The sequence below is a fragment of the Phaseolus vulgaris genome, chromosome 4 (genome assembly GCF_000499845.2).
Source record: "Phaseolus vulgaris cultivar G19833 chromosome 4, P. vulgaris v2.0, whole genome shotgun sequence".
NCBI classification, from domain to species: Eukaryota; Viridiplantae; Streptophyta; class Magnoliopsida; order Fabales; family Fabaceae; genus Phaseolus; species Phaseolus vulgaris.
In genome coordinates, this window is record NC_023756.2 from 27,725,776 (window position 1) to 27,797,864 (window position 72,089).

A 72,089-nucleotide genomic window follows, 5' to 3' on the forward strand; every position below is an offset into this window, starting at 1 on the left:
CCCATCGGTGGCTGAATAGGGTTCAGAAACATGAAATCACCTTCCGGTCTCATTCATGCCCTATAGACAATCAATGGTTGTTCCTTACCATTGAGCATTAAGCACACTACCAAACCCAACGAATTTGAATATATAAAAGAAACATGAATCTATAAACAACAATAACTCCAAAAATATCACATTACCATCCAATCCCAACAAGGTAAATTTAGCAACTCATGATAAGATCTTATAGTAATAGTTCAAGATGACAAGCTAAACATAAGAAACATTGATTCTTGAATCTTTTTATCAACTTGACCATAGGTTTTCCTCCTCCATAGATTGGTCTTCACTTCTTTAGAGGCTTTTGTTAGAATGTATGGCTTTAAACTAGAGGGGGGGGGGTGAATGGTTTAAAGAGGGTTTTCGCAAACTTTTAAGTCTAGAATGAAATCACTTCGAGAAAAGCTTGAATCAGAATTCAGTTTGCCAAAACACAAAGCAAATAAGCACAACACCAGAAAAACAATCAGTTGTTTCGTAGAAAAACAATCGGTTGTTTCGCATAAACAATCGGTTGTTTATACCAGTTCACAAATATAAAAACTGAATTTAAAGAGATTAAGGATAAAGAGAATGCACACAGAGATTTATATTGGTTCACTCTTAACCCAGAGCTATATCCAGTCTTCCCAGAAACCACTGGGGAATCCACTAAGCAATCAACCCTAGATTACTTACAACACAACCAAAGAAGTGACATTGATCCCCTCAAGACACACACTTCCTTTGGCTTCAGCACAACACCACTAAGAATGCTGATCTTGTTCCCTTTAAGAACACACAACACTTCTCAGCAATACACATAGAGTTTCTTTCAAAGTACAAAGGATTACACTTGTTACAGAACAAATCTGAAATCAATACAAGATGAAAATCCTATCTCACACTCTTTGATCAATGCAATCTCTAAGCAATTCTCAACTTTTCAAAAGCTCATTCTGTTAAAAAACTCAAATATGTTTTTTTGTATATTAAAACAAAGTTGTTGTTTGTTACATAATCTTAACAAACTATTCATTGCATTTAAAGATTGGTCAAAACATTAAAAACTGGAGCGTAAACAATTAGAAAAACATTTAATGCTCAGTCAAAGCACAAAACAGTTTTCTGTTATGGTCCCAAAACAAACAATCGGTTGTTTCCACGAATCAATCAGTTGTTTTGGTTTGACAGCAAGTCAACCATCAAAAACAGTTTTCAACCTTTCTAAAAACACCTAAGTATAAAACAATCGGTTATTTTGACAAAACAACAAGTTGTTTTTTACTTAGTTTGAAAAACACTTTTCAATTAAAAGGTTTGAGAATGCTTATGCTTTGGATTCAATCAAGAGTGGATATATACAATTAATCTACCCCAGATCCTATCTAAAGACAACTCAGCAACAACAAGCACATCCAGCCTTTCATCAACCTTCAAAAGGTTTGGATTATTCAAAGCGTGAACACACTTGGTTCAACAACTTTGACCTTCTTAGTCTAATTGGATTTTGAAGTTCAAATTCTTTGAGCCTAAACCAACAAAACCTCTCTATCTAATCCTCTATAAGGATATCACTTTATCCTTTCTAACGTAAGTTTCTGAATGCCTCTTTATTTCTCTTGATTTATGAAGACCACTTTGATGTGAGTTGATTTTATAATTACACATATTTTTATAGGTTTCACTTGGATTAGGAATTAAATTGACAATTATGGGTGATGACTTAGTGAAGATCGCCACTGGACACGAACTTAACCAAGTGGTTAAGTAAGTGTGAATGTTCTCTTCAAAGAAAAAAGGGAAAAAGAATCACACAAGGAATGATAATGCAAGAGGAAAATTTAGAAATTAAAAGATACTACTAGACTAGGAGTTTGCGGAAAGAAAAAAGAGAAATTTAGAGACTAAGAAGGAAGAACTTAGATGGTTAAAGACTTCCATGGAGGTGGAGAGATGAAGGAGTCACACCACTTGGAGGAGGAGGAAACCAAGATAAGTGATGAAGGGAGTCACAACTTGGAGCATCTTTGCTAAGATAAGACTAAAAAAAACTAGATACTTAGAAATTCACCGAGGTAGATTTTTTTTACTCGAAATGTGTTGTGAATTATAAGAGGTAAGACCACCTATTTATAGCATGAGGTGCCATGAGCTTAGTGTGTGAAGGGAAATTCAAAATTAAAATTAAACATGTTTAGGATCCTAATTCCTTGCCACTAAAAGTGGACCTAAGAGGGTCATGTTTTTCACATTTAAGCATGTGCTTAATATGGAAAGTTTGACCACATGTGCTCCTTTTCTTAGGGTTTCTAGAAGCCTAAGGTAGGTTATTTTTCTTGGGCCACTGTGAGACCAATTTATTACATTTAATCATGTCTTATAAAAAGACTAAAAGAAAGATCAGGTGTTCTTTTCCTGAAGATCCTCTAAGAAATAATGGGATGTGCTTGATCAAGCCTTGAGTTTTGTGTCATGTTCTTGGTCATTCTCTAAAGTGAGTTGATTTTATAATTGCACATTTTTAGAGGTTTTTACTTGGATTATGATTTTTGATTAGCAAGATATGGTGAAACTTAGTGAAGATTGCCACTGGACACGACCTTAACCAAGTGGTTAAATTAGTGGGAAGATTATCTTCAAAAGAGCAAAAGAAAACACAATTACTATGATGATGATGATGATGAATTACCTCACATGTTCGTGACACAAAAAAAATCAATCAGAGAAAGAGTTACCATTTTGACCATGTAACGGATACTTGAAGAAAGAGAATACATGAAGCTTTAGTGGTCACATTTTATAAGGCTACTTAAAGACCTTGAAGATGAAGAACTCAACAATAACAAATATACGAGAAGTGTTCATAGTGAAGCCTAACATACGAGAAGTGTAGAAAAATGCCATTGTCAAGTGATATATTGTTGTGTGGAAAAGTTGTCCATATATAGTTTCTATCTCCTATTGTAGAGCATCTAGAAACTTGGATTATGTTCTGACCCATTGTAAATCCTTCACTCTATGAAGTATAACCTGCAAGATTTCATTGTTATCTCTATAACGAGTGTTTTCTCATATCATTGAGAGGTATTGATCTTAGGGGGAGATTAAGACTGATTTTCTTGTAAAGGTGTTGAATACTTGTGTGCCTCGAGAGGTTTTGAATTCTTGTGTTAGTGAAAACTCTTTAAGCGGGTTTCTTAAGGGGACTAGATGATGTAAAACATCAAGCCTCTAAACCTTTGTCTAAGAAGATAGAAGATGATGGGGGCCTTAATGAAGTGATTGTAGAGTCTTTTTCTTCTTCTTAGCCTTGTAAATACTGTATAGAGTAGTTAAGAATTATTATTGTGCCTTGTATTTTGGACCAAGAAAAGTAAGGTATAAATAGGAAAATAGGCAATGATTGCATGAAGAAGGTCCACATGTCCTCTCCTCAAAGGAGATAATTTTCCTCCAATGAAGACATGCCATTTGTGACTCTCCAAATGTAGAAGATTTGTGCCAATAAGGAGGTCACACTTGTCACACTCTCATTTGAGAGGATTTGAGAAACTTTTTCCTAGAAATAGGAGTCTCTTGTACATGTATTTTCATCTTTGATTTGAGTAAAGAATTGCTGTCCAATTTTTGAGACACTTCTACTTGTCGATGTTCTCTCTAGAGTTGTCTTTTTGCTAGACAAATTGTTGTACTTCTTCTAGTAGTGTTGGCCCAACCTCACTCTAGAAACTAAATGTTAGCCTAACCTCACTTAGATTCAAGTCATAATTTTCATCTCCTCTTGAAATTTTCTACATATCGTACATGCTTATGCTATCATTAATCTTCTGTTGAAGAAATACAAATAAAAAACATTGAAGATGAATATTTACACATGAGGATGCAAAGTTAGATTGCATCATAGGATAATTAAAGCTTAGGTTTCACATATAAGTAGCTTCTTCTTCAAAAAAGAGTTCTAATTTTCGTGTTGTTAGTATTTTCCCTCATTATCTTGAACATGTTTATTGATTGAATATGTGTTTTTCTATTTTTGTTCGGTTCAAATTCATTGTTGTTACTTAAACTTTCATGGATGTGCTTTTAAGTGTTCTTATGTTCATATTAATGTGTTTTTTTTTATTTGTCTTGAGTTTTCTATAAATTTGTTCGGTGAAATTTTCTTATACTTGAATCATTTTGATTTTATAATCATATAAGTTTTGTCAAGAGTTATTTTCAGTTATAAAATTGTCATAAACTCCATTAGCTGAAATTTGGATTTTCTTTTTTTAAATTTCTACATAGATTAGAGCTCTTGTGCTTTTATTTTTCATTTTTGAATTCTTAAATTGCTACTAGATCAGTAGAAATTTTCTTTAGAGTTAGGTTTCCCTTATTTTTTCTTGAAATTTCACTTTAAAAAATTTCTGAAAATGTTTCTGAAATTTTTTCGTGGAGCAAAAAGCAGAAAATAGAGGTGAGAATATCAATTGGATCTGTTTGTGAAATTTCATTAGGTCTGTGGTGAAAAGAAATTTCCAATCGTGTGAACAGTAATCCAAAGCTGTTTTCGAATTTCATGACAATTGTCGGTTTCATGTTCATCATCTACAGTGAGTTTTAGGGCATTATTTTTGTAAGAATTCATCTCATTGGTAAAATTGAATTTTGTTGATCTGATAATAGACCCAAATTGGTGAAGTTTTCAATTTGTACACTGTTATATGGAGAATTTGTTCTCGGGAAATTGCTGAATAGCATGAGAACAATTTCACCAATTGAAAAGTTTTATTTTGTTGATGTGGTATTGTGAATGACTGATTAAATGGCAGCGCTGAATTGGAATTGACTTAACAACAATTTAGTTGATTCAAATTTGGTGTTTCAGGAGTGCAATTAGTGATGTTTGAAATTGGAGAATTGTGGCACGTAACATTAATTAGTGTGCAGTGATTTATTTCTGGTGGAAACTTGAAACATTCGAGCAATTAAAGCTGGGGTCCGCAATAATTCTGCACGTTTTTTTTTTTTTATCAGCAAAGAATGAATTAAAATTAAGGGGATACAAAGGGGTATCCCAACCCTTTTACACTTACCAGAACAGAAAAAAACCCAAACAGTGATGAGAACTACCAAGAGCTAAGGATCCTTACACCAGAAAAACCTCTAAACACTGTTAGCTGGTGTGGGAAGGGCTTACAGCACCTTGAAAAAAAATCCTACCAGACCAAAAAGCTATCACTGCAACTACAAAGGGGCATTAGTAACACCCTCCAAGAAGAACCAAAACAACACACGCCACTACAGACCATAAGACCAGGAGAAAAACAAACTAGGCAACTCCACAACAAGACCAAGATAACACGCAGGAGCCCACAAACAACAATACCCTGTTCCTGTTGTTCATTGATGGCCAAACCGGAGCCTGAGGGAAAGGCGCACCAGCAGCAAACGAAAAACTGGTGTGGGGGACACACTTTAACTCTGAAAAAGGTGCCTTTTTACCTGCAAAACAACAAACGACGTTAGCAAAAAACTGTTAACTGGTACGTGGGGTCATTGATGCAAGTTGGCAGTAACACAGGCCATCCCCAGCATAAGAACCAGAAAAACTCCCACAGCAACTGAGGCAAACAAAAACCGTGCTCCAGCACCCTTATAGACTTAGAACTCTGCTGTCCACACTACCCAAACTCCTCCACCGAACTGGCTGAAGCAAAAAACACCTCACACTTTTTAAACAACAGCAGACAACAGAGTTATAAAACCGTAGCAGCAGATGACACCACTTCACCTCACAAATCATCTACAGAAAAACTTTGGAGAACCTTCGGGCGCCACAAGCAACACCAGTAACACGTGGAAAAACCTACACCTCCACTACCTGATCTATGAGTTATTTGGATGCAAAGACCCCAACCCGAGGGCTCCACACTCAACCTCCTATGTGTGGTCTAGTTTGCCCACTGAGGAGCCAGCTGTTTTGTTGATATAGATAGTACACAAACCACTATACTATAAAAAGAATAAACCATTGCACAGCAGGGCAGCCTGAGGTAACTCGTCACCTCCTACCATCAACAAACCACACTGGTCAACGACGAAACAAAACATCACAAACCCATCCCCTACAAGAGGCTGGTGGATATAAAGGCAAACCAGACGACCCACTCACACTACAGCAAGGAGGCATTGATACGGGTACAGGATCCAATCCGAGAAGGCATATGAGAAGCCAGCTGCGTTATGTTTCAACCACAGCCATGATTGTAATTGAGCTCTTTGAAGAATTTCATCGGCATCGGGGGTCCCTTCCTTAAACACCACCAGATTCCGCTGATTCCAAATACAAGTGACAATTGCCGCCCAAACACCCAACCAAACCTGGTTCTGTTTATTAGTGAGGTGATTAAGGTTGAAATTCTCCATATGGTTCTGAATGCCCGTGTTTTGGGCCCCCAAAATGCCTATCCACCGGAGACACCTTGACCAGACACCTTGGGCAATAAAACAGTCCAAGAAGAGGTGTTGAGAAGACTCTTCTGCCGTATTACAAAACGCACATAGAGTTGAATCTACCAACACCCCCCTCCTGTTCAAATTGACTCTAGTTGGAATTCTATCCAAAAGAATTCTTCAAGCAGTGACAAGCACTTTCGGCGTGGCTTTTGCTTGCCAGAGATTGCAGAATATCCCTTCCTTTATACCTGTGTGTTGATGGTTGGTCAGGATTGAGTAAGCTGACTTAACCGAAAAGACACCATTCGGATCCCCACTCCAGATGAGATGATCCTCTACATCCTCGCACACAATCCCCCTATTCAGCATAGAGAGAAGGTCTGATTCCATACTGAATTCCCACTCAAACCTAACTCTTCTCCATGACACTTCCCACCGCCACCTGTCCTCTTCCCAACTCCCGACCTCCCTCACTGACTTGCCTTGGTCACAGGATAGTGAGTAGAGTCTGGGATACAGAGTTTTCAAACTAGAAGAGCATAACCACGCATCCTCCCAGAATCTCACAGAAGCCCCATTGCCTAACTTCCACTTAGTAGCCTTTTTAAACCATCCTTCGTCCACCCCATCACCCCCTATCTTGACCAAGTCCCTCCACCACCACGATTGGTACTTTAGACTAGTCTGGTTTACATCTAAATCGGGTCCGTATTTAGAGTTAAGGATTATTTTCCATTTACCACTCTCGCCATGCATAAGTCGCCATATCCACTTTGACAATAGGGCAGAGTTAAAGTTCCTTATCTCCTTCACACCTAGGCCTCCTTCCTCTAAGGGCTTACAAATATTGTCCCAACTAACCCAGGAAATCGACTTGTTCTGTCTACCCCAATCCCAGAGGAATTTCCTTTGTATGCTACTGATTTTGTTACACACTGCTACAGGGGCTCTGAAAACGGATAGATAGAACAAAGGAATGGCGGTAAAAACAGATTTTAGAAGACAGATACGGCCCGCCATAGATAAAAGTCGACCTTTCCATGAGCTAAGTCTGGTCTCCAGTTTCCTTACTACAGGTTCCCAAAAAGATATCTTCCTTGGGTTACCTCCTATTTCAATTCCCAAATAAAGAAAGGGGATCCTCATAGTATTACAATTCAGAGACTTGGCATAAGTGTTCAGGACAAAACTATCCACTCCAATCCCAACCAACTTTGACTTGTGGAAATTGACTTTTAAGCCTGAGGCCAATTCGTAACATCGGAGAATGGCTTTGATGGCGAAAATATTATCAAAGGAATCCTCACACATGAAAAGAGTGTCATCTGCGAACTGTAGCAGACAACATTCAATATTGTTCCTTCCCACCTTAACTCCCCTAAGCAGATCCATACTCAGTGCTTGTCTCACCAACCCTGTTAAACCTTCAGCTACCACTAGAAACAGAAAGGGGGCCAGAGGATCCCCCTGCCTCAAACCCCTAGATGGTTTGAACTCCTCCGATGGACTTCCGTTAACTAGTACAGATACAGAAGAAGAGGTCAGACACCCTTTGACCCATGCAAGCCATCTGTGATGGAAACCCATCCTCCGCAGCATATCTAGCAGGAAGCTCCATCTTACCGAATCGTACGCCTTCTCAAAATCCACCTTTAGGCAAACCCCACTCTTCTTCTTTCTCTTGATGTCCTCAAGAACTTCGTTAGCCATAACGACACTGTCCACGAGCCCTCTATCACTTAGAAAAGCTGACTGACACTCGTCAATGATCATTGGCATTATTTTCTTCATACGGCTAGAGAGGATTTTAGTAACAATCTTGTAGATAACTCCGACAAGAGAGATAGGTCTGAACTGGTCTAACGATGAAGGGTCCCTGACCTTGGGTACAAGAGCAATGAATGACGCATTACACCCCTTTGGGAAAGACCCAGTAGCGTGGAAAAAATGAACAGCAGCCATAATGTCTGATTTAACCACATCCCAACAGTGCTGAATGAAATTAAAATTGAAGCCATCCGGGCCTGGGCTTTTAGATCCTCCACACTGCCAAACAGCCTCCTTTACTTCTACCTCAGAGAAACTAGCAATCATATTTGTGCTCACCTCTACAGGCAAAGATTTAAACACCACTGACCCCAGATTAACACCCACTTCCTGTGTGGCCGTGAACCTCTTTTCAAACAACATCTTGGCTTCCTTACGCACGATATGCGGATCCTCACACCATTGTGAATCCACTTCCACTCCTTTGACCTCATTCTTAAGCCTTCTCCATCTGATGGTACTATGGAAAAACTTCGAGTTCATGTCACCATGCTTGGTCCAGTTCGCTCTTGCTTTTTGCCTATATATAGAGTCAAGTTTTTTATCAACCAATCCTAGTTGACTAAGTAACTCCATCCTTCTCAACCTCCCAGCTTCCTCTAGACCCTCTACGTCGTCTTTGCAGTCCAACTCCTCAATTTCAGATGTGATACGACGTTTGTTTGTTTCCACACAGCCGAAAACCTCCCTGTTCCACACTTTAAGCTCTGCCTTCAAAAGTTTAAACTTGTCTTTGAGGATAGACATACTATTACCTTGCAACTCAAAGGATTCCCATTTTTCCTTCACCATGTCCCTAAACCCAGGTTCCTTAAGCCAAACATCAAGGGACCTGAACGGTTTTGGGCCCCAGTCTCTACTACACGATTTCAGGACTAAGGCACAGTGGTCCGATACAGCTCTAGGTTGTGAATATTGCTTGGATGCTGGCCAAATCTGGAGCCACTCTTCAGAGACAAGAAACCTATCTAGTCTGCTTTTTGCTGTACCATTAGCCTTATACCAAGTGTACTTCTTACCTACACAGGGAATGTCCACTAAGGCGTTGTTAACAATGAAACTGTTGAAACCTTCCATCTCCTTCTTTTGGCTAGAACATCCTCTAATCCCTTTCCTTTCTTCCTCCCTTCGGACGGCATTAAAGTCACCACACATGACCCAAGCTACATTAACATAGGATTGCTTGAGTAACGTCAAAGCTTCCCACTGTTCTATCTTAGCTTTAAGATTGCCACCTGCGTAGACGTTAACTACTACACACTGGCACTTTGCTTTAACGTGAAACCCGACAATAGCGATAAAGCCAGTACCTAAAATATGGCTTCCATACGAGAAAACTTCTTTGTGCCACATTGTTACTAAGCTCCCTGCCCCATTAACTCCTGCATTAAACACCCAGCCAATGTTGCAATTCCCCCATAACGAGAGACATCTGGCCTCTGTAAAAGAAGAGGATTTTGTTTCCTGCAAGCAAAGAAATTCAGCACCCTCCTTTGAAACTATGTGATTCAGATACCTTGCTTTGACCCCCCCTCCCAAACCTCTGATATTGAGGTTGACTATAATCATACTAAGTCCACTGGCCCTCCCACCCGAGACCCCTTTTTAGTCTCATTATCCCTTGCCTCCATACAATCCAGTTCCCCCACAACACTCCTAACATTCCCTGAGCATTGCATTCCTAGAGTTTGCCCAAAGTCCCAAATTCTAACAGATTCTGCAGCCTTCACTTCATTCTTGATCCGATTGTTACACAAGTTTATGTCAGTGGACGATTCAGCAAAAGAACAGTGACTTAACCTGGAAGAGGAATTTGCACCTTGATGAGAGGGACCTACATCGCCATTTGTTCTCCGTTTCGGTTGGGCAACTGACTGCCCACTGTCCCGCAGTCTACGCAGAACCGGGGAAGATTTACTAGCCATATCCCTCCGATCAGATTCCTTTGAACCCCCAAAGGGACCTTCTATATTCGCCCCCTTACACTGCCTGGAATTACCGCTGGATTGTGGGTCTGAGCTACCCGAGGAGGAGCCCTCTCCCTCGCTACATTCCTGGACCGCATGACATGGATGCACACCCGAGACAGAAACCACCGGTGACGTCGCTCCTTGTTGTATGCCATGACCAGACTCCAGCGCACCCAAAATGAAAGGAGTAGGGGATGACCTGGCAACGACCTTGTCCGATACACAAGGTTGTATGGCTGTTATCCCATTACTAACCGTGTTTGGGCTCTCCTCACTTGCCTTTTTGCTATGCACACTTCTGTTTTCCCCTTGGGGTACCCCTTGCTTAGGCCCAACTAAACAAGAATCACACAGCTGGACCCCACCTAAAAGGTTATCCAAGGATTGTTGGATTACCTTACATGCAGCTTTGACTTGGTTTGCCGCAGATAAGGCCGCGCCTCCTTCAGAAATGCCTTGTACACGCTTTACCTCATTTGTGAAAGGAAAGTCACAAAATCAGCATTTGGTATTGGACTCTTTCTTCCCACACCTCCATACCTTCTTCTGCCACCCCCATACTAAATGTAAAAATACCATTTCCTCCTTTTTTGTGCCACCTCCATATATAATCTGGAACCTGTTTTTGGATGCGGAAGTGTTCTTGATATTTATAAAATATGGAACTCTTTTTTGCATTTAAAATAAGCCTATGGATTATGTAATCCGGATATATTCTGGATTACATGAAAGTCAATTTCATATTTAGAAAAGACTTCCGGATTATGTAATCCGGAAACTAATCACACATCTGATAAAAAGACTTCCAGATTACATAATCCAGAAGCTAATCTTATGTATAGAAAAGACTTCTGAATTATGTAATCTGGAAGCTAATCACAAAAGGCTTCCAGATTACATAATCCAGAAGCTAATTCTGGATCTAGAAAAGGACTTCCAGATTATGTAATCCGGAATATTAAAAAAGGGTGTTTTTGGAATATAGAAAACATATGGGGGTGGCACAAGAAGGTATGGAGGTAAGGTATGGAGGTGTAGGAAGAAGCAGCCTTGGTATTGAATCATTTGGAGTCCAGTTGTGTCTTACTATCAATTGGGCTTTCTATAAATTGGGTTGCACAGTTCTGCATAGTTGAAGAATTTGGCCCATCTTTTGATTCTTTATTTTTAATGTTTATATAGTGCAATTCTCCACAAAATTCATTTGTGTGTCTACTGTTATTATAAGTTTTAATTTCTTATTTTTGAGTCTTTAAAATTACTCTTTGAAGTTGTACAATTCCTAATCTCTTGAGTTTAACTTTCTTAATTTTGAGTTTTTGTTGATTTTAAATTGTCTTAACCTTTTGAGATGAAAATTATCTTTTAATTGTGATATTTGAAAAATGTTCACTAACATTGCTATGTAGCATTTTGGAGAAGAAAAAAAAATCAAGCTAAGAAGTATCACTCTTTAGAAAATCAACAAGTATAAGTTGAGAAGGAAGATTGATAAACATTTGAGAGGGAGATTTGACAAGCTACAAAGATCAAATATCAAAATTTATTTTTTGTAAAATCATATTGTTACAAAACTTTGTGTTTTTTCTTCATTTGTAATTTTGCTTGCTTTGTGTTTGGCAAAATGCTATTAAAGCAATCCCAAAGTTAAACATTGTAATGGTAAGCGCTTAGTCTTGTGGAAATTTGTCAAGGGGCTCAAAGTGTCACTTGCATTTTCACTTAGGAAATGTGTCTAGTTTACTTTTCACTTGCCTTTACTTTGCTTTTACTCTTTTATCTGTTTCATTTCTTTAATTATTGTTGCTTTATAAGTCCCTGTGGTATTAGAAGAGTCTTCTTTCTTGTTTAGTAAATACTAGACTTTCCTTTGGTCTATTAGGTTTCCATTTTCATTACACACGAACACTTGTAGATCTTAAAATTTGTTTTGGAAATTATTTGAAGGAACATTTGTAAGGACTATCTAGGGTAAAATCTGTCTAGGAAAGACTTGGTATTTAAGTAGTCCTAGTGACACGCCTCTCTTTCTTAAGAGTGAACTTTGGATACAGTTTTACTTTTGAACCTTTGATTAATTTCTAGCAAAAAGAAAAACCTATTTATGAAAATATTTTATCACTCTTTGTTGAATTAAACCTCTATAAAAATATTTTAGTTTTCACTCAACAATAAGTGGCACTCTCTATTAGAATTGATGACTTAAACAAGAGGGGTGGGGGGGTGAATTGTTTCTAAATGATTTTCGCAATTACTTTACTTTAGAATGAATCTTTAACAATCAACTTAGATAAGCATTCCAGAAAGTCAATCAAACAATCTAACAGAAACATATATCAGAGTTTCAATCGGTTAAAACATGATTTAACCGGTTGCTTATGGTAGTGAAAATGTCAAACAGTTAAAGAATTGAGAGAGAGAGATATACACACACAAGGTTTATACTGGTTCACTCAATCCCTAAGCTACATCCAGTCCTCAGTCAAACCATTGAGTTTTCCACTATGTAACCAAACACAGATTACAAACACCAACAAATAGGTGATCCTAAAACCACAAGACCTACTCACCCTCTTTGCACACAACACACACCTCAAGCCAGAATCACACTGACTTTACAGGATTTTTTACAAACACGTTTACAGAATGTAATACGAACAATTACAAAAAACTAAGACAGGGTAGGAAACACCTGGAATAACAGTAAACCAGAAGAAGCTCTATGATCAGTTCTTGAATCACAGGAAAGCTCAAAAACAATCTTGCTAAACTTGAAAAACTCCTTTTCACAAACAGATTGTAATCTCTCTTTTTGATCTCAAATCAGAGTGTAAAACTTCTATATTTCTCTTGTATGAAACTTTTGAAAGAAGGCTATATTTATAACCTTTGAAAAACTACCGTTTAAGGCATATTTGAACAACAGAATCAGTTAAAATAAGTTTTCAAAAAACTGTTATGAAAACTTACTTTTAATCGGTTGAAACCACGATATAACCGGTTGAATGGTTTCAGCAGTTACACAACTGATTCAAAAAACAGTTTCAAAACTCCTTTGCCAGCTAAGTGACAAACAACCGATTGTCTCAAAACTTTAATCAGTTGTTTTTCCCTTTGCATGGAAAAAGCACATAGTTCTTTAAAACAGATTGAAACAAGCTTTCTGTAGGAATCAAGACTGAGCTTACAAAGATTCTAAACCCCATAACTAAACCTAAACCTAAAACACAACACAACTTCAGGTTCCATGAGGATTTGATACACCAAAGCTTCCCATATTCAACACTCTCATCATTCCTCTAATGTGCAGGGTAGTAATAGGGATCTTAGAGAGGGACATTATTGGAGAGACAAGGTAATAATGTATAAAGAAAATTTGGAGAAACAAGATGAATTTGAAGAACTGAAGGATATGCTTTAATGATTAATGAGAAATCAAGAAAAACCTAAGAAGTGCAAAAATAAAGAGGGTATATATAGGAAAAGAGAACATCATAAAGACCCTCATTTCCAAAGTTGATCCGATCGGTCATCGGTCGTCGATGACGTCAGCAGTAGATGACCACGTGGACCACTCGCAGGGCGACATGTGGACCAGGTGGCAAAGAGATCAGAGAGACGACCGCCAAGAGCGGTGATCGGGGGGTCCGTAACCAAGTGACCACCGACAGATCAGGCGGCAGAGAAGTCAGGGGACAGATCACCTAGAACGGTGATCGGTGGTCAGTAACCAAGTGGCCACCAACAGACCAGTTCCCATACGAGCGCCTGGGGGCAGAACGCGAGAAGCAATAGAGCACTGATCAGTCATCGGGGTATCGTGTTACACGCAGTTAAACTGGGACTGAGGTTCCCAGCGAGAGCGTTACGCACGAACCTCGCATGAGCACATCTCAGGGAATCATGCACGAGAGTGGCCTGAGGGAGCTAGTAAACCAGTCAGTGATTGGTGATTCCCTCAACCCATTACGTGCGTGACACCATGAAGGGTAAGCTGTATGCGCAGAGAGCAATGTTTGGTGAGTGGCCTAGACCAGCCACACCTGGCGTTCTCATAAGAGTATGCGATTTACCCAGATGGGAGAAATATCCTAAGTTACTCCGCGAGGGCGTAACTTAGGCGCACAAAGAGAAGCGCTAGAGCCCTTCCAGTAAGTGACACATGTGTGGTTAGATGTGAGTTGCAGGCCTCCACGTGTCATCATCTGAGAGGGGTGCGGTCCAGATAAAAGTGCACTCCGTACCACTAAGGGTACAGACAGGCGCAGCCAAGCGCAGAGACGCGCAGACATGCACAGACTCTCACGCTCTCACTCTACTGATTCTAGAGGTACGTTGTCTCAGAAAGGCATAACAGGGTTCTGACACATGCCAGAAAAGCATAGCAGAATTCTGTTATGCCCAGAAGCAGAGAGAGAGACATAAAAAGAGAATCAGGGAGAGATTGAGGGATACGAGAAAAAGGAGAACAAGAGTTTTTCACACACTACTAGTTTTTCTCATCTTTGGTGGTTCTGTGGACTAACTTGATCGTCGGAGTGCAAACGGTCGCTAGAGGCGCCGTCTGTGTGTTTTGCAGGTCACGTTTGGAGATCCAAGAGAAGGTTCTGAGGGTGATTCTGCATAGAACGCAGTCGCGTAGACGGGACAGAGAGTGCTACAAAGCGATTCCTCCACGTTCGAGTTGTCGGCAGGATCAAAAGTGAAGAAGGGGTGTGTAGTAATATTTTTGCTATAATAATTTCTATCAACCACCTTCTAAACAACATCTGGAGCCTATAAGTTCCTTTTATTTTACAATTCCTAAAGTATACATTCCCTATTTTAATGGAAATGAAAATGTTGAGGCACATTTGGAATGGAAGACAAAGGTTGATCAAATTTTTGAAAACCACCAAGTGTATGAATATAGAAAAATATCCATGGCTACTTTTACTTTTTAAGATTTTGCCTTGTCTTGGTGTAGACAAAGGCAATATGGTGTTTCAATTGGGAGAAAATTAAAAATAATGAAATGGCATGAGTTGAAGGTATGTATGAGAAAAAAATTTGTTCCGCCTTCATATGAGAGAAACAAAAATATTAGAGAACAATTGAAAGAGCTTGTAAAAATAGGAAGAAAATTTATAGATGAATAAAAACAATATGTTTGAAAAGAAAAATAATTTAGAGAAAAACCACTAGTTCTTATTTCTTTACTGTTTTCTTTTGTTATAAATTTCTTTTAATAAAGAAACTTATCTAACGTTTGTTTGATGTTTATTGTAGATTGATATTTGATCCTGGAGGAAAATAACAAATACATAGAGGTTGCTGTCCTTATGTTGTTGAACAAGGTGCTTTGATGTCTCCAAATCCAAGAGGAATGCTTGAAGACCTTGCTGCTGGTTGTGTGTGTGTCTAGAAGTATTTGAATTTGTTAATCCACTATTTATGATGATCCAAGGTTAATTGAATCTTAATCCTTTTGAAAAAGATGTGTTTTCTAAAGAGTGTGAAATTCAACTTGTTGAAATGTTGATTTAATCGATTGTTTTACACTTAGTGGATTTTGAAAAGGATTTAAAAAGCTTGACTTTGTTGTCAAACCAATTCAACTGGTTCTTTCTAGAATTCAACTGGTTGTTTTCTGAAAACCTTAACAAAATTCTGTTAAGCTGTACCAATCTGTTTTAAATGATTCAAATTGTTTTTGGTTCTTGAATTAAATGCTTTGACTATCTGATTGGAGTATAAAAAGGTTGTTTTACGCTTCTGGTCATTAACTAAGAGAGATCAATCAATCAAAATCAGTTTTCAAGATTCAAAGTGCTTTTGGATAATCTCAAAGTGTGGAATAGGATTGTCTTGTATTTCTAAATTGTAATCTTTGATTTTACCTAGGTATATTCTATTCCCTTCTTCCTTAATCATTGTATTTTTGTGTGATTTGGTGTGGTGCAGTTTAAGAGGGTTGTTATGAAAACTGTGTGGTTTGCCAAAGAGTGGTGTGTGTTATTGAGGGGTTCAAGATCATCACTCTTGGTGTGTGTTGTGTAATCTAGGTTTGATTACATAGTGATTTCTCAGTGGCTAGTATAAACATCTTCTTTGAATCTCTCTATCCTCACACTCATTAAACTTCTTTAGCTTTGATTTTCTAAATGACTGGCATAAACAACCGGTTGTTTTTCAAAAACAACATGTTGATTTTTTGGAATCAAACTAAAAATAATTTTCTTTTTGGCTGAACAGTTTTCTAATGGATTGATTCTTCATAGTCTTTCACTCAACCTTCAATATTTGCGAAAATCTTTCAAAAAGAATTCGCCTCCTCTTATTTAGGGCCTATAATTCTAACAATTGGCATCATGAGTCGAGTTCTTGAAAGTCATTCAAGTTTTCGATCCTAAAACCTTTTTCAAATGGCTGAAAAACTCCCTTTTGGGGAGGGTGCTTCAATAAACAGGTCACCTCTATTTTGTGGTATTTATTATCAGTTTTGGAAGGTCAGAATGAAAATCTTCGTGGAATCAATTGATAGAGGAATCTGAGATGCTATTGTAAATGACCATTTTGTTCCTAAATATGAAAAGATGATGTTTTCATTGAGAGTGAAAGCAAAAGAGCTTAATATGATTGTATTGCTAAAAACATCATCACATTTACTCTAAATTCCGATGAGTTTTTCAGGGTCTCACAATTTGCTTCAGTAAAAGAGAAGTGAGACATTCTTCAGGTTACCCATCAAGGCACCATTGATGTGAAGAGAGCAAGGAAGCATGCTCTGATTCAGGAATATCTGATATTAAGGATGTTGAAAGGGGAAACAATTGCTGATGTGAAAAAGAGATTCACCCACATTGTAAACCACCTCATCAGCCTTGGTAAGATATTCAAAATTTATAAACTAAACATCAAGATCCTCAAATGCTTGGACAAATCTTGGCAACCTAAAGTTACTGCAATTTCTGAATCCTAGGATTTGACAACCTTTACCACAACCTCCTTGTTTTGTAAGCTAAGGGAGCATGAACTTGAGATGAACCGAATGAATGACAAAAACATGAAGAGAAGCATGTGAGGATCATTGCTTTGAAAGCTGTTGGTCATAAAGATAGTTAAGAATCAAGTGAGGGCAGTGATGGTGAAACTCTCAACTTGCTAACCAGAAAATTGAGCAAGTTCTTGAAAAAGAACAACAAGGACAAGAACTAATCTTCAAATAGGTATAACAGTAAGAAACCCAACGATTTCAATTCTACAAATTATACCTATTTTGGATGTGGTAAACAAGGTTATATCAAGGCCGATTGTCCCAACAATGAAAGCAAGGAGAGATGAGCAAACAAGAAATTTGAGAAGAAGGGAAAAGTTAAAAAAGCCTACATTGTTTGGCAAGATAATGATGTTTCTTCCTCTAGCTCATCAACAAATGGAGATGAAGAGGAAAATGTGTGCTAGATGGCAAAGGGAGAATTAGGAACAAGTAGTGTAAGTTCCGACACTTCTATAAACTTTGAAAATTACAGCCAAATTCTTGATGCTTTTAAAGAAACTCACGAAAAAGCTAATAGGTTGGCCCTTTCGAATAACCGGTTGAAAGGCTTGAATAATTGGTTGTGTACTGGCTAGACCTCGGACATCGGCTGAAGAAGAGGTCGACATCGGACCTCGGTGGTCTGACATTAATAATGGGCCACGTAAGTTGGGCCCCACAAACAGTATGAGTTAACACCCAAATACCAGAAAGACATAAAATCATGAAAGGATCATGCTTAGGGTGTGTATAGTACATTCGAGTACGACACAAGCAAGTGTTCCCTGGAGGCGCTAAAACTCGTAAGGGTTAGGGTTTATAGGGAAAGACTGCATGCATGACACGTGAATAATTAGGGTACCCACATAACAAATGGCGCCGCAGTGCTGGTACATGAGTTGGTACCCTGGCGGCCTTACTGTTAGAAAGATTACACTTCAGAAGAGACAAGTCTTGTGCCGTGGCTGCACTAAGCTTGTGCAACGCGTCACAAGATGCCTCACTAGTAACCCTAATTCCACTAAAGGAAAGATCCTTGTGGTATAGGGAGTTGACCTAGATACAACCTATATAAAGGGTGGTAAGAACCCTAGAAAAGGTACACCGTTTCTAAGACTGAAACTGCTTTACATACTTACTGTTTCTTAGCCCAGTACTGACTTGATCGTCGGAGTGCAATCAATAGGTAGGGCCCCCTCTGTTTCAATGGAGCCACTCTTAGCTACCTAAGGAGAGAGCGGAAACCACTAGGAGATAGAAGGAGCCACCATCTGCCTTTGAGGTCAACGACGGATGAGTCAACCGGCGAGAACATTTGACGCCTACCGTGGGCCGATAAAACTAGGTCCCATTCACAATTGTGTTGAGAGCCACCCAGCAACATGAGGAACACAAGGCAAGGATCAGTTGTGCCAGAAGGAGGGGACAACGTCACCATGCAACAACTCATGGAGACCATACGTGCCCTTCAACAGGCGGTAGCAGCGTCCAGAGTCGATCAGGACCGCTTCCAGGTCAACCTGGCCGCGTCACAGGCAAGTAATGAAGAGTTACGCAGAACCAATGAGGAGCTGCCCAGGAGTTTGCAGCACGTGGGGGAACGTACGGTTAGGGCTCACCCCATGCCATTCTCTCCAGCAATCATAGACACTGTGATATTAGCCACATTCATGGGCCCGAAGTCACCTTCACAGGGGTAGAGGACCCAGAGGCCCATATCACAAGTTTCCACACCTAGATGATGCTTTCAGGAGGCTCCGACGCCATGCACTATAAGCTGTTCATGAGTACGCTGCCAGACACAACGTTGGACTGATTCGTCAGTCTCCCTAACGGACACATTACCTCATTCGATCAATTCTCAACCTTGTTCAAAGAATAGTACATTGTCAACCGGGTTCCCTCTCTAGTCTCTTACGATCTTTTTGACGTAAAGCAATACCAGGGAGAGTCATTGAAATATTTCTTAAACAGATTCGGGGCACAGGTCGTGAAGCTGCACACCAAGGACAAAGACATGACAGTGCATGCCTTTAGGAAAGGAGTGTTGCTAGGACCCTTCAGTGATTCACTGATAAGGTGCCGCCCCAGGACATTTTGCGAGATTAGACATCGAGCTGTGGCCCACATCATAGTAGAAGGAGAGGTCATAGAAAAACGCGGTAGCGTTGGCCCTGTCCGACCTCGGGGAACTGGTCGTCCTCAGCCCATGAGGGTACATGAGGCCACGATGGAGAAGAAAGCCCCGGGAGCACAACCACCGTACGAAGCAAGGAAGCCCCAGACCAGGGCATGTACGAGAGAAAACGGTCCCACCAGACACAGTTTTCGGGTGGACCTTAAGGAGCTGATCGCCATCCCCAACGTGGCCGACAGATTAAAGTCTCCACCGAAGACCAATTAGAGGTTAGGGCCTAGCAAAATCGCCTGGTGTGAGTTCCATCAAACCTTTGGCCACAACCTGCGCAACTGTCTGGCGTTGGGATTCTAGTTAGATGAATTGGTAGGGAACGACTTCTTAGAGGACTACCTGCAAGAGACACAGGGGGCCCTGATGTTAGCGGGCCCAGCGGGGGATCAGGGGCACGAGGTGCCCATTCATGGAGAGATCAACACCATCGCTGGAGGATTCTCAAGAGGAGGGTGTACCGTCTCCCAGCGTAAGAAATACGCCAGGGGAGTGATGATAATAGAAGCACAAGTGATGTGATTCCACTAGCCATATAGAGAATGATTCTTGACATTCTTAGGAATCACCTTGAGTTGGACATTATAGAGGCACTTTTCTTAGAGTTGGATCATTGTTCTAAGACAAGAACTCACCAAAAACTAGTACCAAATCCCAAACTCATTTGGATGTTCCACATATTGTCAAATTGAACCAACACAAAGATGTAGAATTAAGAAGTACCGAATAGAATTGCATAAGGACACATTTCAACCGATCAAAATGAAATTAAAAGGCAAAAAAACAGAACATAAGTGCTGGAAAAACAGAAAAACCGAACCAAACAACTGAAGAACACAAGACAACATGAACAATTGAAAGAGAAGAAAGGAAGGAGAAGAGAGTGCTCATGAAGATGGAAGAATGTTGGATGATCTCGCCACTAGAAGTGTGGAATGCTCCTAGATGAGAGTGATGCCGCCACTTGAGGACTCCAATGATCCATCAAGATAAGACTAGAGAAGAAGGCTCCAAAAGCTCTCCAAAGTTCACTCAAAATTTGAGTAGAGTTTTCTTAGATTAATTCCAATCTTAATTTTACAAAGGGAGCACCTCTATTTATAGCCTAAGGTGCTGAAAATGCAAGCTAAACAATTTCAAAATTCCCTCCTAAATCATTCTAGAACCGGCGCCTATTCCAAGCATGAGGAAGGTGTGACTCTTTCCTTCACTTTGGCACCTCCTATTCTACTCCTACACCTATCTACTAATACACCCTCCCTCCTAAAGCTCCTAACTAAAGCCTAAAAGATGCTATAACAAAAGAGGTTTCTAATGTTTCCCTCTAAGCACCTTCAACTAAAGAAATTACAAAAAGAGAAAATAAATGTCCTCTAGCTCCTAAAGCTTTGAACATGCTTCTTGTAAGCCTTTGAGGTGGGCTTTGACCTCCATGGGCGTCCTCCATTTGTGCCTCTACCTCTTCTTGATCTTGTTGATTGGCCTCCATGTCCTCTTGAGCTTGATCTCCATCATACTCCCTGAGTTGGAGAGAATTCGACCATGAATTCTGGAGACCTACAGAAAAAGGAGTTAGATCGCTGACATTAAAAGTATGACTACCTAAGAATGTATCAGGCATATCTAACTCATAAGCATTGTCATTAATCCTCTTGAGGACTTGGAAAGGTCCATCCCCTCGAGGCATTAGTTTGGACTTCCTTTGAGTAGGAAAATGATCATTCCTCAAGTGAAGCCAAACCCAATCGCCCTTATCAAACAACAATGCTTTTCTCCTTTTATTGGCAAGTTCAACATACTTGCCAACCTTCTTCTCAATTCTCTTCTTGATGTCTTTATGCAAAGTTTTCACAAAAGAAGCCTTTTCATCCCATCTTTGCACAAGACATCTCCAAGAAGGGGAATAGGAAGAAGATCAAGAGGTGTTAGGGGATTAAACCCATAAACCACCTCAAAAGGAGAATGAGAGGTGGTAGAATTTACTACTCGGTTATATGCAAACTCAACATGGGGTAGTAAATTCTCCCACACTCTAGGATTCCCTGAAATAAAGCATCTCAATAATTGTCCCAAAGTTCTATTCACCACCTCGGTTTGACCATCAGTTTGTGGGTGGCAAGTGGTAGAAAATAAAAGCTTAGTTCCAAGCTTGCCCCACAAGGTCTTCCAAAAGTGACTCAAGAACTTAGGATCTCTATCGGACACTATAGACCTAGGAATCCCATGCAAGCGAACCACTTCTTGGAAGAAGAGGTTTGCAATGTGGCATGCATCATCCACTTTGTGGCAAGGAATAAAGTGAGCCATCTTTGAAAAACGATCCACTACCACAAAAATGGAGTCCTTTCCCTTTGATGTCTTGGGTAAGCCTAAGATGAAATCCATAGATATATCTACCCAAGGCATTGAAGGGATAGGAAGAGGAGTATATAGACCATGGGGATGCATCTTAGACTTAGCTTTGCGGCAAGCTATGCATTTATCACACAAACTATGAACATGTTTATGCATATGAGGCCAAAAGAAATGTTCATGCAACACATCCAAAGTTTTAGCAACCCCAAAATCTCCCATTAAACCTCCCTCATGAGCTTCTCTAACAAGAGATAATCTAATAGAGCTTTGGGGAACACAAAGACGTTTTCCTTTAAAAAGAAAGCCATCTTGAATAAAAAAATCTTTGTGTCCTCCCTTGAGACACTCTTGATAGATGGGAGAAAAATCAAGGTCATCATGATAAAGTTCCTTAATGTGATCAAAACCAAGATATTGAGAGGTTAAAAGATTTAGCAAGGTGTATCTTCTAGAAAGAGCATCCGCCACAATATTTATTTTGCCTTGCTTGTGTTTGATCACATAAGGAAATTGCTCAATGAATTCCACCCACTTAGCATGCCTCTTGTTAAGTTTGTTTTGGCTTTTCAAATATTTAAGAGATTCATGATCACTATGTATCACAAACTCTTTGGGAAAAAGATAGTGTTGCCAAGTAAACAAAGCCCTAACAAGTGCATATAATTCCTTATCATAGATGGAATAGTTGAGATGACTTCCCTTCAATTTCTCACTAAAATAGGCTATGGGGTGGCCCTCTTGAAGGAGAACAACCCCAATACCTATGCTTGAAGCATCACACTCAATCTCAAATGTCTTAGTGAAATTAGGAAGGGCCAAGATGGGAGCTGATCCTGCCCGTTAACCAGAACGCTGGAAACTGCCTCGTCAAAGGATCGACGTGCGCTCCGTTTCAAACCTCCGTTCTTCTTCGAGATCCACCTCAAGAACCTGCAAAAGAACAGAGCGGCGCCGCTGCGGCCGATCGCACTCCAACGCCCAAGTCAGTGACCGAATCACCAAATACTAAGAGAACAAGAACCGTGCAAATTCTCTCTCAATGTGTGCTCTAGAACTCGCAAGCGTAAAGAGTATAATCTGAACGTGCGTACCTCAGAAAGTTCGTTGAGAACTCTTATATACCTGGTCACTTTCTCTCTCCTGGCAGTTACAGACTTGGACACGTGGCTCGCATCCAATCGTACACGTGCCTTCATCTGGAGCCTCCTTGACTTGGGCGCTGCTTCTACTCTCGTTTTGCTATGTTACCTATGCTTGGTACTGCCCAGTACATAGCTAACTTGGGAGCGCGATCTCTACTAGAATTGGCGAGTTAGGGTGCCTTCGTACACCTTCCCTGTGGTCTCGCCGGCCGCCCTCATAATCTGCACCACCTTCTTCTCTGGCGATGTGCTTTCTCTGGCGATCTCCAATCACTAGGTCGCCTGAGTTTACATCTGGCGACTTCATCTTTAACCCGGTGATCGCCGATTCTGGTGTGCTGGAGATCGGAACACGCCAACTTAATAACTGGCGACTTCACGAGCCCCCCGACTTCCTTCCCTTCTGCTAACCTGGCGCCTTGTCAACACGCCTATATTGTAGTTGGATGCCACGTCATCACTTCCGACTACCAGGGCGGTACACAAGCCCCCTAGTCTTAAGCGAAGACTTGTCCAGCGAAAAGACTAGAAGAGTCACATCAGCACCGGTCTACGTGGCACTGACGCAGAATTCCAAGCGGTTGTACCTTCTGCTTTTCTGACGCTCCACCAAACCCCTCACCCATCGTTCGACACGTGGCTTCATCAACGGTTGCCTTCAGTTACCGTTTGCGCTTCCCAAACCTGTTTCGAAAAAAACTCTTAAACCCATTTCCGCTCCACACTGTTCCATCACTTTCCCTCGTATTCACAAACGCTCTAACTTTCTTCTGCAAAAAACTCTCAGCGCTCTCCAACATTCTGAATCACCATCATCCTTCGTCGTCTTCCTGATCATCAAAAGGTACCTACTTTCCTTCTTCTGCTGGTTTTTCTTGCATTGTAACCGATTCGCATCATCCTGTAACTGCCTGGTGCATACGCTGTGGGTTGCTTTTTCCATTTCTCCTTCTACGTGACTTAGGGCTCCGTCAATCATCGCAACGAACCTACGTTCGTTCGTTTTTCACCTTCCTTCCATGACCGAGTCAGCCTCTGTGATCCCTGACCATTTTTCCTTTTCTTCTTCCTTTGCAGCTGCAACAATGACTCGCACCAAGATCACCCCGAATCCTCCTCCTTCATCACGAAACCCTTCTTCACAAGCACACGATCCACCACGAGTTCGTGGCGCTTCATCTTCCCAGGCTGAGAGGCCTGCGTCTTCCCGTCCTAACCTGGCCCAGGCGACTCCACCCATCACCGGAGGAGCCTCCGTTCCCCCACCAGACTTCAAAACCCTGTACCCCTGGGCCAACTCAACCCTGCTGAGGGAAACGTCTTCCGTGAATACTGCTGGAGCAGTCTTGCGATTGACTAAGGGGGATGAGCCTCACCAAACATTTCATAAGGAGCACGATGAAAAGATGATAGTGCTACCTTGCCCCCCCGATCTGCCCGTTTGTGCCGACGATAAGGTGAGCGCTGACGGGCCCTTCTGCTTTGTCTACACAACCTTATTCAAGAAGGTGAAGCTCAAGTTCCCTTTTACCCGTTTCGAAAGGGAACTCCTTACCGAGCTCAACATCGCCGCCGCCCAGCTCCATCCCAACAGCTGGGCGTTCGTGCGAGCGTTCCAGGTGATGTGCGACCATCTAGGGTTGCCCGCATCCGTGGACGTGTTTTTGTTTCTTTTCGAGGCCAAGCACCCAGGAGACCGCCTGTGGGTTAGCTTGAATGCGATTGCTGGGAGGTCAATCTTCTCCATCTTCCAGCAATCCTATAAGGATTGGAAAGGGAAGTTCATCCAAGTGCGCCCTAACGACCAAGACGCCTCCTTACTCGACGACTTCCCCTTGTACTGGGTGGACAAGGGGAAAAAAGAGTCCAAGAGCTGCTTCAGGAAACCCAGAAGTCCTGACAGCATGGGAGCGTTGGACAGAGATCTCTGTCTGTTCTGGAAAAGGGTGGCGGATGCCAACATCACTTTCCTTACCACCACCCTGATCTGCTTCGAATTCTACGAGGACCAACTCGAAATTCGAATAGGTTAGAACATTCAAACTGTTGTTTTAATGCTGCTTCTGTTTAACTGCTTCTGGGCGTCTTGTGCGTTATGCACACAAGGCTTTGGTTTTATTTTTCTGCACCGATCATCTGCTTTGCTGCATACTGCCTCATGCACTCATTTTCTGTCTGAGTTAACCCATGCATTTTCGTTCTACGCAGATAACATGTTGGGCAAAGGTATGCTCGCTGAATTGAGGGCGCTCGCCCGAACCCACGGGCTGGCGGCGGGCTCTCAAACAGTACCGAACTCGGTGGTGGAGATCGTCGTCGCCCAGGGTCGATCGCCACCTAAGGGCCCAGCTCCCTCCAATGTCCAGCTCGCCGCCCCACGTAAGAAGCTTGTCCTTAAAAGGCCCAAGAGGAAAGCTCCCCAAATAGTCCACGAGGAAGAGGAAGAAGATGACGAGGTCACCGAAGATGGCCTCGTTACAAAGAGGAAGAGGGTGGCACCTTCTTCACCACCTGCCCCACCCCCTCTTCCAACCTCAACACCGCCATCCACGCCTGCTCCACCTCCAACAATGCCATCTCCACCAGCTCCCGCTTCCCCAGTCCAAGCCATTCCACTGGCAACGGCGCCACCCGCAGTCGAGGCCGCCGAAGACAACTTCTTGGAGGACCCCCCGAGCGCCTCCACGCCACATGCATCAGCTGGAGGGGGTCCTCCTTCTAACGCCTCAGCTGCAGGTGTCGCTCCAATCGGGGATGAGGTTGCTCACACCTCTCCGATTCTGATCACCGAGTCCCCGACGTCGCCACCACGAGCAGAAGCACCCACTGAAGAACCAACCAAAGAGGGTGGCGACGGAAACCAACAACAGGCCCCACCAGTGCCTCTCCAAGCAGCAAACCTCCCTCTCGAGGTCACGAGGATGTGGGAGCCCTTATCTGCTAAGCTGAAAACGATAGCAGAAGACATCCCCGCCATTATAACTAGGGCGGTGCAGAGCTCCACCAGGAAGCTCCAGGACGACCTCTTCAACCTTAAAACAGAGAACAGCACCATGAAGGTTGAGGTGGAGAAGTTGTCCTTTAACTTGACACTCGCGGAGATTGAACACTCCCGAGTAGAAGACTCAATGAGCACTGAGCTCAGATTGGCGCGCAAGGAGGCTACTGATCTCCGCCATAAGGTGCAGCAACTGGCTCAAGAAAAGATTGAACTGGAGAGCAAGATTGTGCCTTATCGCGTCAAGGTGGCTGACCTGGAGGCTCTCATAAAAACTGACGCCGCCAAGGTGAAGAAATTGGAGCAAAGGTCAGCCGACCGAGAGACCCTCCTTGGAAAGGTGGAAAAGGCAAGGGATGACGCCATGGCTGAGCTTGCTGAAGCCAACAAGAAGAAAGGGGAGCTGGCCGCCGAATTGGGACAAACGCAAGCTGAATCCAAGAAGGTTGCTGAAGACCTTCTCCAGGCTCAAGAAACCAATGAACAACTCAAGAAGCAGGTTGAAGAGCTGGAGCAGCAGAATAAAGAGCTGAAAGAGCAAACTGAAGATCTCAAGAAACGGATTGAGGAACTTCAGAAGCAGATTGAAGAACTCAAGCTGAACTCTGCTCAAATTCTGGCTGCTGGATTCGAAGCTGCGCGGGAACAATTTGCCTGCTTGTTCCCCGACCTGGACCTCAGCATGGTGTCTCTTGATAACGAGGTAGTGGATGGAAAAGTGGTTCCCGCTGAAGACTAATCGATTCTCTCCATCTGCTACCTTCGTGCCCTTTCCTTATAAATACTTTGTAATAACTAGCATTTTCTTGTACATGCATTTTTTAAGCTGATACTTTACTTAATGAAGTTACTTTCGCATTTCTTCTTGTAACTTCTTCGTTTACCTTTAAATTTTCCTTGCGTAATTTACTTCAACGAAATAACTTAGTAATTTCGTAGGCACGATCTTGTACTTAGCTATTTCGAACCATCTCAACTTCGAATAAAAACCACATTTAACAACTCGTAAACTTAAGGGAATGAACCTTAGCGTAAAACGATACTTCAGGCAATGGACTTTAACTCAACCCCTGGCTTTATAACATCGCTACACCCGCTCTGCTTCGTCAAACGGGTTTTTGACTTCTCTCCATCGCTTGATCGTTTCCTGGTCGCCAGAGACTCTTGGCAACACCAGCTTCTTCCTGCCTTCACACCTTGGCCATTGCTCTTTCATCTGGGGGTAGAGGCGCCTTTCGGATCCTTCTCCACCTCCTTGTGCTTCAGAGCAAGAGACCGGGTGGCTAGGCGTTCTCTTCGAACCTCCCTTAGCCACCCTCAGAACTTCTTCCACCCTCTACACCACACCTGAACTCGTTCGAGACGAGAATGATTTTATCTTGCCTGAACTCGCTCATAGGCGAGAAGGTCTTTAACTCGCCTGAACTCGCTCATAAGCGAGAAGGTCTTTTACTCGCCTGAACTCACTCATAGGCGAGAAGGTCTTTAAATCGTGCCTCTACATTGCCCCAGGGGTTACATCTCCTCCCCCCCAGAAACACTGAGGACTTTTACTGGTGCCTCTACATTGCCCCAGGGGTTACATCTTCTCGCCCCCAGAAACACTGAGGACTTTTACTGGTGCCTCTACATTGCCCCAAGGGTTACATCTTCTCGCCCCCAGAAACACTGAGGACTTTTACTGGTGCCTCTACATTGCCCCAGGGGTTACATCTTCTCGCCCCCAGAAACACTGAGGACTTTTACTCTTTCTCGCCTGTACTCGCTCGACGGCGAGGAGGTCTTTAACTTGCCTCAGGACGCGCGAGGGCGTTGAGGTCTTTTAACTGGTGCCTCCGATCGCCGAAAGACGATGAGGACTTAAAAACCTTTTGGAAAGCATGCAACATATCTTTAACTCGCCTTGAGTCACGTACAAGTGACAAGGTCTTTCTTCAAAACTTTTTGGAAAACAGCAAGCATGCAATCTGAAAACGCCTTATACTCCGAAAATTCTTCTTTTATTGGGTGGCCTCATTAAAAACCCTCCTTAGGGAAAAAAGAGTGCCCCTTCAAACTGTTTTATCAGAGACATTGTAATATAACTTTTGTGTTTGTCTTTACTTACAAAGCTCTTAACTATAGTACAACTTCAGGTGCGTGGCGTTCCAAGTGCGAGGAATCGCCCCTCCTTCCAGCGTCTCTAAGCGGTAGGCGCCGTTCCCGAGCGCCTCGGTTATTCTCAACGGTCCCGTCCACTTAGGCGACAGCTTATTCTCCATCTCGTACTGGTGGGCTTTCCTCATCACCAGGTCGCCTTCTCTAAATTGCCTTGGCATCACCTTCGAGTTGTACCTTCGTTCAATCCTTCTCTTCACCGCCTCAGCTTTCAGTCTCGCCTCTTCCCTGACCTCATCCAGTAGGTCCAGGTTCAGCCTTCTCTCTTCATTCGAGTCTTCCTCTACAAAGTTCTGGAATCTCGGCGAGCTCTCCTGGATCTCTACTGGAATCATCGCATCACACCCATAGACCAAACTGAACGGGGTCTCATGGGTTCCTGACTGCTCGGTGGTGTGGTATGCCCAGACTATACGGGGTACCTCCTCAGCCCAGCTTCCCTTGGCTTTCTCGAGCCTCCTCTTCAATCCTCTCAGCAACACCCGATTGGCTGATTCCACCTGGCCATTCGTCTGCGGGTGCTCGACGGATGCAAACACTTGTTGAATTCCCACCCCTTCGCAAAGCTTTTTCAACAGGTGACTTGCAAACTGAGTCCCATTGTCCGACACCAGGCGCTTAGGCACTCCAAACCGGCACACGATGTTCTTCCACACGAAATCTTCGATCTTGTGTGCGGTGATCTGGGCCACTGGTTCTGCTTCGATCCACTTGGTGAAATATTCAATTGCCACTACCAAGTACTTCATCTGCCTGATCGCCAGCGGGAAAGGTCCTAGGATGTCGATTCCCCACGTATGAAACGGCCAAGGGCTGTAAATCGACTTCAACTCCTGGGGAGGCGCCTTGTGCCAATCGGCGTGCTGTTGGCACTGTTTGCAACACTGCGCGTACTTCTTGCAGTCTTCTCTCATCGTTGGCCAGTAGTAGCCTGCACGAAGAGTCCTTGCGGCCAAAGCTCGACCCCCGACGTGGCTTCCGCATATACCTTCGTGGAGCTCCGCCATGATTCTCGTGCACTTCTCGCCATGTACACATTCCAGGAGCGGGTGAGTGAACCCAAACCTGTACAGATCGCCATCGATCAGGGTGTACTTGTTAGAATTCTTCTTTACCTTCCTAGCCTCTGTCGGATCCAGCGGGAGAAGGCCATCTGCCAGGCACCGCTTGTACTGCGTTATTCAAGTGTCTGGCTCGTGGGTAGCGCAGACCTGCATCACGTTCACCTTCTCTCCCCGACATGCTCTGATTCTCGGCGATCTCAGAGTTTCTTGCGTCAGGGACTTATGGCTTCTCGCTGCTTTCTCCGTCGACTTGCTTATCTGAAGGACCAGGTGATCTGCCACAAATGCTCTCGGCGTCTTCAGAGTTTCTTGAATCACCGTCCTCTGCCTACCCCCCTTGCCTGAACTGGCGAGCTTAGCTAGCAAGTCAGCTCGGGCATTCTGCTCTCTGGGCACATGCACTACTTCAAAGGAGGTAAAGGAACTCTTCAACTCCTGCACATATTCCAGATAGGCCGCCATTTGTGGATCTTTAGCCTGGAACTCGCCTGTTACCTGCCCTGTGACTAGCAGCGAGTCACTCTTAGCCATCAGCACCCTAGCTCCCATCTCCTTGGCCAGCAAAATTCCGGCGATCAGCGCCTCATACTCTGCTTGATTGTTACTGGCTTTGAAGGCAAATCTCAAAGATTGCTCGATCAGCACTCCATTGGGCCCTTCTAAAATGACTCCAGCACCGCTACCCTGCTGGTTCGGCGATCCATCTATCGAGAGTACCCAACGGAAACCGTCCCCCTCAACTCGTGTCGCCTCAGACGAGAGCTCGACCACGAAATCTCCGAAGATTTGCCCCTTGATCGGGCCTCGGGGCTCATACTTGATGTCAAACTCTGACAGCTCCACTGCCCATTTCACCATTCTTCCCGCAACGTCGGGCTTCTTCAAAACTTTCTGGATGGGCAGGTCAGTCATCACCAGTATGGTGAAGCTGTGGAAATAGTGGCGCAACCTCCTTGCCGAAAACACCACAGCTAGCGCAGCCTTCTCCAGGGCCTGATATATCGTTTCGGGGCCCTGCAACACCTTACTAACAAAATAAATAGGCTTCTGCGCCTGATCTTGGTCTTGGGCGAGCACCGCGCTCACTGCCCTCTCAATTACAGCAAAATACAACCTGAGAGGGATTCCCACCAGCGGCTTGCATAAAACCGGCAGGCTCGCTAGATACTCCTTCAGCTTGACGAAGGCTTCCTCGCACTCCTTCGTCCAGGGAAACTTGTTATTACGCCTCAAGCACTGAAAATAGGGATGGCCCTTCTCTACGCTAGCTGACACAAAGCGAGACAGGGCTGCCATCCGTCCTGTTAGCTGTTGAACCTCCTTCACTGTAGCTGGGCTCCTCATCGCCAGGATGGCGGCGCACTTATCAGGGTTGGCTTCTATGCCTCTTTCAGTCAAGAGGAAACCCAAAAACTTCCCAGCTTCCACGCCGAAAATGCATTTCTCTGGATTAAGCTTTAACCTGAACTTGGCGATCGTCGTGAACAATTCTTCCAAGTCTGCAACGTGCTTGCTCTTTTCCGACGAGGTCACGACCATGTCATCGACGTATGCTTGCACGTTCCTTCCCAGCATCGGTGCAAGTACTCGATCCATGAGCCTCTGGTACGTGGCCCCCGCGTTCTTCAGCCCAAACGGCATCACCTTATAGCAATAGCACGATCTCTCCGTCATGAAGGCTGTCTTCTCTTCATCCATGGGATGCATCTTGATTTGATTATACCCCGAGAAGGCATCCAGGAAACTTAGCAACTTACACCCCGCCGCACTGTCCACCAGGGCGTCTATACTTGGTAAAGGATACGAATCCTTTGGGCAAGCTTTGTTCAGGTCAGTGAAATCGACGCACATGCGCCACTTCCCGTTACTCTTCTTCACCAGCACGACATTTGCCAACCATTCAGGATACTGAACTTCCCTGATGTGGCCTGCAGCGAGGAGTTTCTGTGTTTCGTCCCTGATCGCCTGCCTCCTCTCTTCGTTGAACTTTCTTCTTCTTTGTCGCACTGGTTTCACCAAGTTGTCCATCGCCAGATGATGGCACAGGAAGTCGGGGTCGATCCCGGGCATGTCCGAAGCGGACCATGCAAACGCGTCCAGATGCCGCTCAATCACTTTGGCGATCTGGTCCTGGAGCTCGACCTCCAGAGATCTTCCCAGCTTGAAGATCTTTCCCCCGATCTCTTTCTCGAGCCACTGCTCGACAGGTTTTGGTCTGGATTCTCTGGCGATCACCGCCCTGGCGATTCCCTGCTCTCTCGCTTCCTCAGGGCGATTGCGCGCCTCTTCCTCCTCCAGACCAGCGTTCCCCTCTCCCAGCTCAGCGTCCACCATCTCCACGTCCCTTCCGGCGGTCTCTTCCGTTACCGCCGATCTGGGCTTCACACCGGGAGGTGGGGTGGTTGTTACATAACTCACTGATCTCTTGTTTTTCAGGCTATTCTCATAGCACTTTTTTGCTTCTTTCTGATCAGACTTGATCGTGATCACCACCCCCTCCATAGACGGCAACTTCACCTTCATGTGCCGAGTCGACGGTATAACGCCTATCCTGTTAAGCGTGGGCCTTCCCAGCAGGATGTTGTATGCTGAGGGAGCGTTTACAATGAGGTACTTGATTTTCTCCGTCCTCGAACCAGCCTCATTTGTAAACGTGGTTCTCAACTCAATGTACCCCCTGACCTCCACCTGGTCACCAGCGAACCCATAAAGGCACCCTCCATAGGGCCTTAGCTGGTCAAGGGGCAACTCCAGCTGCGTGAAAGTCGGCCAGAACATCACGTCTGCCGAGCTTCCCTGGTCCACCAGAACTCTGTGGACCTTCCTTCCCGCCGTAATCAACGAAATGACTATGGGATCGTTGTCATGGGGCACAACGTCCCGAAGATCCTGCTTGGTGAACGTAATGTCCACTTCCGGCGAGTGATCTTCAAACATATCCACTGCCATCACCGACCGCGCGTACTTCTTCCTTTGCGATGCGGTGCACCCACCACCAGAGAAGCCTCCTGCAATGGTGTGGATTTCCCCGTGGATAGGCATCTCGTGTTGCTGGGCCTCTCCTCCTGCTGGCTGGGAACTCGACGCTCCCCCCGTTCTCCTGTCCAGCAGATAGTCATTTAGGAACCCGCTCTTAACCAGATCATCGAGCTGATACCCTAAGGACAAACACGAGTCCAAAGTGTGGCCAAAGCCCTGGTGAAACTCACACCAGGCGTCCGGCTTTGGTCCCAACACCTTGTCACCCACCTTCTCACGCGCTTTCAGCCTAGCAGATATATTGGGAATGGCGATCAGGTCCGCCAATCCCATAACAAACTTGTGCTTAGGCGGGCGATTGTATTCCCGGCGTGCTGGTTGCTGGCGTCCCTGGCCCCTCCCCTTGTTCCTCCTATCATAAGGATGGCGAGTCCTCTGGTCCTTCCTGGCCGCCGCCGCTGTCTCAAGCACCCTTTGCGGCTGGATCCTGGTCTGGGCGCGTGGCCTAGCGGGAGCCACGCTCCCTCTCTTCTCGGCGACCTCACTCTCGTCGGCGATGTGAGCCACCGCAAGTCGCCTGACCTCAGCAAACGTTGCAGGGTGAGCCCTGATCAGGGCCTCGCAGAATGGTCCTGGCAGCACGCCCTTCTTGAATGCATAGACCAGCATTTCTTCATCTTTAGCCGGCGATCTCACCATCTGCGCTCCAAAGCGATTCAGGTAGTCTCTGAGGGACTCTCCCTGGTACTGCCTTATATCAAACAAATCATAAGACACCCTGGGCGGTGCCTTGTTCACGATGTACTGCTCGACGAAAACCTTCGAGAACTGCTGAAAATTGGTTATGTGACCGTTAGGTAGGCTCACAAACCACTCCAACGCCGTTCCCTGGAGCGTGCTCACGAACATCTTGCAATACACGGCGTCTGACCCTCCCGACAGCATCATCTGCGTATGGAACGTGGTCAGATGAGCCTCTGGATCCTCCACGCCGGTAAAAACAGCCTTGACAGGGACCACGCTCGTAGGAATAGGCGTGTCAGTAATCGCCTGAGCGAAAGGCATAGGAAAAACACGAGGTGGCGACGACGGCGCGACCTATTTAGCAATAGGGCGTCCTTGCTGCTCTTGAAGAGCTTGACGCAGCTCCTCAGTCACCTTGGTAAGCTCATCATTCTTGGCCCGAGAGGCGGCCAGGTCCTCATGCATTCGCGCCTGCTCTAGGCGCGAGGCTTCCACAGTCGCCTGCAACGAGCGCATAATATCTACCATCTGCGCCATGGTCATGGCGGCGTCGCCTTCAGCAGCGACAGGCGCCACGGGGCTTGAACGATTGCTTCTCATTTTTCTCATGAACTTAACGAATCACAGAATGCAGCGAGCTACACTTGCTTCAGCTATGATCGATTCAGCGATCAATCGGAAGAAACTGTGCGAAGCTTCGCAAGGAAACTCAAGAACACCGCAACCTCCAAAGAAACCTGCAACTCCACCAGAAACCACCGCTCTTCCCACGGATAACTAATTGAGGGAAAGAACTCAACTCCACCGAACAAATCACGCGTAAACCGCAGGAAAACCTCCCTTCACCGATTGAAAACCCGAACGAACGGTATAAAACGCGAGTTCACCGAACAAATTTCAAGCAAGCAGCGAACGATGGTTGCACCAGCACACAACCACGCAAAAAAAAACTTCGAAAACCTTCAAGAACTCACGCTGTGGATGGGAGCAAAATTTACACGGCCCCACGGTGGGCGCCTGATGATCCTGCCCGTTAACCGGAATGCTGGAAACTGCCTCGTCAAAGGATCGACGTGCGTTCCGTTTCAAACCTCCGTTCTTCTTCGAGATCCACCTCAAGAACCTGCAAAAGAACAGAGCGGCGCCGCTGCGGCCGATCGCACTCCAACGCCCAAGTCAGTGACCGAATCACCAAATACTAAGAGAACAAGAACCGTGCAAATTCTCTCTCACAGTGTGCTCTAGAACTCGCAAGCGTAAAGAGTATAATCTGAACGTGCGTACCTCAAAAAGTTCATTGAGAACTCTTATATACCTGGTCACTTTCTCTCTCCTAGCAGTTACAGACTTGGACACGTGGCTCGCATCCAATCGTACACGTGCCTTCATCTGGAGCCTCCTTGACTTGGGCGCTGCTTCTACTCTCGTTTTGCTAAGTTACCTATGCTTGGTACTGCCCAGTACATAGCTAACTTGGGAGCGCGATCTCTACTGGAATTGGCGAGTTAGGGTGCCTTCGTACACCTTCCCTGTGGTCTCGCCGGCCGCCCTCATAATCTGCACCACCTTCTTCTCTGGCGATGTGCTTTCTCTGGCGATCTCCAATCACTAGGTCGCCTGAGTTTACATCTGGCGACTTCATCTTTAACCCGGTGATCGCCGATTCTGGTGTGCTGGAGATCGGAACACGCCAACTTAATAACTGGCGAGTTCACGAGCCCCCCGACTTCCTTCCCTTATGCTAACCTGGCGCCTTGTCAACACACCTATACTGTAGCTGGATGCCACGTCATCACTTCCGACTACCAGGGCGGTACAGGAGCATTAGTCAATTTTTCTTTCAAAGTATCAAAAGCATTTTGTTGTGCTTCTCCCCAATGAAAGACCACATCCTTTTTCACTATGTCATTGAGTGGTGCGGCAAAGGTACCAAAGTTTGGGACAAATCTTCTATAGAAAGAAGCAAGCCCATGAAAACTTCGGACCTCATTCAAAGATTTCGGTGTAGGCCAATTTTGAATGGCCACCACCTTTGTTTTGTCCACATGGACCCCTTTACAACTCACAACAAACCTGATCCTGCCTGTTGACCAGAACGCTGGAAACTGCCTCGTCAAAGGATCGACTTGCGCACCGCTTCGAACCTCCGTTCCTCTTCGTGATCCACCTCAAGAACCTGCAAAGAAACAGAGCGGCGCCGCTGCGGCCGATCGCACTCCAACGCTCAAGTCAGTGACAGTATCACCAAATACTAAGAGAACAAGAACCGTGCAAATCCTCTCTCACAGTCAGCTCTATCACTCGCAAGCGTAAAGAGTATGAACTGAACGTGCGTACCTCAGAAAGTTTGTTAAGAACTCTTATATACCTGGCTGTTTTCTCTCTCCTGGCAGTTACAGACCTGGACACGTGGCTCGCATCCAGTCGTACACGTGCCATCATCTGGAGCCTCCTTGACTTGGCGCTGTTTCTACTCTCATTTTGGCTAAGTTACTTATGCATGGTACTGCCCAGTGCATAGCTAACTTGGGAGTGCGATCTCTACTGGAACTGGCGAGTTAGGGGCCTTCATACACCTTCCCTGTGGTCTCGCCGGCCGCCTTCATAATCTGCTTCTCCTTCAACTTTGGCGATGTGCTTGCTCTGGCGATCTCCAATGATCAGGTCGCCTGAATCTACACCTGGCGACTTCATCTTTAACCTGGTGATCGCCGATTCTGGTAAGCTGGAAATCGGAACACGCCAATATAACAACTGGCGACTACACGAGCCCCCCGACTTCCTTCCCTTTTGCCAACCTGGCGCCTTGCCAACACACCTATACTGTAGCAGGATGCCACGTCATCACTCCTGACCACCAGGGCGGTACAAAACCCTAGGAATTCTATATGATCAAGAGCAAACATACATTTAGCAAGGTTAGCATACAAATGTTCCTTCCTAAGGGTTTCGAAAACTTGCCTAACATGCAACCTATGGTCATTCAAAGATAAGCTATAAATGAGAATGTCATCAAAGTAAACCACAACAAACTTACCAATGAAAGGTCTAAGAACATGATGCATGAGGCGCATGAAGGTACTTGGTGCATTAGTTAAACCAAAAGGCATAACTAACCACTCATATAAACCAAAGTTGGTCTTAAAAGCCGTCTTCTATTCATCACCCGGTTTGATACGGATTTGAACCATGCAATTCATCCAACAAATCATCTAGTCTAGGTATGGGATGCCTACACTTAATGGTTATGTTATTTATGGCCCTACAATCCGAACACATTCGCCATGTGCCATCCTTTTTTGGCACTAAGATGATAGGCATAACACAAGGACTCATGCTATCTTGCACCCACCCTTTCTCAATCAAAGCCTCAACTTGTTGGCGAATTTCCTTGGTTTCACTTGGATTGGTCCTATATGCTGGACGATTTGGTAAAGAAGAGCCCGGTATCAAATCAATTTGGTGCTCAATCCCTCTCAAAGGTGGAAGTCCATTTGGAGGATCTTGAAACACATCTTGGAACTCTTCTACCAAATTTTCCAAGCAATGAGGACTATCAACAAGTGATTCTACTCTAAGAGTTCTAGGGATGGCTAAAAAAAGAGGATGACGAGCCACTATTTCCCTTTCAATTTCACGCCTAGACACAAGGAGTGTAGGCTTAGAACTCTTTATCTTTTTTATCTTTTTTATCTTTTTCACTCTCCCTATTTTTCTTCATGATAACTTGGTCCTCATGGACTTCTCTTGGAGAGAGAGATTTTGAAGTAACCTTGTGACCATGGAATTCAAAAGATAGTTTATTTGTAAAGCCATCATGTAAAACTTTTCTATCAAATTGCCAAGGCCTTCCCAAAAGAACATGAGTGGCTTCCATGGGCACAACATCACATAATACCTCATCTTTGTATTTTCCAATGGAGAAATGGATGAGGACTTGTTTATTAACAATTATTTCTCCTACCTCACTAAGCCATTGTAATTTGTAGGGCTTTGTATGAGAGATAGTAGGCAATCCAAGCTTGTCTACCACTCTTGTACTAGCCACATTTGCACAACTACCCCCATCCACTATCAAGGAACAAATGTTGTTTTGAATAAGACATCTTGTATGGAAAATATTTTCCCTTTGACTTTCATCAAAAGGTTGTGAAACTTGTCCAAGAAGTCTTCTCACAACTAACAAGTCCCCTTCAAGTGGACATTCACTCTCTTCCTCACTAGATGTATGCAATGAAAGCTTAGGAGAATCCGAATCATGCTCACTAACTACAATGCCCTCATGCATGTACATACTTCGTTTGGAAGGACAATTTGCAGCAATATGACCATAACCCATACATTTAAAGCATTTAGTATTAGATGTTCTAGTGGGAGACTTAGGTCTAGAAGTTGATGGCTTAGATTCCTTGGGTTTGAAAGAAGAATCTTTGGAAGGATGTTTAGAAAAAGAAGTTTTGTTTCTCCAAGACTTGGAGTAGTATCCATCATTGGAAGCATTTTTAAAAGAGTTTTTCTTAGCAAGTTGGGCTTCCACCTTCATTGCAAGATGAACTAAAGAACCCAATGATGAATACTCTTGTAACTCAACAATGTCTTGAATATCCTTCCTAAGACCACTCACAAACCTAGCAACCATGGCTTCTTCACTTTCTTCTAATTCAATTTTAAGCACAAGCGTCTCAAGCTCCTTATAATATTCATCCACATTTAGCGTGCCTTGTTGAAATCGTTGGAGTCTCAACATGAGGTCTTTCCTAAAATGTGGGGGCACAAACCTAGCGCGCATATGATCCTTCAAAGAGTTCCAAGAGTCCACGGGAGGACCCTTGTGATAGATAATGTCCTTTACAATTCCATGCCACCATTTCATGGCATAATCACTAAACTCTAGGGTGGCTAGCTTAAGCTTATGCTCATCTTGGATCTCATGGATCTCAAAAATTTGTTCACACTTAGCCTCCCAATCTAAATATACATTTGGATCACTAGAACCATTAAAACAAGGTAGCTTGACCGAAGGAAGCTTGGACTTTGCATCATGATAGAAGCCATTGCCGTAGTGATTTCTTTCTCCTTGATAATGATGTCTTTGTCCATGGACTTGAGGTGGAGGTCTCCTTCTCCTATGCTCATCTTCGCGGCCAACATCATTTGAAGAAGCTCTTGAAGATGGTCTATGAGAATGATGTCCATCATGGATAGAAGGAGATGGTTTAGCTTGTTGGACCTCCATCTTTTGCATTTTCTCCTCCAACCGTCTAATTGTTCTTTGAGCTTCATGTAATTCACCAAGAATTGAAGCTTTGGAAGGAGAATTCTGCTTGTAGGATGCATCACTTGAAAATCCAGCCATTTGTAATTAAAAAACAGCAAACACACAAAACAGCAAACAAATTAAAAATTAGCAAAAATAGTGAGCTTTGGCAATGAAACTGCCGAAGTGAAATGAGGCTGAAAAAGAGATCCTTCTCAAAGAAATAATGTTCTTGCACCAATCTAATCTTGAGGCCTTGGAATCCTCAAATGAAATATGTCAAAGCAAGCACACCAATCTCAAGAGCAACCACCACAAAACCAAAGAAACAATAAAGACAAACAAGAAAATGTATAAGCAAGGAAAGGTAATTGCAAAAGGAAAACTATGTGTAAGACAAACTCAAAGAGTAAGAATGAAAGACAAGCAAGAAAATAAAGATCTCAATGAGAAAAGTAGGCACACAAAAGAATACTTAAGGAAAAACACTAGAGGAGATGAAGAAAACAAAAATTTAGCTACTGGAATTTTTTTTTTTTAATGCAAATTGTGCTTGATATTCACTGATTTAACTGGAATGATGTAGAGCGAAATGGATTATGAAATTTAAACCACAGAAACTTCAAGATGTTAACTCAATAATGGCACTGGAATCAATTAAAAACAGCAAGACAATTAATTGAGATAAATTTTTTAAAATCGCTGCCAGATTACCGTATTGTTTTCGGCAGAATTGTACACTTTTTTTTATTTTATTTATCATTTTTTGTGTACTTTGAATTTTTGAATGATTCTTTTTTCTATTATTTTCTAACACTTTGAATATTACAAATCCAGAATTTCAGAATTTTCCAGTGAGTAAATCAATTGCAATAAGAAAAACAGTAAGCACTTTTTGTCAGAAACAGAGGAATCCTAATAGGAACAAAAAACAGAATTATGAACTAGCAAAGACATAATGGAAAATGATGTATTGGAACTTGTATAGGTCTAGAATACAAGTATGAACTAAATTCTAAAAATAAAATGCACAAAGGATCAACATCAATTCAGAAAATTATATGACACTAAAGCAAGAAACAATCAAAAACAATAAAAATACTACTAGAAGTAATGACAATTATGGAATAACATGACTTAAGACAAAACTTGACATGATTCAAAAAGGAAAATACTCAAACATATGATAGGCAAAAGAATTAAAACAGCAAGTAAACTCAAAATAAGCCTAAAACAGAAACTTAAATTGCAAGAAATTAAAAGAGCTCTTGAAATAAAGTGCACACAACTCAACAATTAAACAAGAAGAACCTAAGACTCATGATACCACATGATGTGATTCCACTAGCCATATAGAGAATGATTCTTGACATTCTTAGGAATCACCTTGAGTTGGACATTATAGAGGCACTTTTCTTAGAGTTGGATCATTGTTCTAAGACAAGAACTCACCAAAAACTAGTACCAAATCCCAAACTCATTTGGATATTCCACATATTGTCAAATTGAACCAACACAAAGATGTAGAATTAAGAAGTACCGAACAGAATTGCATAAGGACGCATTTCAACCGAACAAAATGAAATTAAAAGGCAAAAAAACAGAACATAGGTGCTGGAAAAACAGAAAAACCGAACCAAACAACTGAAGAACACAAGACAACATGAACAATTGAAAGAGAAGAAAGGAAGGAGAAGAGAGTGCTCATGAAGATGGAAGAATGTTGGATGATCTCGCCACTAGAAGTGTGGAATGCTCCTAGATGAGAGTGATGCCGCCACTTGAGGACTCCAATGATCCATCAAGATAAGACTAGAGAAGAAGGCTCCAAAAGCTCTCCAAAGTTCACTCAAAATTTGAGTAGAGTTTTCTTAGATTAATTCCAATCTTAATTTTACAAAGGGAGCACCTCTATTTATAGCCTAAGGTGCCGAAAATGCAAGCTAAACAATTTCAAAATTCCCTCCTAAATCATTCTAGAACCGGCGCCTATTCCAAGCATGAGGAAGGTGTGACTCTTTCCTTCACTTTGGCACCTCCTATTCTACTCCTACACCTATCTACTAATACACCCCCCCTCCTAAAGCTCCTAACTAAAGCCTAAAAGATGCTATAACAAAAGAGGTTTCTAATGTTTCCCTCTAAGCACCTTCAACTAAAGAAATTACAAAAAGAGAAAATAAATGTCCTCTAGCTCCTAAAGCTTTGAACATGCTTCTTGTAAGCCTTTGAGGTGGGCTTTGACCTCCATGGGCGTCCTCCATTTGTGCCTCTACCTCTTCTTGATCTTGTTGATTGGCCTCCATGTCCTCTTGAGCTTGATCTCACATCATGTGGTATCAACAAGAGTCGGACCAGACGCCCGAGCCCGACCTTGTCTTCACCAAGACTGACTTGCAGGATGTTGTCCCACACGACAATGATGCAGTGATGATCTCAGTGGTGACAATGGGCAGAAAGGTACACCACGTCCTTGTTGACCAGGGAAGCTTGACTGACGTGATGTGATTAAAAAACATATAGAAATGACCAAGGATGCTATACTTGAAGGGTCATCTCAACAAGCAAATAAAGAGGCCATCAATAGGAGGAATGGTCAAGGACCAAAACATTTGAAGTTCTTCCTATTAGTATTCTTAACATGGAGGCCCAAGCCCAAGAAGCCCAAGCCCAAGTGAGGGCCCAAGCCCAAACCATGAGCTCAAAGGATTACTAGGAGAAAGACCAAGGCTTTGGGAGATGAGCATCATTGGATGTCTCATTTTGTAATTTCTTTTGAGTAGTTTTTAGTAGAACATAAAAGAAAGGTGTAGATATAGATATAAGGGGTGCTAATGTACAAAGATAAGTCACACCTTCCATGTGACATAAAAAGAAGATGTAGGTGTAGTTTTAGGAGGTGCCAAAGAAAGAAACCAAGTCACACCTCCCTTGTGACATGTAATTAGGCGCCAAATTCAAATGCTTCTCATTTGTATTTTCCCAATTTAATTTCAGCCCTCTCACACTATAAATAGAGGTGCTATGCTCATGTAAATTCAGAATTAAAATTTTAAGAAAGGTTACTCTACTCAAATTGAGAGAGAATTGTGTGAGACTTGTTCTCCTTCATCTTGTCTCATCTTGTGAGTCTTTGGGAATCTCCAAGTGGCGGCATTCAAGCACTTATCTAGGAACAATCACCTCCAAGTGGCGTGTTCTTCCCTTCCATGACTACAACCACATAAGTTTCTTCCTGCTTCACCTTCATTTCCATTTCCACACATTATTCTACAATTCTATTCGGTCATTTGTGTTTGTTATCCATTTCTATTCGGTATTTTGTGTTCTTGTTCATTTTAATCGGTTCAAATGTGTTTAGTTGTTGTTTTAATCGGTTAAATATCTTGTTCTTGCTTTGCTTTAAGTTTCCACATCATATCTTGTTCTATTGTTGTTGTTTTGTGTATTTTGTCTATTCAGTTGTTGTGTAAGGAGTTCGAACTCATGTTCATGAGTTTGGTTCATCATTTGGAAGGCATTGGACTCCATTGATGTTTCCTTAAGCCTCCTTACTTTGTTCTTAAAGTGTCACAATTTAAAGAATCTCCTAATCAACTCACATCATGTGGTATCTGAGCCTCTCTTGTGGATTGGATGAGCCTCAAGTGAAAGATGCCAAAGCAAACTACACTTACTCAAAGAACAAATCACCACAAAACTTGAGGAAACAAGAAATAGCTAAACCAAATTTGAAGTAAAAATATGAAAAAACTTGGAAAAGAATATGTAATGAAAAAGACAATCAAGAAAATAAGGCACTCAATGAAAAGATAGCACACAAAGGGAACCTAAAGAATAGTACTAGAATTGGATGAAGAAAACTAAAAAACAGTACTACTTGAATTTTTGTGTAAAATGTGCGTGACTTTAAAGATTTATGCTAAACTGAATAATGTAAATTGGAACTTGAAATTTAAAACACTGAAAGCTCAATGTCTTCTCAAAACAGACACTGGAATCACACAAAAACAGTGCGCCAATTAATTGTGATAAATTTTTTAAAATCACTGCCGCTTCACTGTTTTTTTCGCTTCAGAATTGCACACTAATTGTATTTGATTTATCATTTTTTCTGTATTTTGAATTTTGATTCACTGTTTTTTTTCACATTTTTTATAACACTTTAAACTATTCAGATCAAGAATATCATAATTTTTCTCAAACGGAATGAATTTTTCTCAAAACAGACACTGGAATCACACAAAAATAGTGCGCCAATTAATTGTGATAAATTTTTTAAAATCACTGCCGCTTCACTGTTTTTTTCGCTCCAGAATTGCACACGAATTGTATTTGATTTATCATTTTTTCTGTATTTTGAATTTTGATTCACTGTTTTTTTTTCACATTTCTTATAACATTTTAAACTATTCAGATCTAGAATATCATAATTTTTCTCAAACGGAATGAATTTTCATAAGCAATTTCAGTCAGCACAAATACTGGAAAACAGAGGAAACCTATGTGAAATGAAAAAATAGAATTGAAACTTCAAAGACACAATGGAATTGATGTGTAAGAACTTGTATGAATGTAATCAAAGAAGCATGAACTCAATTCTAAAATGAAAAATGCACCAAAGGATCAAAAAACAGAATTATAAAAAACTGCACTCAAAGAAAATCATTCAACCAAAATTATGAATAAAAGTACTACATAGAATTGATGACATGTGAGGAGAAACATGACTTGCAAAACATATATGGAGTCTAAAATAAAAATGACTCAAACACAATTAATTTGGACCAATTAAAACAGCAAGAAAGACTCAATTAAAGCAAAAACAGAATAGCTAACACAAAATCCTAATTAAAGTGCCAATCAACTCAATTTTTTTTGAACATAACCATAACTCTAGATACCACATGATGTGAGTTGATTTAGAGATTCATTAATTTGTGGCACTTTAAGAACATGATGAGGAATTGATAACAAAGAAGACAAGGTGAAACACAATAAGGAGGCTTAAGGAAATATCAATGGAGTTCAATGCCTTCCAAATGATGAACCAAACTCATGAACATGAGTGCCATCTCCTTACACAACAAAATAACGAATAGGAAACTAGAATAGAATGCGGAAATTGAAAGGAAAGCAAAACAAATTAAACCGAATAGAAACACAATATAAAGAAAATGAACCGATTGAAATGAAGAATTAAGTGCAGAATTGAAAAGGAAACACAAGAACAACAAGAACAATCGGTAGAATTGAAGAACAAGACAATACAACATATTTTGGAATTGAATGGAATGGAAAAACAGAATTAGAAGATGAATGATAGGAAGAACTTATGTGAATGAAGCCATGGAAGGGAAGAACACGCCACTTGAATGGTGATTGATCTAAGATAAGTGCAAGATGCCGCCACTTGAGAGCTTCCTAAACTCACAAGATAAGACTAGAAGAAGGAGAACAAGTCTCACACTCACACACAAATGTGTATAGTAACAATACTTCAATTTTCAAATCTGAATTTACATGAGCATAATTCCTCTATTTATAGTGTGAGAGGGCCGAAATTTAGGTGGGAAAATTCAAATGAAACTTGTACCGTCTAGGTAGTCGGAAGTGATGACGTGGCAGCAAGCGATAATGTAGGCGTGTTGAACGGGACACCTGGCTGACAGAAGGGAAGTAAGTCGGGGGGGCTCGTGTAGTCGCCAATCGGCAAGTTGGCATGCCCCGATCTCTAGCATGCCTAAACCGGCGGTCACCAAGTTTGTGTCGTAGTCGCCGGATGTGAACCCAAGCGACAAAGCGATCAGAGATCGCCGAAAGGAGGACATCGCCGAAAGATCAGGAAAGCTTGTTCAAGGCTTTCGAAGCGAAGGATGAAGTTGTCAGATGGTCATTCCCTAGCTAGCCAGGGGTTGAGGCCGGGGAACAGCTTACCCGGACATGCACGATGAAGCAAGTGAAGTAGATCATGATGGAGGCCGGCGAGACCACAGGGAAGGTGTGTATGATGACGCCCGTACTCGCCACACATAAGAGATCGCGCTCCAAGGCAGCTATACACCGAGTTACTCCCTGCATGGGTAACTTAGTCGAACAGCCTGAAGAGTAAGAAGTGACGCTCAAGCAGAGGATGCTCCAGATGGTGACACGTGTACAGCTGGGTGCGAGCCACGTGTTCAGATGTGTAACTGTCAGGAGAGAGAAAGTGCACAGGTATATAAGGGATTCTAACGAACTTCTGAGGTACGCGCGTTTTAGAATACTTCTTTACGCTTGCGAGAACTTGAGTACGCTGAGAGAACATTGCACGGTTCCTAGAGTTCTTAGTTTTTCTCTTAGTATTTTGGTGGTTCAGTCGCTGACTTGAGCGTCGGAGCACGATCGGCCACAGCGGCGCCGTTCTGTCTTTTGCAGGTTCTTGAGGTGAATCAAGGTGAAAGACGGAAGCTAGCACGGTGCAAAGCCGATCCAGAGGAAGATACCTTTGACGAGGCAAGGCTCTTGCGTTCTGGTCAACAGGAAGGATCAAAACTCATTTGAAATTGCCACAAAAAACAAGTCACATGGAAGGTGTGACTTCACATGGGGGGTGTGACTTCACATGGGAGGTGTGACTTGGTTTCTTTCTTTGGCACCTTCTAAAACTACACCTACACATTCTCTTTATGTCACATGGAAGATGTGACTTATCTTTGTACATTAGCAACCCTTATATCTATATCTACACCTTCCTTTTATTTTCTACATGGTGGTCACCTCCTAGGTGAAGGACCAGCACGCCCCTGACTTGGAAGAGCTATTTACCATAATAACTAAGTACCGATTGAAGCTAAACCCTGAAAAGTGTGTGTTTGGGGTAGAGGCAGACAAATTCTTAGGGTTCCTATTCACTGAGCGTGGGATAGAGACAAACCCTGAGAAGTGCGCTGCAATCATAGCTATGCGCAGCCCGATCTCAATGAAGGAGGTGCAGCAGTTGACAAGGCGGATGGTCGCTCGGTTCAGATTCGTGTCAGCAGGGGGAGATAAGGGGCATATTTATTTCCAATGCCTAAAGAGATATAACATGTTCGTCTGGACTAAGGAGTGCGAGGAATCCTTCCTCAAGTTGAAGGAATACTTGGCTAGCCCACTAGTATTGTGCAAGCTACAACCAGGCACCCCGCTTTGCTTGTACTTCGCAATCACAGATCGGACGATCAGTTCGGTCCTGGTCCAGGAGCAGGATCAGGTACAAAGGTCAATATATTTCGTGAGCAAAGTTCTGCAATGGCCTAAGGTGAGGTACCAGGCCATAGAGAAGGCAACTTTGGCGATAGTATTTTCAGCGCGAACACTTTCCCACTACTTCCAAAGCTTCACTATAATCGTGATGACAAACCTGCCCATTCGTAAGTTCTTACAGAAACCAGATGTGGCCGGACAAATGGTGTGTTGGGCGGTTGAGCTATTAGAGTTTGACGTGCAGTACGAACCCAGAGGACTTATCAATGGCGAGGTTTATGTTGACTTCGTAGTAGATGGGTCCTCTAACCAACAAGGGAGTGGGGCTGGCGTCATTTTGGAAGGATCAAATGGGTTGCTGATCGAGTAGGCCCTATGATTTGCTTTCAAGGCTAGTAACAACCTGGCGGAGTATGAGGCCCTGATAGCTGGAATACTGCTAGCCAAGGAGATCAGGAAGAAGAGTGACTCCCTGTTAGTAACAGGGTAGTATACAGGAGAATACCAGGCCAAGGACCCCCAGATGGTCGCATACCTACAGTATGTCCAGATTCTAAAGGAGACTTTTGCGGTGTTCAAGTTAGTACAAGTCCCTCGAGAACAGAATGCCCGAGTCGACTTGCTAGCAAAGCTCGCTAGTTCAAGCAAGGGGGGCAGGCAGAGGACAATGATACAGGAGACCCTGAGGACACCTTGAACCACCACAGACAGCATAACAGAAGTCCAACAAATAAGCACCTCAAAAGGTGTTAAGAGAAGTCACCGATCGTTGACTCAAGAAACCCTGAAAACTCCCAGAATAAGCACATACGCGTTATCAGGGGAAGAGTCAATGCAGGTTTGCCTAGTTGAAGGAGGCAAAACCTGGATGACACCCCACCGATGCTACTTGGTTGATGGGATACTCCCGCTGGAACCCACAAAGGTCAGAGTAGTCAAGAAGAATTCGAGCAAATACACCCTAATCAACGAGGATTTATTCAGACACGGGTATACTCACCCTACCCTGATATGTGTAAGTGGTGAGCAGTGCATGCGCATTATGGCAGAACTTCACAAAGGGATATGCGGGAGTCACATCGGTGGTTGAGCTATCTCATTGAAGGTCGTTCACGCAGAATATTACTGGCCAACCATGAGGGAAGACTGCACGAGGTATGGACAGTGGTGCAAGCAGTGCCAACAACATGCTGACCGATCGATTTATAGCCTATGGCCGTTTCATACCTGGGGGATCAACATTTTGGGGCCATTCCCTTTAGCAGTGCGACATATGAAGTACCTCGTGGTTTCGATAGAGTACTTCACAAAGTGGATAGAGACTGAGCCAGTATCGCAGATCACAACCCACAAGGTCCAACACTTTGTGTGGAAGAACATAGTATGCCGGTTTGGAGTCCCAAAACGGTTGGTGTCCGATAATGGCACCCAGTTTGCGAGCCAACAGTTGGGCAAGCTATGTACAGAGCTTGGAATAAAGCAGGTGTTTGCATTAGTTGAACACCCCCAAAACAACGGGCAGGTCGAGTCTGCCAACCGAGTTATGCTCAGAGGTCTAAAGAGAAGGCTGGAGAAAGCCAAGGGAACCTGGGCAGAGGTTCCTAGAATTGTGTGGGCTTACCACAACAATCCCAAGGTTCCTAGAATTGTGTCCACTACCAAGGAAATACCCTTTAGGTTGGTGTATGGTTCGGACGCGATGATTCCTGTAGAAATCCAAGAGAACTCGCCACGTTTCCAGAACTTCGTGGCTGAAGAATCCAACAAAGAAAGAAAAGGGAACCTGGATCTACTGGATGAAGTCAGGGAAGAAGCAAGAATCAAGGCTGAAGCCTTGAAGAGAAGGGTGGAGTACAAGTACAACTCCAAGTTGAGACCTCGACAATTCCAGGTCACCGACCTGGTGATGCGAAAGGCATATCCATACCAGCTAGAAAACAAGTTGTCTCCCAAGTGGACTGGTCCCTTCTGTGTGATAGAGGCCCTTGGGAATGGAGCATACAGGCTCGAGACCATAGAAGGTGGAGCAATCCCACGTACGTGGAACGCAAACAACCTTAAGTTTTATTTCAGTTAAGTTATTGCATTGTACACAGTTTTTAGGGGACACTCTTTTTCCCTTATAAGGGTTTTTTAACGAGGTCACCCAATAAAATTTCAGTTATTCAGATAAAGAGATATATTTGCAAGTATTTTGTACACTGCAGAGAGTGAACCTCTCCATTGGTTTGATGCGCCAAGATCGAGAATAGTAAAGTTCTTAGTGAGCCTCCCTCTTGTGTGAGTTCACCAAGGCTGAGAACAATATGGTTCCCAGTTAAAATCCTCCTTTGCCTCTATACGGCGAGGGCGAGGTCAATTAATGAACCTCTCCCTTGGGTTAGAAATACCAAGATTGGGAATAGTATGGTTCTTAGTGAGCCTCCCTCTTGTGTGAGTTCACCAAGGCTGAGAACAATATGGTTCCCAGTTAAAATCCTCCTTTGCCTCTATACGGCGAGGGCGAGGTCAATTAATGAACCTCTCCCTTGGGTTAGAAATACCAAGATTGGGAATAGTATGGTTCTTAGTGAGCCTCCCTCTTGCGAGGGAACGCCAAGGTTGAGAAGAACATGGTTCCCCCAGTTAAAATCCTTCCTTGCCTCTATACGACAAGGATGAGGTTAGTAAGCAAAGTAAACATCTCCCTTGGGTTAGAAAAACCAAGACTAGGAATAATATGGTTCTTAGTGAGCCTCCCTCTTGTGTGGGAACGCCAAGGTCGAGAACAGAATAGTTACCAGTTAAAATCCTCCGCTGCCTCTATACGGCTAGGGCGAGGTAAAAAAGAAGAACCTCTTATTTGTCTTGTAAGGCAAGGTTAGTATGGTTCCCAGTTATACATCTCCCTTACCCCAGTGTGGAAAGGTCGAGTCAAACTAAGTGAACCTCTCCCTTGTCTTGTAAGGCAAGGTTAGTATGGTTCCCATTTTCTTCACTGCTCTCTCAGACTTACGGAGATCCGCCGCCTCCAAGTAAAGGACTGTTTCGCGGTGCTTGAGCTCCTTGATCTGAAGTGCATCCTGGCTAGCTGCCTCCTTCAGCTTCTGCATCTTGGTCAGGTTGAGGCAAGATGAAATGAGGAAGTCCCTAAGGCACTTTGATGCGTGCTCTTTTAGGATGTCCTCCTCCATGCTCTCCATCCTCTCTTGATCTTGGAAATATTGCAGGGCCCACTGGAGGAAAGCAAGCAGATCAGCAAGGGGCGCACCGCGGTCGCCCCAGAAGCACTCCCCCCCCTCACTTTCTTTTACCACAAGGGCACGAGGGGAAGAGGCACTAGGGGGTTTTGTTGAACCAAGTGGTGTTCAATGTTTTGAAGAATCCAAATCCTTTGAAGGATGATGAAGCCTCTGCTTTGCTTGTTGCTACTGTGCTGGTTTTAGCCTTGTTCTGGGGTAGTTCAATGTTGTAATCAAAACTTAGATTAAATCTCAAAACAATTAGCATCTCAAGTTTATCAAAGCAAAATGATTTTCAAACTAAGTTGAAACAACCGATTGTTTACACTTAGATGTTTTGAGAAAGTTTGAAAACTGTTTTTGAATGGTGTATTTTGTTAAGTAACAAAACAACCGATTGATTCGAGGAAACAATCGATTGTTTGTTTTAAAACCATAACAGAAAAACTGTTTTCTTTGACTGAGCTTTAAATGCTTTAACTGAATACGCTCCAATCATTAAATGCTTTGACCAATCTATTTTAAATGCAATTAAGAGTTTGTTAAGATTTGATAACAAACTATATTCTTAGATATATTCTGAAAAACAGTTTTGATATATTAAGTATCTTGAAACAAAGTTTTTCAAAAAAGAGTTTTTAAAAGTATTATGAGATTGCTAAAGAGTTGAGAGATTGATCAAGGTGCTGAATAGGGATTCTGCTTGTATTGATTTCAGATTTCCATCTGTAACAAGTGTAATCTTTTGTAAATTGCTGAACAATTCGTTTGTGTGTGTTGCTGAGATTGGTTGTGTGTTCTTGAGGTGTTCAGGATCAGCAATCTCAGTGTTGGCCAAGGAGAGTGTGTGTCTTGAGGTTTTCAAGGTCATTCTCTTGGTTGTGGTGTAAGTGATTAAGTGGTGATTGCTTAGTGGATATCCTCAGGGTTTCTGAGAAGACTGGATGTAGCTCTAGTTGGAGTGAACTAGTCTAAACAACTGTGTACAATCTTTCTATCCCTAACTCTTTAATTTCAGTTTGTTTGTTGTTTGCTGGTATAAACAACCGATTGTTTCGAAGAAACAACCGATTGTTTTTTCTGGTACTACAGTTTTGCTTGCTGTTTTGGCTAACTGAATTGCTGAATCAATTGGTTTATGAAATAAGTTCATTCTAGCTTTAAAAAGTTTGCGAAAACCCCTTTAAACAATTCACCCCTCCTCTAGTTTAAAGCCATCTTTTCTAACAATTTGTATCAGAGCTTGGTTCTTGTAAGTCATTCAAGTTGATCCTAAAATCTTTCAAAATGGCTGATAGACTACCGTTTGGGGAAGGTGCCTCATTAAACAGACCACCCTTGTTTTGTGGTTTGAATTACCAGTTTTGGAAAGTTAGAATGAAAATATTTATGGAATCTCTTGACAAAGGAATTTGGGATGCAATTGAAAATGGCCCTTTTATTCCAACGTTTGAAAAAGATGGTTCTGTCATTGAGAAGCCATGGTCTCAATGGACTGATGCAGAAAGTAGAAAGGCCAAATTCGATTGCATTGCCAAAAATATTATAACCTCTGCTTTAAATTCTGATGAGTTTTTCAGGGTCTCACAATGCAAATCATCAAAAGAGATGTGAGATGCTTTGGAAGTCACTCATGAAGGAACAAATGAGGTGAAAAGAGCTAGAAAGCATGCTCTCATCCAAGAATATGAGATGTTTAGAATGCTGAAAGGTGAAACCATAACTGAAGTGCAGAAAAGGTTTACACACATCATCAATCACCTTTTGAGCCTTGACAAGACGTTTGATAAAGAAGAGCTGAACATCAAGATCTTAAAATGTCTTGATAGAGCATGGCAACCAAAGGTAACTGCTATTTCCGAATCTAAAGATCTAACATCATTAAGTGTTGCTTCTTTGTTTGGAAAGCTTAGGGAACATGAGCTAGAGATGAATAGACTCAATGTTCAAGAGAATGAAGATAAACACACAAGGAGCATAGCCTTGAAAGCATCCAAACATAAGGGAAAGCAAGATTCAAGTGATGATAGTGATGAGGAAAATCTAAGTTTGCTGTCAAGAAAATTCAGCAAATTCCTCAAGAGAAGCCGCAACAAAGACAACAACAAGGATAGGTATGGAAACAAGAAACCCAATGAATTTAATTCAAATAACTATACTTGTTTTGGTTGTGGTGAGCAAGGTCACATAAAGGCTGATTGTCCCAACAAGAGTAAAGAGAAAAAGACAAGCTACAAGGAGAAGAAAGGCAAAACAAAAAGAGCCTACTAGCTTGGGATGAAAATGAAGTGTCATCATCAAGTTCTTCATCAAGTGAAGATGAAAAAGCCAACATATGCTTAGTTGCTGAGGATGATGATGATGATTCATGCAGTTCAAGTGAGGTAAGTTCATGTGCTTCGTTAAATGAACAAAACTATAGTAAATTGCTTGAAGCTTTTCAAGAAACACATGATGAAGCTAATAGATTGGTTCTTTCAAACAACCGATTGAAAGATCTTAAAAATGGGCTTGAAAAGAAAGTTAGATCACTTGAAGAGGAATTGAGAAAAGCAAAATGTGATTTTGAAAAATTGGAAAAAGATTTCAAAAATGCCTCTTGCAAGTGTGATACTATCAATTGCACAAATTGTGAAAATCTTGAGAAAAAGGTTCACTATCTTGTTGAAACTGTGGACAAGCTTTCAAAAGGAAAGTCAAACTTTGAGAATGTCCTAGCATCTCAAAGCTGTGTTTTTGGAAAGGCTGGTTTAGGCTTCAATCCACAGAACAAGCAAGATAGGTTTTCAAAAAGTTTTTTGAGAAAATCAGAAAGACAATCGATTGTTAAGACGAAACAACCGGTTGTTACATGCTTTTACTGCATGAAGAAAGGCCACTCTATTAGATTCTGCAAAATTAGAAAATATTATGTTCCTAAAGGTTTTATGAAATGGATTCCTAAGGGATGTGATGTTTCTAACAGTAAAGAAAAGCCAAATGGACCCAAATTTGTAAGGGGACCAAATCTTGCAACTTGTATTTGATTATGTAGGAAAAATGAAGAGAAAAGGAAGAATGGAGCCATCTGATCAAGCTGTTGAAGAAAAAGGAAGTCATTGAAGCTGAATCAATGATATGCAAAAGGTCAAAACAGTGAAAAGAAGCTTTCTTGATCAACAAGCAATTGGCTCATTGAAGAAACAACACAAGGATAAGGCCTTCCTTTTATTTGTTCTCAATTTCTGTTTCAAAGTTCTTTCTTATGATTAATTGTATTTCAATCAATGTCATGTGCCTTAATCTGTTTCTGTTTATGGTTAAAAATTACAAAATCAAGTTTTTAACTACTGCAGAAAAACAATCGATTGTTTCTTCGAAACAACCGATTGTTTTGAGTCGGACAACACTGAGAAGAAACTGATTTAACTGAATTTTTGAATTTCTAGCCGTTGCAGATGATCCTGCCTGTTGACCAGAACGTAGGAGCTTGCCTCGTCTAAGGATCGACTTGCGCACCGCTTCAAACATTCGTCCTTCTCCAAGATCCACCTCAAGAACCTGCAAAAGAACAGAGCGGCGCCCCTGCAGCCGATCGCACTCCAACGCCCAAGTCAGTGACCGAACCACCAAATACTGAGAGCAAGAACGCTCAAGAAATCTCAAGGAACCGTGCAATGTTCTCTCTCACAGTGTGCTTTAGAACTCGCAAGCGTAAAGAGTATAATCTGAACGTGCGTACCTCAGAAAGTTCGTTGAGAACTCTTATATACCTGGTCACTTTCTCTCTCCTGGCAGTTACAGACTTAGACACGTGGCTCGCATCCAACTGTACACGTGCCATCATCTGGAGCCTCCTTGACTTGGGCGCTGCTTCTACTCTCGTTTTGCTAAGTTACCTATGCATGGTACTGCCCAGTACATAGCTAACTTGGGAGCACGATCTCTACTGGAATTGGCGAGTTAGGATGCTCTCGTACACCTACCCTGTGGTCTCGCCGGCCGCCTTCATAATCCGCACCACCTTCATCTTTGGCGATGTGCTTGTTCTGGCGATCTCCTATCACTTAGTCGCCTGAGTTTACAATCTGGCGACTTCATCTTAAGCTGGGCGATCGCTTGGTATGCTGGAGGTCGGAGCACGCCAACTTAATAACTGGCGACTACACAAGCCCCCCGACCTCTTTCCCTTCTACCAACTTGGCGCCTTGTCAACACGCCTATACTGTAGCTGGATGCCACGTCATCACTTCCGACTACCAGGGCGGTACAGCAGATATTTTTCTAAGGGAGAATCTTGGTCAAAAGATCTGTGTTGAAGGCTAATCACGTTCAGAAAAGAGTCACAACAGTCATAAAGGAATATATTCCAAAATCCTGGAAATTCAAGAGCGTTAATGACTAGTCAAAGATCACATGTGAAGACCATGTGATTTTCAGCTTTTTCTGACATTTTCAGTGCAGAACAGAGTCAAGTCCTCTCTCTGAAAATCAGGTACCCATTGAATGAAATTAAATTCAAATTGACTTTCTTTCTGCTATAAAATCAGGTGCAGGTTTCTTTCATCAAGAACAACCAATTGCAACATCTCTTGCAATATCTCTTGCACCATCTCTTGAAATTCTCTGAAGTGAGTTTTCGTCTCTGCTGTCATGGAATCAACCCCTCCCACTGCTAAAAGTGTCAAAACCAGAGCTGTAAGGTCTGGAGGAAGGCTTGAAAGTTGGTTTTCTGGTGACACCGATCTCATTGAGAAGTATAGATATGAAACAAGTGTCAAGAAGATAAACAACCCCAAGGTTGTGTGCTTTAATTGGCTGAAGAGTCAAAAACTTGACAATGTGATGGAAGAGGGCCAAGCACATCTAGCCATGGGAGCCAAAGCCCAAACCATGAAAAGCGTCTAGACCAAGAAGAGCGTCTAGCTACAAGGAAGGAGCGTCTAGGACATGAAGAAGGGAGGCTACCCATGGAGCGTCTAGATGTGGAACTAGACCGTCTAGGTCCTCTCACAAGGTCAATGGCTAAGCATGTTCAAACCCAAGTGAATGAAGCCACGGATGGAAGAGAGAAAGCTTTGTACATGTTGCATAAAGGCCCAATAGGGGTACTTAGTAATTAGAGTAGTGTAGAAAGCATATTTGAGTGAAACTTTCTAGAAGCTTTCTATGTGTGACCGGTCATGGCACATGGCTTATGATTTGCATTTCATTTGGTTTCCATTTCATTAGCTATTAGCTTAGCTTCTACGTCCAAATAGCCTATAAATAGGAAGGCTATCTCTTGTATTTTCCAAGTTTATTGTGAGTAAAGTTATGCTGCCATTTTGTGCCAAGCTTTGCTTCTCCCTAGAATTCTAGGCTCTAAACTTCATCTCCTTCACCTCTCCTTGGGTTGGCCGAACCTCCCTAGCTTCATACATATCATGCACCTTCAAGATCAACACCACTCTTAGGAGGATCTTGCTCACACACCTTCATAGCTTCCGCACCAATTTTTCTTACATGATTCAAGAAGACCTTCATGAAAATGCCATCATTTGGTATCATGAGCTATGGTTCTTCAAGATGAGTTGCTTTTGGTCTTTCATTTTTAGTTCTTCTTTACTTTCATGTTATTCATCTTATTTTCCATAATTGTCTTGCTGTTTTTTACATTTTAATTGTTTTGGTGTGCTTTGTGGAAGATCCAACCGAAGCACTTTTGTTCAATTGATCTTGAACAAGTTCTTGTGCAAATTGTGATAGGATTCCATACACCTTTGAGTTGCTATTTTCTTTTAGGCTTTTGAGTCTTTATTGCTTTCATTATTTGGTTCATATTTGACGCTTTGCATGATTATTTTGTTAAGTTTGTGATAAACCGTCTAGCTTTGTTGATTAGTTAGCATACATTGTTTTTTTGCATTGAAATTTTTTTTTGATTTCTGAACTTAATTGTGTTCTAAGTAGTTTACTAAGAGGAAGTTTTGTGTGAAGACATTGAGGGATAGTTTTTGGCTAAGGCAAAGGCTTGGTACTTAAGTAGTCCTTTGTGACTCACCTCCCTTACCTGGAAAACTACCTTCTTTGACTTTCCTAAATTTCCTTAAGGTAAAACACTTATATACACAAAAACTTTAGCCATGTCTTCTTCTTCTCATTCTACAAAGTCTATTGGAAGTGAATTAAAATCTTTAAAAACTCTTTTGAAAGAAGTTTCACAAACTGTGCAATCAATTGCATATAGACAATTGGAGAGTGAGACTAAACTTAATGTTTTGACTAAAGCAAAGGATGAGAAGTCTCACATTCTAAAAAAATTACCTTCTCATGCATATATCTCTAAAGATCATGATTCTTTTGGGGAGGGAAGAATTAGAGTAAATGATTATTATCAAGCACCCCCTAGAAGACATAGAAGAGATAGAAAAGAACAAGAAAACCCAAGAGAGGTTAGGGTAGACCAACCCCATTTCCATGGAAAAGAAAACATAGAAGCTTGCCTAGATTGGGAAATGAGGGTAGAAAAATTGTTTGCTTCCCATAAAGAAAGAAAGGACAGAAAAATAAAAAAGAAGAGAGGGGAAGTTGAAAGGGAAGCTAAAGAAAAAGAAGAAAAAGAAAACTATGAGAAGACCCTTGAAGAACAAAAGGCGTGGGAGAAGAGTGTTCCTTCCCACAAGGTCATTCAACAAGACCAAAGATTTAAAAATACCTTTGAAAATATGTGTCTTGTTGAACAACCTCAAAGCCTTACCTTTTGTAAAGGAACACTTGCAAGCCTAAGTGAAAAAGAAGAGTCTTTAAAAGAAGCTTGCATAGATAAAAATGAAATAGATTATTTTTCATATGTGCTAGGATATCACCAAGTGAATGTCAAGTTTTTTATAAGCATCTACAAAAACAAATTTTTAGGTGAAGTAATGCCTAAAGAAACTTGTCATATCTTATTGAGACAACCATTGCAAAATGTACAAAACCTTATAAACAATGGTTGTCACAACGAGACTATCCTTACACATAAGAGAAAATGTCTTCATGAAGGAGCACTCATGGGACAAATTAGAGTTGATAAAACTCTAGAGCTTTTAAAAGAAAAACTTTTGTCCCCCATGAGAAAACAAGTTCAAAGACATTACCTTAGGTACAATTCTTGTTTTCAAACTACGCCCAAGGCAATGTCTCATAAACTCTATACTCCTTCACCTTTTGCAAATGATCCTTGGGAAGATATAAATTTCATATTAAAACTCCCTGGGACAAAAAAAGGTTGTGATTCAATCTTCATGGTTATGGATAAACTCTTCTCTAGAGAAGTGATACATCTTCATGGTTTATCCTCAAGCATAGTGTTGAATAGAGCTCCAAATTTCGCAAACCATGATTTGAGGATTTCCTTTGGAAAACTTGCAACTAAGTTACACACTTTAAATTCTTATCATCCTCAAACGCATGGTCAAAATACATTTGAAAATCTAGCTCTTTCTACTATGCCTAGAATAATCATGAAGTGCACACACACCATAAAGTAGTTCACAAAACTACTTATATTTCTACTTTTAAGGTTATATGTGGGCTAAATCATCTTTCTCCTTTTAAGTTGTTACCATCTCCTATAGGATTTATGCCTAAAGAGAAAGTAACCACAAATGCACATTTTAAAATACATAAGATGATTAGAGACCACACACAACCATTAAAAGAGAAACTTTGTCCAAGGTTGCCAAAACCAAAAGAAAAACAAAAATGGCAACCTAGTAAAATTAATTTGCAAACTAACACCTATGCCTTATTTGATTATTTCTATAGGTGGACGTTTGACCCAGGAGGAGAAGCTTTGGCGAAGCAAGAGGCTGCTATCCAAGATCAAGTTAGAAGATCTGAGGATAGATCTTCTCAAAGAAGGAGGAGATGATGGACACCATCCAGCCACATCCATTCCCCTAGCCATGAAGAAGAAGAAGCAATGGATTTGAGGACAAATCCTTTTCAAGAGGGAGGGGATGATGGAAGAGGGCCAAGCACAACTTCACAAGAAAGACAAAAGCCAAGACATGAGCATCCAAAGCCAAACCAAGAGCGTCTAGGGCTAAGGGAGGAGCGTCTAGCTCAAGGTGGAGAGCGTCTAGGCCAATGAAAGGAGCGTCTAGGACCAAATTGCTAAGCCCATGGCCAAGCGAATCCTTGCAGATTTGTTTATGCTACATGAAGGCCCATTAGGGGTAGCTTAGTATTAGTTGTGGTGTAAATAGCATAAACTTGATTCCATGAGACTTGACCTAGATTTGCTAAAGATTTGGTCACTTTTTAGAAGGATTCTCCACATGGCCATGTGCTCCATGTGATGTAAATTTGCATTTCATTTTGGCTAGCATTAGGGTTGCATTATGGTCCTCCTTAGCCTATAAAAGGAGGAGCCTACACCTTGTATTTTCAAGTTTATTGTGAGTAAAGTTATGCTTCCATTTTGTGCCAAGCTTTGCTTCTCCCTAGAATTCTAGGCTCTAAACTTCATATCCTTCACCTCTCCTTGGGTTGGCCGAACCTCCCTAGCTTCATACATATCATGCACCTTCAAGATCAACACCACTCTTAGGAGGATCTTGCTCACACACCTTCATAGCTTCCGCACCACTTTTTCTTACATGATTCAAGAAGACCTTCATGAAATGCCGTCACTATCTTTGTGGTAGTGGACCGTTTTAGCAAAATGTCCCATTTTATTCCGTGCCACAAAGTAGACGATGCTCAAAATATTTCTAAACTCTTCTTTAGAGAAGTGGTGAGACTCCATGGTCTCCCTAGAAGTATAATGTCCGATAGAGATCCCAAGTTTATCAGCCACTTTTGGAAAACTCTTTGGGGTAAACTTGGAACAAGACTACAATTTTCAACTTCTTGTCATCCTCAAAGGATGGGCAAACCGAAGTAGTCAATAGATCTCTTGGAACTATGCTTAGGGCTATCATGAAGGGCAGCCACAAATCTTGGGATGAGTACCTGCCCCACATTGAATTTGCTTACAATAGAGTAGTTCACAAGACTACTAATGCTTCTCCTTTTGAAGTAGTATATGGCTTTAATCCTCTCACACCCATGGATTTGATACCCCTTCCTAATCCACAAGATTTTGTGCATAAGGAAGGCGTAATCAAAGCTGATTTTATAAAGAAAATGCATGAGAAGATTAAACTCCAAATACAACAACAAAATGAGAAGTACACAAAATACAACAATAAGGGGAAGAGAGAAATAATTTTTGAGGAAGGAGACTTAGTTTGGCTTCACCTTCGCAAAGATAGATTTCCAACTCAAAGGAAGTCCAAACTCAGTCCCCGAGGTGATGGACCCTTTCAAGTCCTCAAGCGAGTCAACAACAATGCATATAAATTGGACCTACCTCTTGAATGTGGAGTACATGACACTTTTAATGTAATTGATCTTTCTCCATTTGTAGGTACCAATGACGATGACGAGCTGGATTTGAGGACAAATCCTTTCCAAGGGAGAGGGGATGATGGAAGAGGGCCAAGCACATCTAGCCATGGGAGCCAAAGCCCAAACCATGAAAAACGTCTAGACCAAGAAAAGCGTCTAGCTACAAGGAAGGAGCGTCTAGGACGTGAAGAAGGGAGGCTACCCATGGAGCGTCTAGATGTGGAACTAGACCGTCTAGGTCCTCTCACAAGGTCAATGGCTAAGCATGTTCAAACCCAAGTGAATGAAGCCACGGATGGAAGAGAGAAAGCTTTGTACATGTTGCATAAAGGCCCAATAGGGGTACTTAGTAATTAGAGTAGTGTAGAAAGCATATTTGAGTGAAACTTTCTAGAAGCTTTTTATGTGTGACCGGTCATGGCACATGGCTTATGATTTGCATTTCATTTGGTTTCCATTTCATTAGCTATTAGCTTAGCTTCTACGTCCAAATAGCCTATAAATAGGAAGGCTATCTCTTGTATTTTCCAAGTTTATTGTGAGTAAAGTTATGCTGCCATTTTGTGCCAAGCTTTGCTTCTCCCTAGAATTCTAGGCTTTAAACTTCATCTCCTTCACCTCTACTTGGGTTGGCCGAACCTCCCTAGCTTCATACATATCATGCACCTTCAAGATCAACACCACTCTTAGGAGGATCTTGCTCACACACCTTCATAGCTTCCGCACCACTTTTTCTTACATGATTCAAGAAGACCTTCATGAAAATGCCATCACAATGTGAGGAAGCTTCTCAAAGACCAGTCACTCAGAAAGTTTTTGGAGCTCAAAGGGAACATATATCCAGATTTGGTTAGGGTCTTCTACACCAACTTGAAGTTTGAGGGAAACAACTTGGTCTCTCATGTGAAAGGTGTGGAGATGGAGATAACCCATGAGGTTTGGGCTGCAGTAGCTGGACTTAAGTTTTCTGGATTAAGAATCAACAAAGGAAACCTTGGTGTGGTAGAAGATTTCAACAAAATTCAGTTCTACAAAAGTTGCTTGAAAAACAATCAATCTCAAGTTAGCACTTGCTCGGTTGGAGGCTTGAAGCTTGATGAGAGATTGCTTGCTCTCATTGTAACTTGGATCCTAACTCCTAGGGGGAGCAACCACTCTGTGTTGACTGAAGAAGATCTGGTTTATATCTTCTGCATCACCAAGAAAGTGAAGATCAATTGGATTCACATAATCAAGGAACATATGCAAAAAGCCATGAGCTGGTCAAGTAAACTCAAGAGTTGAACAATGGATCACTCAGCAAGATGGGCTTCACAAAAATAGGTGGAAAATGGTTAAGTAAGGATGGTGATCATGGTGCCTCATCAAGTGGTGCTACTCATCTTGAACAAGATGAACCTGCTGACATGGATGTTCAACATGAAGATCCAGCTGAAGATTTTCAAGATGCAGGGCCTAGTGCTACTGATGGTTATCAAAGAGAAAGAATGTCAACCATGTCATCTTTTGAAAGACAAATGATGGAGAGGCTAGATAGCTTTGCTGAAAATCAAAGAAGCCTTCATGATCTGTGTGTTAGCAACTTTCAGAGGATAGACACAAGGTTTGACAACATGGATACAAGGTTTATGACACTGGACGAACAGATTGAAGCTGTCCAGAATCAAATCTTTGATCTACAGTTTGCTGATGAAAAAGACTGAGAGAAAAACAACCGATTGGCCACAAAAACAATCAATTGCTTTTGGATGTTCTCTTTTCTGGTTTTTAAAATTTCTTTCCTTCTGCTGTTGCTGGTTTATTCTGATGTAATGTGAACAATGTCTTATTTTATCTCTTATCTTTGTCTATTTGTGAAGACAAATAGGGGGAGATATATGCTGTGTTTTCAATTTGTTTTAAGTTTCTGTTTTTCATATTGTTAAAAACAGTTTGAGTGATGTTTTTGGTTCTGATATTGAATGTTTTAAGCTTTAATTGTTTATCTGTATGCTAACAAAATATTAGAAGTTCAATGTATTGCTCAAAGTTCTATTGCAGGAATTGCCTCAGATTTAATCAAAGAACAACACAAGCATCATGGATTTGTCTTCATCAAATAGGGGGAGATTGTTGAACCAAGTGGTGTTCAATGTTTTGAAGAATCCAAATCCTTTGAAGGATGATGAAGCCTCTGCTTTGCTTGTTGCTGCTGTGCTGGTCTTAGCCTTGTTCTGGGGTAGTTCAATGTTGTAATCAACACTTAGATTAAATCTCAAAGCAATTTGGATCTCAAGTTTATCAAAGCAAAATGATTTTCAAACTAAGTTGAAACAACCGATTGTTTTGTCGAAACAACCGATTGTTTACACTTAGATGTTTTGAGAAAGTTTGAAAACTGTTTTTGAATGGTGTATTTTGTCAAGTAACAAAACAACCGATTGATACAACCGATTGATTAGAGGAAACAATCGATTGTTTGTTTTAAAACCACAACAGAAAAACTGTTTTCTTTGACTGAGCTTTAAATGCTTTAACTGAATACGCTCCAGTCATTAAATGCTTTGACCAATCTATTTTAAATGCAATTAAGAGTTTGTTAAGATTTGATAACAAACTATATTCTTAGATATATTCTGAAAAACAGTTTTGATATATTAAGTATCTTGAAACAAAGTTTTTCAAAAAAGAGTTTTTAAAAGTATTCTGAGATTGCTAAAGAGTTGAGAGATTGATCAAGGTGCTGAATAGGGATTCTGCTTGTATTGATTTCAGATTTCCATCTGTAACAAGTGTAATCTTTTGTAAACTGCTGAACAATTCGTTTATGTGTGTTGCTGAGATTGGCTGTGTGTTCTTGAGGTGTTCAAGATCAGCAATCTTAGTGTTGGCCAAGGAGAGTGTGTGTCTTGAGGTTTTCAAGGTCATTCTCTTGGTTGTGGTGTAAGTGATTAAGTGGTGATTGCTTAGTGGATATCCTCAGGGTTTCTGAGAAGACTGGATGTAGCTCTAGTTGGAGTGAACCAGTATAAACAACTGTGTACAATCTTTCTATCCCTAACTCTTTAATTTCAGTTTGTTTGTTGTTTGCTGGTATAAACAACCGATTGTTTTTTCTGGTACTACAATTTTGCTTGCTGTTTTGGCTAACTGAATTGCTGAATCAATTGGTTTATGAAATAAGTTCATTCTAGCTTTAAAAAGTTTGCGAAAACCCCTTTAAACAATTCACCCCCCTCTAGTTTAAAGCCATCTTTTCTAACAGGTTTTCCCTGTAGGACGGGGCGTGATCATCCGAAGCCGAGTTCGCAGGCACCACAACATCGACTTTCCTTTTCCTTTTAAAGACGAGGCCTGAACAGGTGTCCTCATCCTCAGAGGCAGTGGCCTCAGCTACCCCCTTCGACCTATGATCTACGGGGGCTGGAGCAGAAGGACCTGGGGCAGAAGCAACAGGAGTCGAGGCATCGGCATCAGAAGGGCCAGGAGCAACATTGCGTTGGAGGGCCACTTCAACTAGCTGCCTCCTCTTCTCAGCATTAAGCACCATGCCTGCATAAGAAACAACAATGCATAAGAGTCTAAACCCACAAAGCACACAAGTCAAGAGTAACACATAAAGCAGAAACGGAGGAAGAAAGGCAGGGTACCAATGTAGCCCTTAAGAGCCTTGGAGTTGTACTCTTGTTTGATCAGCTCCACGATGCTGAACGCCGCCCCCAAGTTGGAGAAGAACTCGCATACCTCCCGATCTTGTGGGGCCAAGTCCTCAAGGCACCTTGGTTTTTTGAGCCCTGGTTTCTCCACCCAATAAAGGGGAAACCCGTCCAACAGGGTAGGGTCGAACTTGCTACAACATATCTTGAAGAACTTCCCTTTGAAGCCCTTATACGATTGCTGGAAGAGCGACAACAAGACTCTTCCAACGGCGCCGTTGAAGCTCATCCACAACTTCTTCCCTGGGTTCTTGGCCTCGAAGAAGTACAAGAAGACGTCCACTGATGGCGCATGGCCAATGTGGTTGCAGAGTATAGAGAAGGCCCTATTGAACGCCCAGTTGTTGGGATGTAGGTTGGCAGGGGCCATATTGACCTCGGTGAGAAATGCGCGCTCGAACCCTGTGAATAGCAACCAGAGCTTGAGCCTTTTGAAGATAGTGGAGTATGCGAAGAAGAAGGGTTCTTCTGGATTCGTGCGGTCATCAACACACAGAGGTACGCCTTCCCTGTAAGGCAGGACCTTCACGAACCTGTCGTACTCCTTCTCGAAGATGCATAATTTTTCATTGGACTCATTCTGCTTATACGCCTCTATCTCCTTAAAGGAGGTGATTTTTGAAGTTTCGGCTATAAGGCTGTTAGGAGCCCAACGGTATAAAGTTTGGTAGTTGATGGAAGGATGAGGGTTTGGAGTTGTTTTCGTTCGAGCCATCTCGAGAAGAAAATCTAAGGGAAGGAGAAGGAAAAAGAAGAGGAGAAAAGAACAGAATTCAGAAAGGGGAGTTGAAGTGTTTCAGAAATTCAAAAAGCAAAGAGACACGAAAACGAAGAGAATGAATCATAAAGTGTAGAAAACATAAACAGGCCCATAACAGTTATAGTAGACTATGATCATAAAGCCGGGGCGATCATAAAGTAAAAAACATACCTTTGAGCAATTAGGTTTTGAAGGGTCGAAGTGGTTGAAGAAGAAGAGAGAGCGTTTTGAGAGTAAGAAATAATTGATAAATGCTAAGTGAAGTAATGAAACAGTAAGGAACGTAGGGCTTTGAAAGGCTTAACGTATACGAAGAAGCGCAAGCGGCAACGAGCCTTAGTCGTTGATCTTGCCATATGTACGCTGATTGAAAAAGTATGGTGAGATGTCACTTCGGGGCACTGTTCACGTCCCGTCACCCTAGTGCCACGTAGGTCGCCACAGGTGATCACTTAGCCTCTTCGTTGAAACAAGTTACAGCTCGAGCCTAGGGGGCTTGTGTACTGGCCAGACCTCGACTGAAGAAGAGGTCGACATCAGACGTCGACATCGGACCTCGGTGGTCCGACAACAATAATGGGGCACATAAGCTGGGCCTCACAAACAGTATGACTTAACACCCAGATACTAGAAAGACCTAAAATCATGCGATGATTATGCATGGGGTGTGTTTAGTACATTTGGGTACGACACAAGCAAGTGTTCCCTGGAGGTGCTAAGGCCCGTAAGGGTTAGGGTTTCCAGGGAAAGACTGCATGCATGGTACGTGAATAATTAGGGCACCCACAGAACAGATGGCGCCGCAGCGTTGGTACATGAGTTGGTACCCTGGCGGTCCTACTGTTAGAAAGATTGCACTCCAGAAGAGGCAAGTCTTGTGTCGTGGCTGCGTTGTGCAACGCGTCACAGGATGCCTCACCAGTAATCCTAATTCCACAAAAGGAAAGATCCTTGTGGTATAGGGAGTTGACCTAGATACAACCTATAAAAAGAGTGGTAACAACCCTAGAAAAGGTACGCCGTTTCTAAGACTAAAACTGCTTTACATACTTATTGTTTCTTAGCCCAGTATTGACTTGATCGTCGGAGTGCAATCAACAGGTAGAGCCCCCTCTGTTTCAACGGAGCCACTCTCAGATACCCAAGGAGAAAGCGGAAACCACCAGGAGATAGGAGGAGCCATTGGGCTTTAATCCATACAGCAGGAAAATATCATTTTCAAAGCCATTTTCTAGCTTGAAATAGAATCGATTGAATTGTCGAAACAATCAGTTGTTTCGTGCTTTTACTGCATGAAGAGGGGCCACTCTGTTAGATTCTGCAGAGTTAGGAATCTTTATGTTCCTAGGGGTGTTCTAAAGTGGGTTCCTAAGAATTCTAAGGTTCTTAATGATCTGGTTAATGTCCAAGGACTCAAATTTAAAAGGGGACCAAATTTTACTCTTTTATCTTGTTTCTTGCAGGTTCCTTTGATGGAAAATCAGCACGTGGTACCTGGACAGGGGTTGTTCTAAGCACATGAAAGGGGATAAAACCAAGTTTGTCAATCTACTCCTCAAGTAAGAAGGTCATGTGACATATGGAGACAACAACAAAGGGAAAATTCATGGAAGAGGAACCATTGGAGATAAGAACACCTTCTTGATCCATGATGTGTTATTTGTGAAAGGAATCAAGCGTAGTCTTCTTAGCATAAGCCAGGTGTGTGAAAAAGGTTATCAAGTAACCTTCAAGCCCAACACATGTGAGATATGGCTGCCCAAATCACTGGAAGTTTTGTTGATTGGTAAAAGGATCAATAATGTTTATCTTCTTGATATCTCACCTTTTGCATCTATGGAATGCCTTCTAACTAAACATGAGGAATCATGGTTATGGCATAAAAGGATAGCACATATCCACATGCATCATTGAAATAAGTTGATCTCAAAAGATCTTGTGGTCGGTTTACCCAAACTCAAGTTTGAGAAAGACCACATATGTGAAGCATGTCAAAAGGGGAAGCAAATCAAACATTCTTTCAAACTGAAAAATATTGTTTCAACTTCTAAACCCCTTGAACTGCTGCACATGGATTTGTTTGGTCCTTCAAGAACCATTAGTCTTGGTGGAAACTACTATGCATTTCTTATTGTTGATGATTTCTCTAGATTCACATGGACACTATTGTTGGAATCTAAGAGTGATGCATTTTCAACATTCAAAAATCTTGCCAAGAGATTACAAAACATATTTTACAATAACATTTGGGCCATTCGTAGTGATTATGGAGGGGAATTTCAAAATGAAAAAATCAGTGGTTTTTGTGAAAAATTCAGAATTTTCCAACTTTTATGCTCCTAAAACTCCCCAACAAAATAGGGTTGTGGAAAGGAAGAACAGGTCTCTTGAGGAACTTGCTAGAACCATTTTAAGAGAGTCTTTTTTACAAAAATATTTTTGAACTGATGTTGTTAGCACAACTTGTTATGTGATGAGCAGGGTCCTCTTTAGACCAATTTTGAAGAAAACCCCTTATGAACTGTTTAATGGAAGAAAACCCAACATGGGTCATCTAAAAGTGTTTGAATGCAAGTGTTACATTTTAAATAATGGAAAGAAAAACCTTGACAAGTTTCATGAAAAGGCGGATAATTGTATCTTTCTTGGTTATTCCTTAACTAGCAATGCTTATAGAGTATATAATAAAAGGCTTATGACTGTGGAAGAGTCTATTCATGTTGTCTTTGATGAGACTAACCATGCAGAACAGGAATCCATGAAAAATTATGCATAAGAAGATGAATAAAACACCATTCTGCAGAAGCTAGAATCTTGTTCAGAAAAACAATCGATTGATTCTGCGAAACAATTGGTTGAAATTATGCAACAGGAGGAACTTCCTAAAGAATGGAGGATTCCTAGAGATCTTTCTATGGACAACATCATTGGACAGATTGATAACGGAGTGTCTACTTGAAACTCTATCTCAAATTAATGCAAACACATGGCTTTTTTGTATCACAAATTGAACCTGAATCTATAGGTGATGCACTAAAAGATGAAAGCTGGGTCACTGCCATGCATGATAAGCTGAATTAGTTCACTAGAAATGATGTGTGGTCTCTTAATCTTAAACTAATTGCATGAATGTCCTTGAAACCAAGTGGGTGTTTAGAAATAAGTTGGATGAATCTGGTGTGATAACAAGAAACAAAGTTAGGTTAGTTGCTAAAGGTATGATGGAGATCAAATAAGAGAGGATTTTACCAATGGAGGAAGAGGTCATTCACCCAAACATTTGAAGTTCTTCCTTCTAGTCTTCTCAAAAATTAAAGAAGAATTAAAATAAAGAGAGGACCAAGCCTAAAGCCAAAAGAAGACTCAAGAATGGGCTTCAATTAATATCTCTCTTTATAGTTTCTTTTGTATAAATTTGTAAATAATATAGAAGAGTGTTTAGGTAGGTGCTAAGAGGGAAACCTAAAGATACCTCTTGTGTAAAGCATCTTTAGATGTTAGCTTTAGAAAATTCTAGAAAGATATCCCTTCCTCCTTTCACTTTAGGCGTTAGAAGTGGAAGAGTTACAAGGGAACTTTAGTTAGCTTCTTTTGTAAGCCTCTTGTACTTTCATGACCGGTCCTTCTCCTATATAAGGAGGGCTTGAGTCTTTCTAATACAAAATTGATTGTTTGAGTAATGAATCTCTCCCAAATTGGTGAGTGAGTGAGTGAGATTTGTCTTCTCTTCTTCTAGTCTCATCTTTAGTGCTATTGGTTCCTCAAGTGGCAGCAATTCACACTTATCTTGGAGCATTCACCCTTCAAGTGGCGTGTTCATCAACCAAGAACTCCAACCACATAAGTTCTCTTCTCTTTTCCATCTCTTTCATCCATTTCCATGTCCATATAAACTCTAGAAACATGTCTTAGGCTTTTCTTGCACTTTTGTTCGGTTCTTTTGGTTCTTATCTTGTTTTGTTCGGTTCATCTCATTTCTTTACTGTTTCAATCGGTTCAAATGTTGTCTTTCATGGTTTTGTTCGGTCCAATTGATTTCTAGTTAGTTTTAATCGGTTCCTTTGCTTTCTTGTGCATTTCAATCGGTTCATTTTACAAGAAATGGGTTACTACATGAGTTTGGCTTGGTTACTTGTGTTTTGGTGAGTTCTTGAATGTTAAGAACATTGATCCAATTCTTAAAAAGTGCCTAATCATATTCCAACTCAAGTTGAATCCATAACATGTCCTTAGAATATCCCTATCTTGTTATTGGAATCATATCAAGGTAACAATCAAGAAGAAGGCCTTGACTATGTTCAAACCATTGCACCTATGGCCAAATTGGAAGCTATGATATTACTGTTTTCATTTGCTTGTATGAGTGGTTTTAAACTATTTCAGATGGATGTGAAAAATGCATATCTCATTGGATTCATCAATGAAGAAGTCTATGTCTCACAACCACCTGATATTGAAGATCATCAACATCCTAATCATGTCTACAAGCTTTCAAGAATAGACTTCATTTAAATATCTCTCTTTATAGTTTCTTTTATAAATTTGTAAATAATATAGAATGTTTAAATACATAGTTTTTAGGAAAGGTGTTTTACTTGGAGGGAAACCTTAGATACCTCTTTTGTAAAAGCATCTTTAGGCATTAGTTTAGAATTTTCTAAAAGAATACTCTTCATGCTTCATTTAGGCGCTATTAGTAAGTAGCATATGAAGAGTCTCTTGGTTAGCTTATGTTGTAAGCTTCATGACCAGCCCTTGCTCCTATATAAGGAGGGCTTAGGTCCTTCACAATTCAGATTGGAAGTTAGCAATAGAGAAACTCTACTCAATTTGAGAGAGAATTGTGAGAACTTTGTCTTCTCCTTCACCTTGTCTTATCTTGAGTGCATTCGGTTCTCTCAAGTGGCGGCACTAGCTCACTCATCTTGGAGCCTTCATCCTCTAAGTGGCGTGATCATCAAACCAAAGCATCCATCTCCATAAGTTCTTCTTTCTTTCATCTCCCTATTATATGAAGCTTAAACATGTCTTATTTTCTCTTTTTCGGTTCATCTTCCTTTTCTTGCACTTATGTTCGGCTGTTTTCAATTGTTTCTGTTTTGATTCAGTTCTGTAGTTTCAATTCATATTCTGTTTGGTTCTTAAGCTTTCTTAAGAGTTTCAATCGGTGCAATTGCATTTTTACACAATTTGTTCGGTTCAATTGACAATAGATGGCTCCTCCATATGAGTTTGGTGTTTGGTGGAAGTCTTGGTGAGTTCTTGAAACATAGAACCTTGAGTCCATAGAATGTCAAAGAATCATCTCTTCTTTGCTAGTGGATTCATATTAGTTATCCTTCTTCTTAGGACTGCAGGTCAAGCAATCAAATGATCGTATCTTCCTAAGCCAAACTAAGTACTGCAAGGAGATTCTTAAGAAGTTTGAGATGGAAAACTACAAAGAGGCATCGACACCAATGTCCACTAGCTGTTATATGGATGTTGACTTGGCTGGAACAGTAGTAGATCAAACCTGTTCTTGTCGGTTGACTCTAACGACGATCACATGCCCTGGTGCCCTTTCCTAGGTTTGCGCTTTCCTGGAACGAAACGCTCTGTACCTGCAAAGACAAAGGGGGTGCCTTAGAGGTCGTTTGCACTCCCACACTCAAGTCAATACTAGGGCTAAGAAACAAAATGTGAGTGTAATAGTTCCAATCTCAAAGACTGCGTACCTTGTAGGATTTCTTACTACTCTTCATATAGTCTAGGGTTTCTTTTGCTTCCGCTACCCGTACTTAGGGTTTCTGAAGGAATGCCCTTGCGCTGCTATTACCCAATCATAGTGTAATCTAGCGCATAAGGCTCCCCTTGCTGGAGTGCTACCTCTAACAGAATGGCCACTTGGGTACCAACTTGTGCACACAATCTCTGGGGCCATTCGTTCTTGGGGTGCCCTAACTATTCACGTGCCGTGCATGCAGCCTACCATTGGAAACCGTAACCCTAATGGGCCTTAGCGCCTCCGGTGGTTCTTTACTTGTGCTGCGCCTGAATGCACTATTTACACCACACACATGAACTCTTCGTGACTTAGGTTTCCCCCTACCTCTAGGTGTTTCACTACTAACTGGTGTGTTTTCTGGGACCCACCTTTCGTGGCCCAATTTAGTTGTTTGAACCACCGATGCCTGATGTGACATCGACCTTACTCTGTCATCGAGGACACGTCGGCATACCCTGGTGATTGACATCCGACGACTAATCGGCATACTGGCTCATGCCGCTTTTGAGACACTGGCTCATGCCGCTTGTAGGACCCAAATTACGTAGCCCACCTTACTAGCGATCATCGATGCCTGATGACTGGTTGGTACAAAACCAAATTCAGAGGATCGATTGGTTATTTGCTTTATCTCATTGCTAGAAGGCCCAACATCATGTTTGCAGTTTGCTTATGTGCTAGGTGTTAATCAAATCCAAAAGAATCTCACGTCAAGGCTGCCAAACGAATTCTGAAATATTTTAAGGGCAGAACCAATGTTGGTTCACGATATCCCTCTCACTCTCCTATACATTAGGTTGGTTATTCTGATTTTGATTTTGTAGAGTGTAACCTGGATAGAAAAAGCACAAGTGGCACTCGTCATCTTCTTGATTCAAGCCTCATATCTTCGCATAAGAAGAAGCAAGCTTGTATGGTCCTCTCAAATGCAGAAGCTGAGTATATAGTTATTGGTAGTTGTTTTGCTCAAATCCTTTGGATCAAACAACAGTTAGAAGACTTTGGCTTGAAGGTCAACAAGGTGCCTTTGCTTTGTGATAACACAAGTGCTATCAACCTCAATAAAAATATGATTTAGCATTCAAGGACTAAGCACATTGAAATTTGCCACCACTTTATAAGGGATCATGTGAGCACGGGGATTGTGAAATTCAGTTTATTGAAACTGAAAAGCAACTTGCAGATATCTCCACTAAGCCATTGCTTAAGAAAAGGTTTTTCTTCTTAAGAAATGAGTTGGGTTTTCTTGATTATCAAATTCTTTTTTAATTCTATTTTTATATCTTCTCTTATTCTATTTGTGAAGACAAATAGGTGGAGAATTGGTCGTTTGTGTATGTTGTATTTTGCTGCTACACTCCATGGTGCCTCATTCTACTATAACTGCACTTATAACTCTGATATACTCACTGATCTATACCTCAATGATGCATTGACTTTACACTTTGTTTTACTGGTTTTTCTACTTAAAGGCTTATGCAAAAAAAACTAGTTCTTATGTGCTTTTTAAACCTGGGTTATCCTGCTGCTATGTATGCATGGTATATGCACATTTTTTTTTGAAAGATCTATCAAATTCAAACACTACAATACAAGCAAACTAGGGATTTGTCTTCATCAAATATGGGGAGCTTGTTGAACAAGGTGCTTTGATGTCTTCAAATCCAAGAGGAATGCTTGAAGACTTTTCTGCTGGTTGTGTGTGTGTGTCTAGAAGTATTTGAATTTGTTAATCCACTCTTTATGATGATCCAAGGTTAATTGAATCTTAATCCTTTTAAAAAAGATATGTTTTCTAAAGAGTGTGAAAATTTAACCTGTTGAAATGTTGATTTAACCGGTTGTTTTACACTTAGTGGATTTTGAAAAGGATTTAAAAAGCTTGACTTTGTTTGACTTTGATGTCAAACCGATTCAACTGATTGTTTCGAGAATTCAACTGGTTGTTTTCTGAAAACCTTAACAGAATTCTGTTAAGTTTTACCAATCTGTTTTAAATGATTCAAATTGCTTTTGGTTCTTGAATTATATGCTTTGACCATTGATTGCAATATAAAAAGCTTGTTTTGCACTTCTGGTCATTAACTAAGAGCAAGAGATCAATCAAAATCGGTTTTCAAGAATTCAAAGTGCTTTTGGATCATCTCAAAGTGTGGAATAGGATTGTCTTGTATTTTTGAATTGTAATTTTGATTTTACCCATGTGTATTCCATTCCCTTCTTCCTTAATCATTGTATTTCTGTGTGATTTGGTGTGGTGTAGTTTAAGAGGGTTGTTATGAAAACTGTGTGGTTTGCCAAAGAGTGGTGTGTGTTATTGAGAGGTTCAAGATCATCACTCTTGGTGTATGTTGTGTAATCTGGTTTGATTACACAGTGAATTCTCAGTGGTTAGCTGAGGACTAGATGTAACTCTTGGTTAAGAGTTGATCCTGCCTGTTGACTGGAACGCTGGAAACTGCCTCGTCAAAGGATCGACGTGCGCACCGTTTCAAACCTCCGTTCTTATTCGAGATCCACCTCAAGAACCTGCAAAGGAACAGAGCGGCGCCGCTGCGGCCGATCGCAGTCCAACGCCCAAGTCAGTGACCGAATCACCAAATACTAAGAGAACAGGAACCGTGCAAATTCTCTCTCACAGTGTGCTTTAGAACTCGCAAGCGTAAAGAGTATAATCTGAAAGTGCGTACCTCAGAAAGTTCGTTGAGAACTCTTATATACCTGGTTACTTTCTCTCTCCTGGCAGTTACAGACTTGGACACGTGGCTCGCATCTAGTCGTACACGTGCCTTCATCTGGAGCCTCCTTGACTTGGGCGCTGCTTCTGACTCTCTTCTTGGCTAAGTTATTTATGCATGGTGCTGCCCAGTACATGGCTAACTTGGGAGTGCGATCTCTACTGGAACTAGCGAGTTAGGGTGCCTTCATACACCTTCCCTGTGGTCTCGCCGGCCGCCTTCATAATCTGCACCACCTTCATCTTTGGCGATGTGCTTGCTCTGGCGATCTCCAATCACTAGGTCGCCTGAGTTTACATCTGGCGACTTCATCTTTAACCCGGTGATCGGCATGCTGGAGATCGGAACACGCCAACTTAATAACTGGCGACTTCACGAGCCCCCCGACTTCCTTCCCTTCTGCCAACCTGGCGCCTTGTCAACACGCCTATACCGTAGCTGGATGCCACGTCATCACTTCCGACTACCAGGGCGGTACACAAGCCCCCTAGTCTTAAGCGAAGACTTGTCCAGCGAAAAGACTAGAAGAGTCACGTCAACACCGGTCTACGTGGCACTGACGCAGAATTCCAAGCGGTTGTACCTTCTGCTTCTCTGACGCTCCACCAAACCCCTCACCCATCGTTCGACACGTGGCTTCATCAACGGTTACCTTCAGTTACCGTTTGCGCTTCCCAAACCCATTTCGAAAAAACTCTTAAACCCATTTTCACTCCACACTGTTCCATCACTTTTCTTCGTATTCACAAACGCTCTAACTTCCTTCTGCAAAAAACTCTCAGCGCTCTCCAACATTCTGAATCACCATCATCCTTCGTCGTCTTCCTGATCATCAAAAGGTACCTACTTTCCTTCTTCTACTGGTTTTTCTTGCATTTTAACCGATTCGCATCATCTTGTAACTGTCTGGTGCATACGCTGTGGGTTGCTTTTCCCATTTCTCCTTCTGCGTAACTTAGGGCTTCGTCAATCGTCGCAACGAACCTTCGTTCGTTTGCTTTTCACCCTTCTCCCACGATCGAGTCAGCCTCTGCGAACCCTGATCATTTTTCCTTTTCTTCTTCCTTTGCAGCTTCGAGAATGACCCGCTCAAAGATCACCCCGAATCCTCCTCC